The sequence below is a fragment of the Tenrec ecaudatus genome, chromosome 5 (assembly GCF_050624435.1).
Source record: "Tenrec ecaudatus isolate mTenEca1 chromosome 5, mTenEca1.hap1, whole genome shotgun sequence".
Lineage (NCBI taxonomy): Eukaryota > Metazoa > Chordata > Mammalia > Afrosoricida > Tenrecidae > Tenrec > Tenrec ecaudatus.
Genome location: NC_134534.1, coordinates 35,417,754 through 35,489,842, shown reverse-complemented (window position 1 = coordinate 35,489,842; position 72,089 = coordinate 35,417,754). Strand labels below are relative to the sequence as shown.

The 72,089-nt window shown below is 45.5% G+C and overlaps 1 protein-coding gene across 2 annotated transcripts; it reads right to left on the bottom strand.

Moving 5' to 3' along the window:
- Positions 1-30,048: 30,048 nt before the first annotated feature.
- AZIN1 (antizyme inhibitor 1) lies at positions 30,049-64,531 on the bottom strand. 2 transcript variants are annotated; one of them, XM_075549418.1, is made up of 12 exons: positions 64,188-64,531; positions 59,778-59,915; positions 44,062-44,259; positions 42,644-42,817; positions 41,564-41,736; positions 38,924-39,058; positions 36,390-36,471; positions 35,790-35,864; positions 35,115-35,277; positions 33,038-33,153; positions 32,523-32,737; positions 30,049-32,383 (listed from the first exon to the last, which is right to left on the bottom strand). In XM_075549418.1, exons 3-12 carry the CDS (start codon positions 44,161-44,163, stop codon positions 32,272-32,274), a joined length of 1,347 nt encoding a protein of 448 aa, XP_075405533.1. In that variant the 5' UTR covers positions 44,164-44,259; positions 59,778-59,915; positions 64,188-64,531; the 3' UTR covers positions 30,049-32,271. The 2 variants fall into 2 exon arrangements, with proteins under 2 accessions (XP_075405533.1, XP_075405534.1); XM_075549419.1 differs by having other exon boundaries at positions 33,038-33,150.
- Positions 64,532-72,089: the final 7,558 nt, after the last annotated feature.

Genomic DNA, 72,089 nt, shown 5'->3' with positions numbered 1-72,089 from the left:
GCATATCTTACACTGTACAACGTCTCCCTTCACTCACTTTTCTGTTGTCCATCCCCCCAGGGAGGAGGTTATATGTAGATCCTTGTAATCGGTTCCCCCTTTTCACCCCACCCTCCCTCCACATCTCTAAGTTTCTTAACCTCCATTGTCTCATCTGTGAGAGGGGTCACTGTGAGGCTTAAAGAAGGCAATGCCAGGCGAGAGCTTAGCAAACGCCCAATAGGTAGTGCATGCTTCCTGAACAGTAGGTGCTGTAGGTGCTGGCCTTTAACTAGGTTTTCCAGGTGTCCTCTGTGGTCACCAACAGGTGGCCCCCAGAAGGCAGCACATGCAGAGCACTAGTCACAGAAGAGGACTTAAGGAAGTGGAACTGGGGTTCACAAGCTCAGATCGTTCAGTCCCTTAGGTTCTCTGAAAGCACTCCCATCACTTTCTGCTTTGTGAATACCCAAGGAGCTCTGGTGGCACTGCCAGGTAAGAGCCACATTGGACTGCTAACCTCAAGGTCAAGGGTTCAAACCTGCCAGGTTTTCTATGGGAGAGAAATGAGGCTATCTGCTCCCATGAAGACTTAGAGCCTCAGAAATTCTATAGAGTGTCTCATTATGAGTCAGAATCAACTCCATGGGTTTGGGCTTTTCATGGATCTGAGCTTTTGTTGTTGCTTTTTGTGACTGTGCAGGATTTCTTGAATGTTCTTGCTATATTTGCGGAGACCACTATCTGTTCCCATCAGAGCTACGCCACCTTAAGGGAACCCCCTGTACATCACAGTAGAATTGGGCTCCATAGGGTCTTCCATGGCTGGCTCTTCAGAAGGTGATTGCCAGGCTTTTCTTCCTAGGCACCAGTGGATGGGCTTGAGTGTCCCATCTTTCAGCTAGCCACAGAGCCCCATGTGTGTCACCCAAGGATTCCTGAGTCTGGGAAAGCCCCACCTTGTATCCCTATGCCGTAGCAAGTTAGGAGCCCGAAGCTTGAGTTCCCAGCCTGCCTTGCAGTCAGGGATGGTCGCATGGCCCAGCCTGCCTTGCAGTCAGGGATGGTCACATGGCCCAGGCTGCACCAATCAGCTGCATTCCTCAGAGAGGATGCTTCAGACCTTGGCCAGTGAGAAGGCAGGTGACTTGGGCACCGCGGATGGAGCCAGGGATTCTCCCTCATGCTTCCCTGCAGAGCACAAACGCCAGTGATGGTGTGCCCAGTGTACACCGCGCACGGGGGAATTCGCGCTCTCTCTGCCCTTTCCCCTTGGTACATAGGAGCAGCCTGTCGTCCAAGCCACCACCCGGTCCCCAGCCTATCTGGCTACAACCAGACCTCATCTGTGGTCAGGGAGTCCCCAGGTGTCATGGGGGCCTGGAGACTGCTAAAAGCGGCTTAGCTGTGGCTCTCAGGCCCGGCGGGGGTCCTCCCAGAAAGCGGACACGCTGGAGTGCTGAGGGCCCTTAGAATCCTACCCAGAGGCTTTCGTGGTGAAGACGAGGCTCTCGACCTGGTGAGGGTTTCAGTAACACCCTGGCCTGCGCTGCAGTTCAGCCACAGGTGACAGGCCCAGCAGATGAACCTTGAGCCGGGCTACAAAGGCACATCAGGGTGAACCATTTCAGTATGTCTCCCAGGCTGCTTTGTCTACCCAAAGGTCCACACGCCACGCACACGCATGCGCACACACACACACATCAGAATGATGGCAGTGGTCGGTGCACTGGTTCTTGCTACACACTTCCTCTTCTGACGTCGTCATTGGTGTCAGTTCCTGCAGCCATGACCGCGAGGTGGGCCTATGCTGCCCAGCGGGCTAGGTCGGAAACCTTCTCACTTGTGCAGACTGAGTGTGTGCGCGCGTGTGTGTGCACACATGTGTGAGTGTGCATGCCTTCATCCGTGGCAGACCCAGGGAGCAATGCAGCTGCTCTGGTCCTGCGAGGTGAGACCGCCTGCCCCGGCCTCCCTCCAGCTCCAAAGGTAGTACGTCTTTTTTTTTTTTTCTGTTTTAAAAATCATTTTATTGGGACCTCTTACTTCTATAACATTCTTTTTATTTTACATTTTATTAGGGGCTCATACAACTCTTATCACAATCCATACATATACATACATCAATTGTATAAAGAACATCCGTACATTCTTTGCCCTAATCATTTTCACAGCATTTGCTCTCCACTTAAGCCCTTTGCATCAGGTCCTCTTTTTTTTCCCCCTCCCTCCCCGTTCATGAGCCCTTGATAATTTATAGATTGTTATTTTGTCATATCTTGCCCTATCCGGAGTCTCCCTTTTCCGCCTTCTCTGCCGTCCGGCTCCCAGGGAGGAAGTCACATGTGGATCTTTGTAATCAGTTCCCCCTTTCCAACCCACTCACCCTCTACCCTCCCAGCATCGTCCCTCACACCCCTGGTCCTGAAGGTATCATCCACCCTGGATTCCCTGTGCCTCCAGCTCCCATATGCACCAGTGTACAACCTCTGCCCCATCCAGTCCCACAAGGTAGAATTCGGATCATGGTAGTTGGGGGAAGAAAGCATCCAGGATCTGGGGGAAAGCTGTGTTCTTCATTGGTACTACATCGCACCCTGACTGACCCATCTCCTCTCCTAAACCCCTCTATGAGGGGATCTCCATTGGTGGACAAATGGGCTTTGGGTCTCCACTCTGCACTTCCCCCTTCATTCACTATGATATATATATATATATATATATATATATATATATATATATATATATATATATTGCATGATGCCTTATACTTGATTCCTTTGGGTCTCCACTCTGCACTTCCCCCTTCATTCACTATGATATATATATTGCATGATGCCTTATACTTGATCCCTTTGGCACCTCGTGATCGCACAGGCTAGTGTGCTTCTTCCATGTGGACTTTATTGCTTCTGAGCTAGATGGCCGCTTGTTCACCTTCAAGCCTTTAAGACCCCAGACACTATCTCTTTTGATAGCTGGGCACCATCAGCTTTCTTCACCACATTTACTTGTTGACCCGCTTTGGCTTCAGCAGTTGTGTTTGGGAGGGTGAGCATCGTAGAGTGCCAATTTAATAAAAAGAAAGAGAACCCAAGCCACCAGGCTGGGTCACCAGGAGTCCACGGCCGCTGGCCAGCAGGGTTCGCCCAACAGGCCACACCCCGGCCCCTCTGGGAATGAGCCTCCTTTGTGTTAAGACACGTGAGCCTACCAGATTCCACGTGGGGCGTGTCCCTCACAGAGAGCCCTTTGTGCCTGGAAGAAGGCGGCCCTGGCCCCGTTTGTTCTGGCCGGCAGGGGAACCAAGCACTGCCCACACTGGCCACCCCAGGCCCAGGCTCCCTGCCTTTCCTCTCCAGCTGTACCTCCCTTCCTCACAGGATGCGGGGCATTCGGGAGACGCCCGGGGCAGGATCTCCAGGGCCACCCTGAGAGCCCACGCTGTGTCTGGAGTGACTTCCAGGACCACAGTCCTGGAGAGGGGGCTGGGTGGGGCCAGCCGCAGGCCACAGCAGCTGCCAGGTTGACAGGCCCACCCCAAGAGTGACAGGAAATGGAGATCCTGGCCAGGCCCCGCCCACAGGGCTGCTGCTCAGCTCCTCCTGCCTGGGTGGGGGTGGCAGGCAGCATGGGCTGACTTGTTGCTGGGGAGACACCATCCCTAAAGGTCCCTGAATATAATGGCAACTGTTCGTGTTCTCTTAAAAAAATTAAATTAGGAGAGAGAGAGAAAGAGAGAGAGAGAGAGAGAGAGAGAGAGAATCTCATGCTTGTCAGAGTCTTCCTCCCCCGCTGTCGGCTCCCATTATGAATCTGTGGCATTTTCTGCTGGGAGTTAATTACATGTTGTGTGAAAGAAACAGGGCTTCCTATTAAAGAAAAAAGTGCTCCTTCTGGATGGGCTCTACCCCTTCCAGCTGCCTTCTGCTTTCCTGGAGCTGCAGGAAAGGGCAGGGGCAGGGGAGGAAGATGCCCAGGCCCTCAGATCCTCAGAGTTGGTTGGCAGCCAGGGCTCCTTTGCCACTGCTGGGAGATTGCCTGCAAAGGAGCACAAAGGCGAGGTGTGACTTCAGTGCTTCCTCCTTTCTCGGGACCCTACTCCAGGGAAGGGGCATCCAGGTGACGGGAGCCTCAGGCTGCTTCCTGCAAAGCTCAGAAAGGGAATGAAACGCCTTCCAGAAGATTCCAGGCAGAATTCAACAGTTGCTGTTATGCGTGGATTTCTTTTTCTTTCCTTTCTTCTGATTGCTCCCACATGAAGACAGCTATTTTCATTGTAGGGATGGCTCACCTTCTCTTCAAGAGGCTATGACCTATTCCGGAAGCAACAAGTATAGACTAATACCTGGGGTGACTGCCTCTTTGCTGAGTTGAAGTTCAAGGTTGCAATAGCTAATTACACAGCTGTTGGGCCCTCTCAGAGCATGTTACAGCTTCCCTTGGTTTTGACAAGTCACAGCACCTCGGGGTTAGAAGGGCCTTCTCAAGCCAAACTCTGCTCTGGGCCAGGGCACACCTTAAACCGGTAATGTTCTCAGGTTGTCCTCCCCTCCAAGGGACCACTCCCCTCCGCCAGCTGTCTTAATGACCCAGTGCTGCTGTCACAGAAGGACCACAGGGAGATGACTTTGACAGGCAGGCACCGGCTTTCTCACAGTTTGAGGGCTAGAAGTCTGCATTCAGAGCGCCAGCCCTGTTGGCATTGGGCGCAGGCCCTTGTCTCTGGCTTTCTGCTTTCTGGTTCTGGGAGATCCCCGGGTGTCCCAGCATCCCTCTTACCCCAGCTTGCCTCTACTGGCTTGTTTAAGCTTTTAATATCTCAGAAGAGATTGACTTCGATACGCACAGTGCTAATCCTACTTAGTCAACATAACACAATCCATTCCCAAATGGGATTACAGACACAGGCATAGGGTTTAGGATTCCCAACCAACACATATTTTTTGGCGGGAGGGTGAGGAGTGGGGGGCTGTCATTCAATCCATAGCACCAGCCAATAGAGAAAACCTGAGTATGTGAGTTAAAGGTAATTGCGTCTTTAATTAAAATTCTTAGTTAACTGCACATTGAATACCAGCCCCACCCCACCCCCCTTTTTTAAATGGGGCTAACACTTCATAGCACGGCAATAGAGAGTCTGAGAATGTTAACCTCGTTTTAATGAGTGGCGTCACGCACCGTAGAGGAGCCCAGTCAGCGTTGGGCTGCAAACTTCAAGGTCTGAAATTTGAAAACACCAGCCCCTCCTCAGGGCTTTCTACTCCCGTAAAGACTTACAGTCTCAGAAGCTCACACGGACACGGACAATGCCACCCTTTCCTATAAAATCGCTATGAGTCAGATTCAAGTCGATGGCAATGAGTTTGGTTTGGGGTTTTAACGCACTGTAAGAGCAATCTGCTAATACTTGATTCCAAAATGAAGTACAATGATGGATTTTCTGTTCATTTGAATCATGGGCTTTACAGCTTCCATCTTCACTACCAGCAAGCGTTGTTGGCTTTCTAAGTCAAAGGATTTTTCTTTGCTTGGCTGTTTTTCTTCCAAGCACACGGCAGAGCATTGAAAGCACATGCATCTGGCATGACAAATGAAACCGGATCACTAGTCCGTGGGTCGAAGGCAGGGAGCACGTGCAGGTGAGGGAAGCTGAAATTCAAGGAATCTCAGGTCCCAAGGGCAGAGATTCTGAGTTGGTAGAGCCTAGAACTCTGCATTAAATACACACACACACACACACACACATGCACGCACTTCATGGTTACGTCCAATGCAAAGCGTATTCCAAGTTCATGTTGGGAACTTCCCCAAGCGGCTCTGACTGCGGCTTGTGAGCATCGAGTTTGCCCCCCCTTCACCCCCAGCTGCTGCTCTCCTCCCAGCCACAACTTCCCTGGAATGTACAGGAATCTAAAACAGTAGTTTTCCTATCTAAAGCCCAATGCCAGCAAGTCGATTCCAACTGATAGCAACCCTATGGAACAGAGCAGAACCGCCCCTGTGGGTTTCCGACACTAATCTTTTCTTTTTTAATCATTTTTATTGAGGGCTCATACAACGCTTATCACAATCCATCGATCCATCCATTGTGTCAAGCACATTTGTACATTTATTGCCATCATCATTCTTAAAACATTTTCTTTCTATTTGAGCCCTTGGTATCAGCTCCTCATTTTTACATCTCCCTCATCACAAAGCCTTGATAATTTATAAATTATTATTATTTTTTCATGTCTTACACTGTCTGACATCTCCCCTCACCCACTTTTCTGTTGTTCAGCCCCCAGGGAGGGGGTTATATGTAGATCCTTGTGATCGGTTCCCCCTTTCTACCCCAACTTCCCTCCACCCTCCCTATATCGCCACTCTCACCACTGGTCCTGAGGGCTTTATCTGTCCTGGATTCCCTGTGTTACCCGTTCCTATCTATACCAGTGTACATCTTCTGGTCTAGCCAGATTTATAAGGTAAAATCAGGATCATGATAGTGGTAGGGAGGAAGTATTTAGGAACTAGAGAAAAGCCGTATGTTTCATCGTTCTTACGTCGCACCCTGACGGGCTCCTCTCCTCCCTGCAACCCTTCTGCAAGGAAGGGGATGTCTAGTTGTCTACAGATGGGCTTTGGGTCCCCATTCCGCACTCTCCCTCATTCACAATGATATGACTTTTTGTTCTTTGATGCCTAATACCTGATCCCATCGACACCTCGTGATTACACAGACTGGTGTTCTTCTTCCATGTGGGCTTTGTGCTTCTCAGCTTGTTTATCTTTAAGCCTTTAAGAGCCCAGGCGCTATATCTTTTGATAGCTGGACACCATCAGCTTTCTTCATCACATTTGCTTATACACCCACTTTCTGACACTAATCTTTATGGACGTAAGAAGCCTCTTCTTTTGGTGATTTTGAACTGCTGACCTTGTGATTAGCAGCTTTATGCAGGCCCCACTACGCTGCCACCAGCCCTCTTAGTTCTGCATAGATATAGCATTTATTTTTCTTTTCCTTCCATGGTTACAAAGCTAATGCAAAAACCAACCAAGCTTAGACAAGGTCATGATAAAAAAGAACTCATGCTGTCCCTGCAGGAGGGGGGGGGGTTATTTGGAAGGTGGGGCCTCTGCGTCCTCCTTGCCTGCTTTTTATAAAGTGCACAATATACTGAGCATGTTTTTTATGATCTGTCCTGTAAACCATCACTGAATCCACAATGAGAAGTGTGGGGTTTTGTTTGTTTTTAAAGGCTTTCTGCTGTCTGCCTAGGGATGTCACCTTGGAAATGGGAAAGTTCATGAAACCTACGTTAGCGGTGCTAGTCCTGGCCCAGCACTACCCAGGCAGACACAGAGCAGTCATCATGAAGGGGGTTGGTGGGAGCCGAGACTGCTCCACAGCCATGCTCTGGGCCTAGCATCCACACCTCTCCCCACAAAGTAACAGCTGCCGTGGGGCGAGAAGAACATTGTCAAGAAGTCAAAGGGTTAGTCTTTTGTAAAAGTTCATAAATACGATCACCTCGGGCCCACAGGGTGAGATCTTTGGCCAAGACTGTTGTCCAAAGGCTGTTTACAGAGAACCTGGTCTTAAACACAAGGCCCCAAAGGAGGCCAACTCAAATTTGAGAGCATGAACAAGATTAGTCATCAAGTGGTTCTTCCGGAAGCTATGGCTCTAGATTATTTTTTGTTCCAATAATTAACATTCACAATTTATAATGGCATTGTTGTTAGATGCCATTGAATTGGTTCTGACTGATAGCGACCCTATGTGCAACAGAACAAAACACTGCCCAGTCCTGCACCAGCCTCACAATTGTTCTCATGTTTGAGCCCATCGATGCATCCATGAGGTCAACTCCTCTGGTCCAAGGTCTTCTTCTTTCTCCCTGCCCTGGCACTTTACCAAGCCGGAAGTCCTCCTCCAAAGTACATGAGATCAAGTCTTACCACCTTTGCCTCCAAAAAGCATTCTGGCAGTATAGATAATGTTAAGATATATGATGAGAACATGCTTTGTTCCCATCCAGGAGCGAGGAGCCGCCCAGGACCAGCACCAGGCTGCTTTTCTGTTTCCCTCAAGGTCAGAGCTCACATGGTAGAAGTCACACAAAACACAAACTTGGTATTTTTCTTCAAACTCCTGGACTTGACTCTCAAGAATAAGTATTTATGAGGCTCTTTCAACGCCTCCTTAATTAAAGTGGGGCAAAGTCTTAGTTGGCAGCAAGTGTCAGGACAAAAGTCATCTTTTGCACTGATTAGGCTTCAGACTAGTTCATGATAAGGTTCTTTGGGGCCCTAGTCCCCTGAGAGTTTGGCAGTTTGTGCGAATATTATATTCTTCACCTGTCCTAGAAATCCCAGTCATTTCCCCGGGAGCTTCTGAAAAGGAGGCTTCATGGGAGAAAGATAAAGATCCCTCCTGCTTTCTCAGGGTAACCTTGACCCTGGGGAAAAAAAATAAAACTCCATCGGGAGATGAGACACTTAACACCTAGAATGTCATTACATGTTAGTGAGAACTCCCTGTACTCAGTGCCCGGCTAGTGTCTTTGTAAGAGCCCAGGGGTCGGGTATGCTGTTACTGTGTACCACCCAGTAGATTCTGACTCAGAGGAACCTCTGTAACGGGAGCTGCCCAGATGGTCTTCTAGGGTCGCTGTGAGTAGGAATAGATTCGACGGCAATGCCTTTAATGGTTTGTTGCGTTTCGTTTTGATCTTTACAGGAGCACATATCTGGGTCTCTCCCCAGGAGCCAACGGGTGGGTTTGAACTAACTATCGGGACTCCTTAGAGTTTGGTAGAATGAACTCTAGTTCGCAGGTAAGAAAACTACGGTTCAGAAAGGAGGCAGAGCCAGCAGCAGACGTCCCCTGCTCTCTGGCTGCCTGGCATGGTGAAGAACACTCAGAGTTCCAGGGCACCTCCTCTCAGGCTAATCCATGCTGCCAGGGATGCTGGGGCTCAGAGGACCTCTGCCATGCTTTTCCAGACAGACGCTCCTGGTCCAGCTTTGTTTCACCTCCAACTTTTCTGGCCTGCGCCCTGAGACAGGACTTTGTGACCAGCTGACCTCTGCAAACAAGCCAATCTGGGCTAGCATGTTTTTGGTTTCCCAATCAGCTGGCTATCTCACAGTCAAAATACCCACGCCCTGAAAAGCCAACCAGCCTGCTAAATGCATGCAAGAGAAAACTTTGGTACACAGTTTTATTGAAACAAAGCAACCCGTACACTTTTAATGTTTAAAACCGAGCACCATCTTTTCAGTTAAATGGAAAGAAAAGGTCAAAATAAACAGGAACAGCTTTCCAATTGAGAATCCCAATTCCAAAGAAGAACCTGGAGGTTCTGTTGACCCATGGAGAGGAGGGCTCAGGTCAGCATTAGGAGAAGATTTTATTTTTAAAGTGTCACCTTAAACAAATAGGAAGTCCATTCAACATCTCAAGTAAACATGCCAAAGCAGCAGCCGTGTAGTCAAAATGCCCGCTGAAACACTGCCGCTAGTTTCAAACCCATCCTTTGCTGACCTTCTATCACCAAGATGTTTGGGAGGGTTTTTTAATGGTTTTTTATAACCTTAGGGCTGAAGAACTCTTTTATTTCTTTTATAAAAAAATCATTTTATTGGAGGCTCATACAACTTTTATCACAATCCATATATCCATCCATGTGTCAAGCACATTTGTACATTTGTTGCCCTCATCATTCTCCAAACATTTGCTCTCCATTTAAGCCCCTGACATCAGCTCGTTTTCCCCCTCCGTCCCCGCTCCCCCATCCTTCATGAACCCTTGAAAATTTATAAATTATTATTTTGTCATGTCTTGAACTGTTTGACATCTCCCTTCACCCATTTTTCTGTTGTCCGTCCCCCAGGGAGGAGGTTATATGTAGATCTCTGTAATCAGTTCCCCATTTCCACCCCACCCTCCACCAAGAAGTTTTTTTTTTAATCTTTTCATTAGGGGCTCATACAACTCCTCTCACAATCCATACATACATCAATTGTGTCAAGCACATTTGTACATTCGTTGTCCTCATCATTCTCAAAACATTTGCTCTCCACCCAAGCCCCTAGCATCAGGTCCTCGTTTTCCCCCTTCCTCATGAACCCTTGATAATTTATAAATTATTATTTTGTCATATCTTGCCCTGTCCTATGTCTCCCTTCCCCCACTTTTCTGTTGTATGTCCTCAGGGTCACATGTAGATCCTTGAAATCGGTTCCCCTTTCCAACCCACCCTCCCTATACCCTCCCAGTATTTCCACTCACACCACTGGTCCTGAGGGGATCATCCACCCTAGATTCCCTGTTTCCAGTTCCCATCTGTACCAGTATACATCCTCTGGTCTAGTCAGACTTGCAAGATAGGATTTGGATCATGACAGTGGGGGGGGGGGGGGGGAAGCATTTAGGAACTAGAGGAAAGTTGTATTTTTCATCATTGCTACATTGCACCCTGTCTTGTCTCCTCCCCAAGACCCTTCTGTAGGGGGATGTCCAGTGGCTTACAAATGGGCTTTGGGTTTCTTCTCTGCACTCCCCTGCTCATTCACTATGGTAAGATTTTTTGTTCTGATGATGCCTGATACCTGATACCTTGACACCTTGTGATCGCACAGGCTGGTGTGCTTCCTCCATGTGGGCTCTGTTGCTTCTGAGCTAGATGGCCGCTTGTTTAACTTCAAGCCTTTAAGATCTCAGATGCTATATCTTTTGATAGCCAGGCACCATCAGCTTTCTTCACCACATTTGCTTATTCACCCACTTTGTCTTCAGCAGTTGTGTCGGGAAGGTGAGCATCATAGAATGCCAATTTAATAGAAGAAAGTATTCTTGCATTGAGAGAGTACTTGAGTGGAGGTCCAATGTCCCTCTGCTACCTTAATACTAACCCTATAAATATATGCACATAGATCTATTTCCCCATCCTTATGTATAAATATATTTGCATATGTACATGTCTTTATCTAGACCTCTGTAAATGCCCTCTGCCTCCCAGCTCTATCCTCTATTTCCTTTGACTTTCCTCCTGTCCCACTACCATGATCAGTCCTCACCAGGGTTTCAGCAATTCCTTAGTTACATTACCCTTCATCATGCCCAACTAGGCCTCCCACACCCATCTCACCACTGATTTGGATCGCTTGTTGTTCCCTTGTCCCTGGGTTTATTAACACCACTACCTTTCCCCCCACTTCCCCGTCTCCCATGTCCCCACGGAACTATTGGTCCTGTTGTTTTCTCCTCCAATTGTTCATCCAGCCTATCTTATTTAGACAGACCTGCGGAGATAATAAGATGCACAAAAACAAGACAGAGCAAAGCCAAGCAAAAATACACAATAAACCAATGACAAAAAACAAAGCACAACAAGAAAGAAAAGCTTGTAGTTAGTTCAAGGATTGTTTGTTGGCCTTTAGGAGTGTTTTCTAGTCCAGTCTGTTGGGGCACCATGCCCTGGCCCCAAAGTCCATCTTCAGCATTCCCTGGGGACCTCGCCGCTCCAATCCCTTACTGTTCTGTTGCACCCCCTTAATGTTTTGCCTCTGTGTGGCGGGATCCGATCAGGTGCAATTCCCACACTGTGTCTCCGGTGTTGTCCCCTATAGGGCTATGGGTCAGTGAGGGATGTCATGTCTCATAGTGGGACCGGCTATGTGGTCCTCTCTGTCGACTAGCTGTTCTAATTGGGAACATCGATCTCCTGGCCTGGTGGGCCATGATGTGCTCCACTCTCTCCTCCTCCCCCTTCACCTGCTCCCATGTGCTCTGATCAGATATGTCCCTCTTCCAGAGCTGTAGATTCAGTGCCATCCTTTGAAATAAATTCTTCTGAGGGGAGGGGCAGGTGTCTACTTAGTAGTTGGTGTTGTGGCTAGCTCCCTAGACCTCTCCACTGGTTCCCTACTCCACACCAGCATGTTGTATTCACACCTTGGAGCATCAGGTTAAAGTCTGGTCCCTCTTTACCTGTGGAGATACAAACAATACACTCCCTTGGGTGGGTTAGTGCCCTGTGCCCCCACTACCCTTTTCTTTTTTATTATTTTTTTCCTTTCCCCACCTTCTTTTTAGTTGTCTTCCATTTGTATCCCTGTATTTGGTCTGGTCCCTGCCATATTACCTGGTCCTCACCCCAGGAATATTTTTATACCATAGCTTTTCCCCTATGTCCCCTTTGCTTTTTTTTTTTTTTTTAAGTTTACCTCAGCAGCCTTTCAAGTCTTTCTATATTTAAGTCAATGCTATCTTGAGGTCTGTTTTCTATTTTTTGCCCTCTGGGTGATGTTGCTCTATGTGGTGGTCTCTTATTTATGATTGGTGAGTGTTGTTCTTCTGCCTATTACTGGGTCAGCAAGGATCTTTTGTAGGGCTGGGTTTCTTCTAACGTATTCTTTGAGTTTTTCCTTGTCTGGAAAGACTCTTACTTCTCCATCTATCTTGATCGATAATTTGACTGGGTATTCTTGGGTTTGCATTGTTTTCCTTCAATTTTTAGAATATGTTACTCCACTCTCACCTCTTCTTCATAGTTTCTGTTAATAGGTCTGAGCACATTCTTATTTGTGAACCTTTATATGTGATTGCTTGTTTTTCCCTAGCTGCTCTCATGATTTTCTCCTTTTCCTCAAAGTTGGATAATTTAACTATCATGTGCCTTGGTGACTTCTTCTTGGGATCTAGTCTAGCTGATGTTTTTTCAGCCTCCTGAATGGTTGTCTGGTTTTCCTTCATTAAGCTGGGGAAGCTTTCCTCCAAGAATTCTCTCACTATTGTTGCAGATGACTTCTTTGTTCTGTCTTCCTCCGGTAAGCCAATAATTCTAATGTTGTTCCACTTCATAGCATCAGACATAGCTCTTAAGTTTTCTTCAGCTTCTCTGATGACCTTATTAGATTTTTGTTCGCGTTTGTTAAAGTCTGCTTGGCTGCCCTCCAAGTCACTGATGCAGTTCTCTGATTCCTCCAGTTGCTTCTCAAGGTCTGTGAGTCTGCTACTGGTTTTTGTTATCTCTTTCCTAATCTCCTGTATTTCTCTTTGATTTATGGTTTTTACCTCTTCTATCATTTCATCCTTTTTCTGTATTGTTTCCCTCATATCCTGTATGACTCTAACTAGCATTTTGAAAATTTCTTTCTGTGGCAGCTCAATGTCTGCTTCTTCTATGCATGTCATTATGTTCAGAACATCTTCTGACATTGCCTTCTGTTTCTCCTGTTTATTCGTTAAGGTCGTTGGGGCTGATGGCTGTTTGCGTTGCGTTGTTTTAGAGGAGCCAGGTGCCATTTTACAGGGAGTCGAAGAACACTGGCTCTCTCTGGGAGACTTGTAGGAGTGCTTCTTCGAACTGTCTATAGTTTATTTCACTATGGAATTAACCTACCACTTTATCCTCCTGTGACTTCCCTCTTAGGGGAGTGACCCAGGAGGGTTGCCTGCTTTGGTGTTGCAGAGGTTTGGCAGAGGTCAATGTTGAAGCGTGTTGGGAGAGCTGATTTAGGCCTCCAGGCACACAGGCAGGAATTCCCCAATAAGAAGTTGAGCAGATTATCCCCTGGTGGAGGTCAGCAGGGCTTTATCTAGCCTAGCTAGCTACACAGGGTGGAGCTCCTAGCTGGGTGTGGCGCAGGTTTAAATGCCCTAGGCTAAGGGGAGTGGTCTGGAGGTTAGCTGTAGAGTGTGAGAGACCTAGAAAGAGACAAAGAGGAGGGAAAAAACGTTAAAAGGCAAGGCCGATGAGCCTGTGAAGGGTGGGGGAGGGGGGATATAGTGAAGAAATGGAAACAAAGCAACAATGTAGCTGAGTGCAGATGCCCGCCAGTGGAGCTGCAAGGGTTTAGTGCCTGCTCCAAGGCAGCAGCGGCAAGCTGTGGCTATGTTGAGAAAAGGCCCCTGCACAGCCCCCCTAGACTGATCACCAAGAAGTTTTATGGATAAAATTATCTTCTGGAAAAATCATTTTATTTGATACTAATGCAGACGTACACCTGACTGCTTGGCCTCAGTGAGGTCCACCTGCAGCCTTCTGGGCAGACTTACACGCAGCAGGTGAGCATGAAGCGTGCTTACACTCCATTGACCCGCTGCCCTAGTTCCAATGGCCACAGGAAGGAGGTGAGGCTCTCCCTGTCCAGCAGCAGCTGGGGACGTCGATTAGAATCATGATCCAGGGTCAGCCCCTGCTCAGTTGGACTCTTAGGCAAGGAGCCAAAACCCAAAGCCAAGTGTCATGCCAACACCCAAGGTCAGAACCCAAAATGAGACTCATAGTCACACACTCAGTAAACAGGAAGCTAGCTGGCCCGAGAAACCAATGAGGCCAAACCCTGGGGGGGCAGAGAGTACAGGGCTGATAGCCAATCCCCTTCCCCCAGAGTCCCAGCACCCTAAGCAGGAAGCTCTTAGCCTCCAAGTCAGCCTCTGGGTGAAAAGGGAAGCTGAACACAGCAAAACCTCCTAGGTTCCGTAAAGCAGGAGAGGGTGACCAAGGAGCTGCCCGGAACCAAGTGAGCTCAGAGGCAGAGAAGGTGATAGCTCAACTCCCAGCACTCCAGAGATCAGAAGTAGAAGTTGAGGTAGGGGGAGGGACCCAGGTAGTTCCAGGGCTAAGCTTGAAAAAAAATGTGCAAGTTGTGAGAGAGTTCATGACTTAAATATGTAAACTCAGCCCCGTCCTCCACCTGACATTAGCTCCCAGATAGCCTAACCAGTCAAGCCCGCTTCCTTCCCTGAAGTGCAGCCGCAGAAGGTTCCCACTAACACGTGGCATACCTAGCCTGGCCACAACTTCTGCCCTCCCACTGTGCATCTTGTCCCATCTCAGCAAATTAGGGTTTCCCGGGAGCTGGCATTTTTAAACTCTTTTCTACAGAGGCCTGAAACACAGGGCTTCCCAGAAGTCTGGGTCAATGCTATTTTGAGCTGGATTTGGGGTTGGCAGAAAGGAACCACCCACTGACACACTTGGGAAAGGCTGTCCGGTGAGAAGTGGGCTGGGAGCGCTAACTAGTTCTCTTTCTCTCCCTGAATGAGTTGGCATGGGGGTCCTATGGGGCAAGTAGAAGGTCATGTGTCCCCTGTGGGGGCAGCACTGACAAACAGCTCGGGGCAGATCAGATCCAGGCGGGTTTTGTTCTCCCAGCTGTTGGACTACTCCTGCCTGCAAGATGAGACAGGGCCACTCCCTACCCAGCTCCCCGGGGTTGGCATCACTTGTTGAGCAGCGGCTTTAGAAAGAACAGCAAGTCCAATCCGGGAAAGAGGCTGAGAATTAAGTCCAGCTGGAAGCCCACCAATGGACATCTTGCTTGGGCTGGGGGTCATGGGATGAGGTTGGGGTGAGTGGGGATGGAGTGGGAGGGGAGGAATCCAAGCAGCCTTTCTCTGTGCTAACTCCTCTCCTGCTTTGCTCTGCTGACAGTCAGGGAAGCGAGCTCCAGTTAAAAGAAGTTTCCAGACGCCGCTTAGTAGGTTGTGGACGGGTGGTTTTTGCAAGATTCCTTTAGGTGTTTGGCAAGGTTGGCAGTTCAAACCCACTAGTCACTCCGAGGGAGAAAGAAAAGGCTGTCTGCTCCCATGGAGATTTATAGTCCTGGAAAGCCAACATAGGCCCCCTGTGAGGCAGAATCAAGCAGATGATAGAGACGTGGTTGGATTGGGTTTGGCACGCCTTGAGAAGAGCCCAGGTGGCACAGCAATTAAGTGCTCGGCTGCTAAACAAAAGGTCAGTGGTTGGAGCCCACCAGGCACCCGGTGGGAGAAAGAGGTGGCAGTCGGCTCCCAGAAATACAGCGCTAGAAACCTCATGGGGCCGTTTACTGCCCTGAGGGTTGCTGTGTGGGATTGACAGTGGTTTCCCCCGCTTTAAGCATCCTAGAGCCAGACTGTGGCCTCTCAAATAGATACTCTACACGACTCAGGGGCAGGCCACAGCCGGCAGGCACTCTGAGTCATGCCCTCACCCCTACCCCCACTTACAGAGGAGCCTGCTATACACCAGGAGACCAGCTCTCACCACCTCTCGTTCCTTCCTACAGGAATTCATTTTCTCTCCCTTCACGCGGGGGGGGGGGGGGCTGCTTTAAATTCTCAACTCTTGAGGGCTCCAGCCTGCCACCTCCCCACAGCCTCAAGATACTCTTATCTCCTTTTATGTCATTACCAGTGAACGGTTTTATTCCACCTGTGCCTCGCACCCCAACTACACTGGACAACCCCTCTACCCCCAATCCACCCACATCATGCCGCCCCCTGGATTCCGCCCGTTCCCTTGGAATACGAGGGGACGTCAAACAGGTTCGTGCAAAATGGAATGGAAAGATCCAGATTTTCGAGGAACGGTTTAAAACTCCCTTGTACGTGCTCTTTAGTCCAGGGGACGGCCTTCCGGCCTGCCTGCCGCGTCCCACCCCGTGACCTGGTGTAGTTAGGCCCGTGCGCCCGCGGTCCAACCCCCAGCAGACCGGAAAGGCTGGGGCCAGAGCCGCTCCCACCCAAGAGAGCTGGGCCGGGTTGTCCAGACTCCAGTGCCCCTGGAGGTGCGCGTGCGCTCCGGTGGTGATTTTCCGGGCCCAGGGCCTTCCCCAGCAGGAACTTGCCTGCCCCCCACCTCTGGGTCCCGGCCCCGTGCTCTGGAGCGGGTCCAGCCGTCCAGCCAGCGCTTGCACGTGGCCCTGCGGCCGTGGCAGCGGGGTTGCTCCGGCCGGGGCAGGGCTTAAGAGTGGTTTTGCACGTCTCCCCTCCCCCTTCCTCCAGCCCTCCCCCGTGACTTCTTGTAAAGGCTCTGCTTGACACCACCCGCCTCCGCCCTCCTGCGGCGGCCCAGCCGGTGACGGCCCCCTCCTCCCCCGGAGGCAGCGCTTTCTCGCCGCCCTGGCAGCGGGCTCCGCTTCGGAAACTGTTGACTCAGAGGGTGGCTGGGCGGCCAGCGTCTGATGTCAGCTGGGCGCTGGGCCAGAGGCGCGGAGGAGCGCTGGGACCTGGGAGGGGTGCGGGGGGTGTTGACCGGAGGCGGACGGGGGAAGAAGATGGGAAGGCGGGGCGCGGGCGCTGGCCGACCGGAGCCGGTGGGCACCCGGCTCGGCGCTGCGCACTCGGAGCGGTTGCGGCGGGCTCGGGCGCCCGTGACTCACGGTGCGTCAGCGGCGCAGATGCCCGGGGCGACTGGAGGCTCCCGGGCTCCTGCTGACTCATCAGAAAGCCGGGCTGCCCAGCCGGGGAGGGCGCCCCCCCCCGCGCGGCGCGGCAGGGGGAGGGGGACCCGGGCAGGCCGCGGCCAAGGTCGTCTGAGGCTGGCGCAGCCGGAAAACCCAATAAGGCGGGGGCGGCACTGCCGGGGGAGGGAGGGGAACGCGGGGACCGCTGGCAGCTGCCGCCCGGGTCTCCTGCAGCGCAGGCGGGCGACAAAGAGAGGGAGCGCGTCCCTACCCACTGCAGTCGGCGGGCCGCGACAAGGGCCTACGCCCCTTCCGCTTTTCTGCAGGGGCTCGCGGTCCCCCACCCTCCCCCTGGCTTGGGTGGTTGCTCCCCTAGTGCTGCACCAGTTTCCAGGGCCTCCACCCTTTCATTCTCAGTCTCTTTCTCCCAGGGACTCCCCAACCAGATGGGGCTGCAGACCGCACATACTGGGGCACGGCCTAGCCTCAGCCCTTTCCTGTCCCTGCCACTAACCGCAAGGCCTCGTGGCAATCAGGAAACCGAGCCGAGGGGCCAGGGAGCCATCAGGAAGGGGTGTGGGCAGAATGGAACTCTGTGTAACTGCCTACAGCCAGCCTGGAACAGGGGCAAATGTCACAGCATTCAAGAGATAAAAAACCCCCTCTGGAAATGTGCCCCTGCCCCCCCCCCCCCGACACAGGTGGGGAGAAGGGCCCCAAAGGGCAGTCTCTTAAGAGCCTCACCTCGGTGGCTTTTTAGTCACCCTAGCACCGGGGTAGGTCCCTGGGTGTCACAAACAGCTCAGCCCTGGGCTCCTAATCCCAAGGCAGGTGGTTCAAACACACCTGAAGATATCTCTGAAGAAACACCTGACAAATTTGCTTTTAAACCGTCACAACCTCCCCCAAACCCTCTGGGAGTGAGGGCAGTTGTTCTGTGCCCACATAGTCCCTCCAAGTCCGATCCACTGCTTGGCCACTGAATTAGCATGGGGTTTCTGGGAGCACGCAGAAGCCAGGCTGGTGGTGACGTTACTGGGAGGCTTTGTGGCAAAGCAGGCATTGGGCAGGGTCCTTGAAGCGCATGATTGGAACAGATGGGGAAAGGGCAATCCAGACAGAAACAATCGCCTGGAACCCAGAAGCAGAAAGAGCCCAGTCCAATGTGAGTGAGAGACTCCAGGCTACACAAAGCACAGCCAGCCCAGCAGCACAGACGTGGGTCTCAGAAGTAGGCGTCCTGGTCCAGAGAGACCTGGAGCCGCAGGGCCCCACCCTCTGCCCCGGGGCGCCAAGTCCTGCCAGTTTCCAGACAGATGGATTCCTTCCAAGAATCGCAGCCGGGCTGGCTCAGTGGCAGCTGCAAGAGGATCCTTCCTCGGATGGCTTTTTATGTAGTTAGTGCTTAATGCAAAATTTTCTCCAAATACGTTTCCTATTCTGCCGTTGTGTGCATCTAGATCTGCTTTCCGCACTGCTCCAGCTCATTGGAATTGCCTGGAAGTGCTTTCAAAAACAACAAAAGCCTGGACCCCTACCCACTCAGAGACCCTGATGTCATTGGGCTGGGGTTAACAGGCAGCAGCCAAGCGCGAGACCCACTGATGTGGATGGCCACCATGGAGGGTGTCTGGGACAGGCCCACACTCGGAGCCTGACCACGTCTGAAGACGCCAGCTCAACAAACGCTGAGCGCAGCCTTGGCAGGCCTCCAGGAGCAGTTGGAGTCCCTGAGGCTGAGAGCTGAAATGTGTTTCCCAGGCAGCCACTGGGTGGTTGAGGGCAAAGGTCCCAACAGGAAGGGCGGGTGAAGCCTCTGTTTGTTTCCCAAGAGTCAACTGACCTTTCAAGCTAGTGATAACCACCACCAGCCTCACTGGTGGGAAAGCGAAGTAGTGGTCGGACCTGGACCCAGTTCCCACAACGCTTCTACCTGGAAGGGACCCCGCTGAGGGCAGGCCGGGGCCTGGGGAGCAGGGCCTCTCCTTTGTCAGCAAGATGAAGGGCTTGGCTCCTGCCCAGAAGGTTCCTCCGAGGGTCTCGACAGAAATCATCTAGCACGCTGTCCCACCTGAGCATGGTTTGCAGTGACTCTGGTTCCCACAAATTTAGGGAGAGCCCCTCGCCTGAGCCTCATGACGAACTCCCTTCTCAGCGTTGTTTGCCTACCCCCTCGTTTCCAATCTACTCTTGCAGGACCCTGCAACCATGCCTGAGGTCCCAAGGAAGGAGGGGCTGAGGAACTTGGCCTTGGCCTCTGTGCTACAAAAGCAAGGACTGGTTACCAAATGGACAAGGAGCTATCTTCTGCAGAAAGTCAAATATGGCCTTGAACTTGGGGAGGATCTGCAGAACTAAAGGGTTTCCTGGGACTTGTGAGGGTCTATGGAAATAGAAAGGAGCCCTGATGATGTGCTGAAGGTCAGCAGTTCAAAACCACCAGGGGCTCCTTGAGAGAAAGACAGACAAGGCTTTCTACTCCCACAAAGAGTTAGTCTCAGAAACTCACAGGAGTTCTACCCTACCCTATTAGGGTCGCTGTGAGTCAGCATCAACTCAGTGGTGGTTAAAGAATTTGAGTTTTGGGTGGAAGTAGGAGACTCACGGATCATCAAATGGGAAGGAACCCAGCATTTCCGGGGCACTAGGTTGGACCTTGTCACCCCCAAGCAGTGTGGTTCCCATTGAGCAGCTGATGAAACTGAGCCCAAGAACTGATCAATAACATTGCAGAAGCCATCACAGGCAGCAAGTGGCACGGCTGACATGAGAATCTTAAGATCAGCCATAAAATAGGGTGGGCCCTCCTGTGCGCCCTCCCTGACCCTCCCCACCCTTGGGTCCAGATCTCTGAACTTTGGCTTTCTCAGCTCAGGGACTTGTGATCAGAGGCCCAGAAATGCCACATCTAATCCTAGGTCTGGGGCCTGTAGTCCAAGGGGGGATGTGATGCTAAGCACACTATGGCTTAGTCTCTCATCACTGAGAACACCATTATGAAGGGGGTGGGGCAGTGCTTACTGGGGTCTTTCCTGGCAAAAGAAGAGTGTCAAGGACTTTGGGAAATACAGAGGGGGCCTCAACATTCTCGGGTTTCAGGATGAGCAATCCCACTGTCCTCTAGGTAATGGCAGCAGAGACAAATCCTTTTCTGGAAGCAAGTCTTTGGAAGGCTCCCTGGAGCTTCACCCGCACAAGCTTCCAGGTGAACCCGAGGGCGTCCTGGAAGGAGGGTGTTTGTTTCCCCAAGTTACAGATGAGAAAAGGGAGACTGGGCAGGCGTCCTGCTCAACTTGGTTCTGGGTCAATCTGACTCCCAATCCCTAATTCTTCCCTCCAACTCCGATGGCGGCCCTGACCACCTACTGCCGCCACGACTACAACGGGGCTGCCCTGCCTGGCCACGCTCCCCGGCGGGTCTCCGAGGGCACGCCGGGCCCAAGGGCCGGGGCCCTGGGAGCCACGTGGAAGCGCGCTTCTCTGCTCCATTTCGCTCCTCCCCTGGGAACCAGGAGCCCAGAAAGGGCCCGCGGCCGTACCCGCCTCCACCGCCTGGACCGCCAGGTGCCCCGAAGCCGGGCCTCCCCCTTCCGCCCCCGCCCCTGTTCCCTGGCCTCGGCGGTCACGTCTCCCCATCCGGCTCCAAAGTACAAGTCAGCGGGCGGCCAGCAGACCCTGCAGAGAGCAGAGAGGGGGGCCGGGCGCGCCGAGCCGCGCGCAGCGCCGGCTCCTCCCAGCGCGGGGCGGGGCGGGCCGGGAGAGGCAGGCCCCGCCCACCGCGCCCGGGTCAGCCTCGGCGGGGGCGAGGCCACAGCCCAGGGCGGCCGCCCCGGGCGGGAGGGGCCCGCGAGAGGCCCCGCTGCGGAAGCCACGAGGCCGCGCCTCCAGAGCGCCGCGCCGGCAGCGTTGCTGGGGAGAAGAGCGCCGCCGCGCCGGGCCCGCAGCTCCGCGGGCGTAGCGCCTTCTGCCGGTGGGGCCGCAGCACTGCACGAGGAGCAGCCTCTTAAGCAGCCATCGGCTTGGAGAGGGCTGGTTAAGAGAAATTATTGGTTCATTAAAGATCACCACTCTATTAAACACACACGCAAACAACCTACCGAATTAAAAAAATAAGTCATGCTTCCAGCAGGGACTTTTGGCAGGGTAGAAAAGGGTACAAGAAACAAACAACCAGCCGCAAATAAAACATTCAAAATGAATTACCTAGAAAGAACCTCGTGGCAGTTTGGGCTATCTGCTTTTCCTGTGCTTTGTGGTGCGTTCTCCACAGAATGAAAACACAGGCTTGTAGCTCTGTGAGAGCCAGGACTTCACTCTGTTCACTTCGCTGCCTTCTGCGTTGGTGGTGGTGTTGAGCAGGTTAGCGGTTCAAACCAGCCAGCGGCTCAGCGGAGGAAGCCGAGGCTCTCTGCTTCTGTGAAGTATTTATGACCCTGAATGCCCACGGGGCAGCTCGTCTCTGGCCTACAGAGCCATTCTGAGTCCAGTCCACTCCACGGCAGTAGGTTCACATCGTTTGCCACATAATTTGAAAATAAAACCAAAAAAGACCCAGTTGCTGTCCACTCGGGGCGATCCTGGTGAGCTGCAGCCCAGCTGCTTCCCTTTGGGCTTGGGGGAAAGCGACACCAGGCCTCCTGGAGCAGCCAACCACGTTGTGTGCGCACTGAGCACCTCCGCCCCGCATCCCGGCCCTCCCTGCACATGGCGTGTCCTCTGTCATCTGTGCACGCGCAGCTCCTCAGTGCCCCTCTTCCTGTAGAGGCGGCAGGCGCAGAGGGCAGGGAGGGAGGCCGCTGGCCCAGCACCTGGCACTCCCTGCAGACAACGTGGTGTGCCCTGGGGGTGGAGCCTTTCTGGTCACCCATTGGGGACAAGCCCAGGAAGAAAACCGGTGTCCTGGAAAGGTGAGGGTTCTTGTGAGCTTGCTCACCGGTCCATCAAAGGGAGGGCCCAGTATCGGTCTTAGGCTCCCAGCCTGTGAAACCCTGCAGTCTAGGAGAGTCTGGCCAGGAAAGAGGTGGCACTCAGAGAATGGGTCATTTCAGATGTTTCTAAAGGGGCAGTTTACAAGGTTGTGGTCAGTAATTGGCAAGTAATTTACATATCAGATAATTCAATAGTTCAATCATATCATGGAGAATTGTTCAATCACCCCCACATCAATTTTAAAGCTCTCCTCCTCCCCCATGAGGATTTTTGTAATCACAGTACGTTGTAGTGCTCCCTCCTCCTTCCTGTCTTCCTCAGTTACTTCTGACATCCCTGCACAGCCGTCTAAGGTTGCCATCTCCAAATTCACTTTTCCTGCAAACGTTCCTTCCTCTGATGCATCAAACTTAATAAACATGACCTGAGTGGCCACGGCATGTCCTCAATACCCAACGTGAAGGAGTTCATCAATTACTTGTGGAAAGGCAGGCAGCACACAGCTTACCAACCACGGCCATCCCGTGAGCTACTGGGGCCCCAACCTAACAGGAGGTTACGTTGTTTTGCACCCAGGAACGAACACCCTCCCAAATCCTGGTGTTCATTCCCATTCCACTCAGAGCTCGTTTGGACTTCATTCCGAACCAAAACGCCAAACTCGCTGCCATTGACTCAACTCCGACTCATAGTGACCCCACAGGACAAGGTAAAACTGCCCCTGTGGGTTTCCGAGACCGTCACTGTTTATGGAAGTACAAAGTTGGTGCAGCTAGGTTTTGACTGGTAACTGGCTAGTTCGCAGCCCAGAGCATAACCGGGACAACTTTCGGTGGCAAAAGCTGTTGCAGGGGGGCCAAGGCAAAGCCGAGTGGAGGAGAGGAGAAATGAAGTAGGAATCTTCTCCTGTCCCCAAGCTCCCCTTCAGCCCCCCCCCCCCCAGACAAACACCCCGCCACAAAGGGCAGGGCAGAGGTACTTGTGCTGATGAGAAGCGTGAACACAGAACCTTATTAAAGCCATTGCCAGCAAGTCAGTTCCTCCCCAGAGAGATCCACTGAGTTTCGAAGGCTTTCAATCCTTCCTCTGCACACAGTGAGTTTCAACTGCAGACCTACTGGCTAATTGTAGAGCGTTTTAACCACGGCACCATCAGAGACCCTTTAAGTTTTAAAATACACCTGAAATGCGCGCACCATTGTTTGCCTCCCTTGAGGCACTATGAGCACAGGTGACGCACGAGCGTCATCTAGTGGCCAGATTCGTCACCGCCACGACAGACGCAGGTGATTTTAGTGCACGACTTCAGAAAGGCACCGCCCCCCCCTCACACCCCGTCCCCTCAATACAGACGCCAGGTGAAGAGACTTCTCTCTCAGCGGGGCACTCATGTCCGAAGGCGTATTTCGAACGCAACTGCCCTTGGCATGGTAAAAAGAAAACGTTAGCAGATACTCCATGGACGCTCTGCATTGTCTTTCACTGTGATCCACGTGCTTCCCTTTACCTTGGCTGCTAGGAACCTCAGGGCCCAAACTAGGGCCGGTCTTCAGGGGGACCTTATGGCGCTGACGTGGGCGGCCTGGTGGTGTCGTGGGTGACGAGTTGGGTTGCAAACACAAGGTCAGCAGTTCAAACCACCAGCGACTCCAAGGGAGAATCCTGGGGCCCTCTGAACCTGTAAAGATGCAGCCTCTGACGCCCACGGGGCAGTTATACTGACTGTGCCCTATGGGGGCGCTATGGGCTAGGATGGACTCCATGGCAGTGAAGTTTTGGTTTCATTTTGTAGTGCTGACTTGAGGTGCTAACCTTAATTGTTTGATCAACTTTAAAATTCCCTCCACCACTGACTTTACTGCTGTTCTCTTTAGTTTTTATGCTGATATCAAAGATATTTCAAAGAAACCTTGGAAGAGGGAGAGTTACCAGTATCTCGGCTGTCCTCCATGACATCTTATTGGGGAGTCAGCAGGAGCAAGAGGGGTCAGAGGCCCAGTGAGCAGGAACCCAAGAGGTAATTATAGCGGTTATTCCTATTTTTCAACACATGTACATGTATCAACACGTGTGTCTACACAAACATGAGATATTTTTTGCCAAGAAGCCCTCCACACAAGATCTTTCTTATACATCAGTGGTTCTCAACATTCCTAATGCCGCGACCCTTTAACACAGTGTGGTGACCCCCAACCATAAAATTATTTTTGTTGCTACTTCATAACTGTAATTTTGCTACTATAACGATCGGGCAACCCTGTGAAAGGGTCATTTGACCCCAACAGGTTGAGAACCACTAGTATACATGTTCTACTAGTGGTAGAGCATGTTAAGGAATACCTCAGGGGGTGGCACAACTAAAACACACACGCACATTCCAAACCAAACTCACTCCCACCTAGGCGATTTCAACTCCTAGGGACCCCATGGGGCTGAGCAGTACAGCCTCTGGGGGGTTCCGAAGTTGTACAACTTTTAGGAGAAAGCCTCCTCTTTCTCCTGCAGAACAGCTAGTGTTAGAATTGCTGACCTAGCCATTGGACCCCTGCCACCAGGGTCACTAGTGCCATAGTGGGTTATGCATTGAGTTGCTTGCTAATGTGGCAAAGTAAGTGGTTTTAACTGACCAGTCGCTCCTCGGGAGAAAGATGAGGCTGCCTGCTGCCATAAACATCTTAAATATTAGATTACCCGTGTTACTTGCATAAAGAACAGTAATGGCTCGTGGGCACTGAACTGGCCTTTATGCTGGCAACTTGTCTAAGCATTGTGTGTAGAATGTACTGAATTCTCACAACAGCCCCATTTCTACAGGTGAGAAAATGTGATTTGGAGATGGAGTAACTAGCTTATGGCCACAGAACTAGGATTTGGACCCAGGAAGTCGGACTCTGCAGTCAGGACCTCACCCTACATGACACTGGCATATCAAAGTTATGGAACGATTCCTCTTGGCTCATCTAATCCCCATGACCCCGTGAATAAGCCTGCTCCCTTTGCTGTGGCAGCCAACCCCGAAGGCAACCCCCCCACCACGGTTACCCCCCCCACAAACCAAGTCCACTGCAATAGAACCCATCCCAACGCAGAGCCCCTATGGGGCAGACTGGACCTGCCCTATGGGCTTCCACGCTGTGACTTTTACAGAAGCAGACTGCCACACTGGTCTCCTTTGGAGTGGCTGGTGGGTTTGAACCACCAACTTTTTAGTTAGTAGCTGAGATAGTTACATCCCTGAGAAGCCACATAGATCTACCCTGATGCAGCCCTGGGTGCTGGAGGAGCTGTGTGGAAACCCCTGCCAGCGCTGAGATGCTTAAGCGCTCACTCGGCTTTCCCCTTCCATTTGGTGTTATTGCGTGCCTTTTGAGAGTTTGAGGATTTGTAGGTCGGTGCTGGACTTTGGGGCTTCGATTGCACTGGGATGCTTTCTTAATGTACACCTATCTTTTATATATATTGGATTTGTTTCTCTAATCTACCCAGACTAACAGTAGGGCAATCACTTAACCATTGTTAGCACCTGGGCCCCTTCAACGACACCACCCCTTGGCCTTCCAGGGGGCTGAACTGTGACCAGTAAGACAGGTAGAGGGGGAGGAGGGAGGGAAAAAAGAGGATCTGCACAGATGTCAGATACAATTGATGTATGGACTGTAGCAAGTGTTGTAAGAGCTCCCAAGAAAATGATTTTTTAAAAAATGACAGGGTGGCTACCAAGATCAGGTCACAGGGGACTTGGTCGCTAGCTTCTTTGCACTTTCTGGGATTGCTTTTACCACTGCCATGCTGAGGGTCCTCTGACACCAGGGACAGGTTACCCAAGTTTACCTTGCTTACCTAGGTGTGGTGAAGCCCAGCGGGACTGCGCACTACAGCTCAGTAAACATGGGAAAGCTTAGGGGCAGGTACTGAAAAGGGGATGCTCTTCTGTATGTCAGCCAGACCTAGATGCAATGAAGAAAGGAAACTGACTACAGATGATCGAAACGAGCCTGTGCTTGCCTCAGTATTAGGTAACCTGACACCGCCGCCAGCCACCCCTTGCCAGGTGCGTGTGCCCTCTTGGCAGGTGATGATCCAGTTCCAGTCAAGCCTTCACATGATTGGAGCTGACGGTCAGGAGACTCTGAACCAGAACCACCCAGCTTAGCTGACCCCAAATCCCCCATTTGTAGAAATCATGGCGTAATGTGGATCGTCGTCTTCAGTCTCAGTATGGGGGCATGTGTTACGCAGCTACAGGCAAAACCCACCTCTGGGTTACAAGTTGAGCAGCTAACCACAAGGTCAGCACTTTAAAAGCCACAGTTCTCCCTTGTCCTCTCAGGTCGCATGACTCAGAGGCAGTGGGGTTTTGGTTTTGATATAAGAGGCTCAGGACGGTGAAGACTCCTTAAGGCCACATAGCCGCTAAGTGGTAGAAACAGAAATCAGGGTACCTACAGGGCTCTGCTGCTAGCAGCTTCATGAGGCCAGCGCCACCATGCTAAAAGACTTGGGGACAGAGCCGGTTGGTCCTTGGTTCCATGTCACAGGCTGGAAGAGGAACTGGCCAGCAGAGCAAGGGATGGGGCAGTGACAACACACAAGCTCTTGGTCTGTGACCAAATGTTCACACTGGTGACCCACTCCCCCAGCTGCTTTCTCAGGTAGGTGGGGCCAGAATCTCACCTAAAGGGGCCTTGCGGTCCGGTCCTGTTTCAGTGGGTCTAGAACTCAGTTGAAGGCTCTGGGGAATCTGTTCCCTGCTGTTGTCCCAGATGTACGGAAGGTTCTCATGCAAGGTGTTGGTACAAGAATGGATAAAAAGTGTGATAAATGGATTAAGGATAAACCTGAGGTTTCCTCTGAGCGGCTGGAGGTCTCAAAGGACAAGCTAGAAGGCTGACCGGGGTTTGAGAAATAGGGCTGTGAAGGGGGACTTTACAGCAGATAGCACCATCAGCTCATTGTCAGTCAATCCGCGGCTCTCAGGACAGCAGCTCAAGGGGCGCAGCCTGACAGAGTCATCAGCAACCATTGAACTAGCCCAGGCAAGAGACAGGGAGACAGGCGAGGGCTGACTTGGGCACCTGGATGGGTTTACTGCTGTGGGTATTGGGACTGGCTATTGGTCAGGTTGCATGGCTGCCAGCAGGCTTAAAGGGGCAGGTAGGAGAGCAATACAAGGAACGGGTAGTGGGCACCCGGAATGCGGGTCTGAGTCTGGAGCCTGGTGACAGGGAGAACTTGTATGGACATCGACAAGGACTGAACCATGCCTGGACACTGCTGCTTGGCTTGCCAAGCTGAGCCTAGGGCCCATCCTGGCCTGAGGTGAAGCATCTGGAGTTGGAAAGTTATGGCTCTCCCTTTGGAAGGGACACCTGGAAGGTCCCAAAGCAGTGTGGCGCGTCTCCTGGAGTACTGGCTAGCCTGATCGCCAGTCCACCTGTATCGACTGAAAGCCAGGTGCTCTGCTGGGCTTGCGGTTAGCAGTGCCATCAGTTCACTAGCCTAGTACAACTTGACACTTCGACCTTAGTTCACTGTGCACTGAGTGCCCGGGGTTCCTAAGTGTACCTAAGGAAGGGTACACAATCATTGGTCTCTGTGCCTGCAGCTAGAGCAAGTGAGGAATGGGAAAACGAAGTGTGGCGTCTCTTAAGAGCACTTACTACGCTTTCTACTGAGACCAGAGCAACAGGAGATGAGCTGCCATTGTGGGAAATTCTAGAGAAGAATCACAATCAAGAGGGAAAACGCAGAATTTTAAACATCCTCATACTCATATCTCTGGAGCCATGGAGAACCCTTAGAATTACTGCCCTCAGAATCTTTAACCTGAAACCAAATGATCTTAAATTTTCCCAAACCAGACATTAGCATAGCTTAATAAAAGATGCCTGACTCAAACTTTGTGTTCTAAGATAAATAAGATATATGGGATAAAAATGGATCACAGCAACCCAAAAGTCTAGATAGGAAATTCATGAAGTTTATATTAATCGGGATGAACGCAGAAAATGTGTAAGTTGCAGAACATTAAGAAATATATAAGGAAAAATTGAGTTTGTGGTGGTGTGTATGTTAATAAAAATAAAGTTAAAAATAGGCATTAGCAAACTTCGAAGACAAACTTAGAAAATAAGTAGTTGGAATCGGGCTAAATTCTATCAGATTAAGACCCTCCCAATTTACAGCAGGCATAGGTTAAAGCTAATTTGCTTAAATAGGTTGTGATATATTACCAGAATCTCTTTCAACTTATTTCTCCATGGGTAATGAGAAGACTTGAATTTCCTGGGTTATTTCTACACTTCCCCTATGTCCCAAATTAATAATACAAATGCTAGGGATACCTTAGCCAAACAATCCTTGACTCAATTTTGATGCAAACTCCTTCCTGTATTGGGGCGGGGGATTTCCAGAAACCAGATGTCTCACTTTTGCTCCTAAGGCAGACAGGTGAGCTCAGAACCAATGTCCTTCACAGAAACACACTTTCAGCCGTGCTTCAATCTTGCCTTCAGGAGGAAGAGGAGGAGGACGAGGAGGAGGACGAGGATGATTTGTGGCAACATCTACTCAAACCTGCACGCAGGTAGAAGACAGCGACGTCCTCCTTCCTGGCTTCCTGCTTTCATCTCTTCCGGCCAGGCAACTTCAAATTAAACTACGCTTTTAGATAATCGTACTGGGTTACCTAAAATCAACTTAGTAACAGGGACCAACACATCACTCCATCCTATTTACAAGTCCAAAATAGAAAGGGTGGGGGTCAAGTATGTGCCAGTCACCTTAAAAAAAGCCCAACCATCCACAACAGCTGTTAGTTGCCTTGAGTCAGTCTACAAGCCAGGAACAGAGTTAGGCACATCTTCACTTCCCACAGCGAGGCAAATCTTAGGTTCCATTTCCCCCACCTGTCCCAAACAATGTGCTCTGCATAATAAACCAGCACTTGAATCTTATTGTATGCCAGGTCCTGGTCCCAGCAACGTGCGGCTGGTTCTATCCTTATGAAGGATGGGACCTGATGAAGCTAATATGCTTATCACCAGAACCCGAAGCACAAAAGTTGGCGACTAGCTGGATGGTCCAAGTACTAGGTGGTGGCAAAGACAGGTTTGTATGTAGGCAAACAGGGGACCAGCCCAACCCCTGCTAAACACCTGGCCTAAACAATCCAATCTTTCATTTTCCTTCTGGGAAAGTAATACTGTTCGAGACATTGTTACAGCAAGTTACTCACACCTTAAAATTCTTAAAGGCGAGGTTGAGGGGAAGGAAATATATTTATTTTCATAATTCATAAGATTTTATATAGCCACCATCCATTAGCAAGTAAACCAATTTTTCAAATGTACTATTAGCCTGTCTGGTACAAGTGGCTACCTTTGCTAGCTAGTCCCTTTTCCCAATGAAGAGCCATCTAATGGTTTCCAATAATCCCTATAAAGAAACCAGGAAATTCAAAGCCAAACAAGTAGTCTCCAAATATACTGTGTCAGGCTTCACTATAGTCACTTCCAGACAGCAGCAGCAGACAGCAATTCCTACACAAAAATAAGTGACTGGACATTCCAAAGGGAACCTGGCACTAAAAGTAGGGGCATTCTTCCACTATTCTGGTAGGACCCCTGCTGTCAGTGGTTTCCTAGTCCATGTATTGTATGGGTGTTAGCAGTGTTCACATTTACTTGGCATTCTCTAACTTGTAACATTTTTTCATGTAAGTTTAAAATTATTAGAAGAGTGGTCAATTATCCTGTCAAATTAATCATAGCTGGGCTTGTATCTAAACTTCCATGATTCCATATGCATCACTTTACCACATGCGAGCTGTGATTTTTTTTTTTTTTTGCGAGCTGTGATTTTATAATAAAACAAATGAGATTCAGGGGAGAAAAAAAAAGTCGGTTAACACAAAACTGACATATAAAAATTCAATGGTTTTACAATAGAAGTCAAGAGAGTAAAATGTGACGAGGAATGAAAACATTTTATCGGTGTATTCAGAATCACACACAAGTTACCTTTACAGTTCAATTTACTATATATAGAAATCATTCAGGTTTTGTATTTTCAGATAAAATCTGAACTAAGATTACAAGATTTGAAAAGAAAAAGATGGTTACATTAATTCAGTACCTTGTTAGCATACCAAATTGAAATACATAGGTTCAAACCTCATATTTCTGGCAAACATTCTTTAAATACAACAGACATTTCTAAAAGTTACCAAATCATTCACATGTTGACATTTGCAACTCTGAGCCATTTCACATACAATAATTTTCCAACAATATATGGCAAAACTGACATGCCAAATAGATCACAAAGCCGTACAGTCAAGCCAAGAACTCCAAGTTGCACCATCTTGAAAAGGTTTGGCATTTATGGGCCACAATGCAGCACATATCAAGAAGGCAGGTAACGATTCCTCCTCATCAGTATGGTTAAAAAGGTTGCATGGGACTTTGGGATTTTGCATCAACCCCCACATGATACCTCGGATGAGTTGCAGGGCAATTAGATGACAATGGAGTGGGGCCCTAGATTTTTATTTTATTGAGAACCCATGCAATTTAAATGGGCATTAATCAAATAAAAAAATCATTAAGCACCTACTGGTTTTAAAACATTGACATTTATTCACCATTCATGATCAATTCCTCACACCTTGAAATCAAGGTGTAAAAAAACCAGCTAGGAAGTGCATTCCCAACCTCTCCGCAGCACAGGCAGAATTCACTGTCCATTGGCACCACAGCGAAGTCACATTTCCTCTTGGAAGACAGAAACTCCACATGTGAACACAGAGTAAGTGAGGGGGGAGTTAATAACCCCTGCCTATGGTATCACTATTGTGACTGAGATAGAGAAGCACTAAGTTTCTAGCAATTGAACAACGCAGATCCTGGCAACAACTGTCAGGCTAGTGATGGTCTGCCCTTGCCCCATCACTACACGTGTTTAGTATGAAAAGAATGAAAAGTTATCACTAAGCCGAACCAATGGGAAAACAAGGAACTAAAGGCATAGCTTTAGAAAAAATAAGCTCAAAATCATCACCGCAGCCGAGAAAGTAAAAACTACGGTAAGTGTGCTTTACCCGCCGCCTGACACGTCTGAAATTAAATACTATTCCGTGCAAAACGAGCATTAAGTTTCTGGATATGGGTGTAGCCCTTCTTTTTAAGTGTTAGTGCTCTGCAGTTTTCTGCAGTGACCACCCTCCACCCTCACTTTATTGAAAATATTTAATAGATTTCCCATTTCAGACAAAAGATTTGGAAATCAAAACTTGACTAAGGTACTTACGCATTCTAGCTATACAGAAACACCTATTAATTATCACAATTGGTTTATGCAGGATTAACATTTTTGGTGTTAATATTGTTAAACATCATGCTTACTGCACATCAACGCTCCATAATGAATCTAAACTTCACAATAATCTACCAAACATTTTACTTAAATTACTAATTAAATAACTGAAAAGCATACTGAGTCAAACTAAACTGGGCAAAACAAAAACAAAAAAATCCTTCAGAACAGTCCATAAACACCTATTTCAAACTACCTTTGCTAAGCTAGCCCCTTTCCCCAAATTTTTAGCCTGAAATAACAGTAAAATCTACACACACAAAAATTTATTGCAATCATACAAGGGTTACAGTAGGTCAAACACAACACTATGATGCAATTTTACATTTATTAAACTACAGTCAAAGCACAAATTTACACATTCTAAATACACTAAACGTATCTAATGAAGTCACACTGGTCTTCCACTGACATAGAATATATCTGGGTGAAAGACTAACTTTACAAGACTTTTTAAACACGAATCCTTAGTATAAAAACTGTGTACTTGTATGTAAACGGTTTAATGGGGAACCCAATCCATGGGCTTCCATCTCCACTAAGTCATCCATTTTGTTGCATATTTTATTTTAAATGCTTAGGGGTAGGGCAAACTGGTAAATTTAAATCTGGATACATTATCTAAATCTCCCATTAGCCCCAGTGAATTATAATTGAAAGCAGATTTTTGTCTGGTCCCAACCAGCTATCACTAATAGTTTTTGTTTTCAAGAGAATTAACAGAGTAGGATTGTTCCATTTCTGCCCCCACCCCACCCCCCTGGAATGTTGACCAGACAAGCTTACAACTTCAGATCTAAAGGTGTTAGTGCCTGCTTAAGCATCGGTAGAAAAGCTGTCTTCTTGGTTCAACTGAATGCAAGAAGGCACAAAGAAGAAGTTCTTCATCATTGTGTCTGAAGTAATTCCAGCATCTTGCATTTCATACCTACCGAGAAAACAGTAGTGTCATTTAGCAAGCACTACCACAACCACATAACAAACGGAAAATGAAATAATAATGTCCAATAACTCTTAAAATGGCATACCTTACTGTTAAGGTCTAAAGACAAAAATCATTAACTTACCAATCACTAAATGACATCATGTAATAAATAGCTGGCCTCTGAAAATCATTAAAAGCAGATGGCTCATGGAAAGAATCTGCTCCCATGTTATCAAAGATAAGCCAATCTCCCACATCCAGCTCAGGAAGAAGACAGCTTTCCACAATCCGATCAAGCTCATCACAGGATGGACCCCAAAGGCTGCTTGTAAACAGAGGCTCATCGTCCTTGTGTTTCTGAAGGGTAAGAAAAGGTTTGCACAAACATAATTATTTACTCAAGCACATGAAATAATCTGTAGCTAGAGAAGCAGAAAACTTCATTACTTCTGATCCAGTAGATCAAAGAAAGGCCTAGAGGGGCAGGTGCATTCTTGCCTGTCCCCGGCCTTCCAAAGCCTCAGTGGTGCCACCTCAAGGCCACCAAAGAATCTTAGTGGGGGATCACTAACCCATCAAAAATGGTGATCTTTCCCCATCCTAAAAACACGTGGCTGCATATTAAGAGAATGGCTCTGTTTATAAAGTGTCACTTGCCTTGTGAACCTCTGGAGTGGTATTTAAGTCCTCCGACAGTTTACTTGCAAAAGAACCATAAACACCATCATTCATATAGTACATAAAGGTTGGTTCATCACTTCCGGTTTTTTCTACTGGGGGACAAAAAAAAGAATTGATAGTAAATGTATAGATTCATCTATTTATTATTTATAGAACTACTTTAGTTTGCAAATGTCTTAACATATTAAAATTGATGAAAAATACTGACAGATCTCTTAGCTTGAATTAAGAATTGAATGCACAGTTCAGCAAAGGAAGATAACGACCAATGATTAAATGAAAATTATCAGTAAATGCTAATTAAAATCATAATACCCGCCCTCCAAAAAAAAACAACCAGTGAAGGTATGGAAAATCAGGACTGTCACAAATACATTATTAGGTTCCACTATACATAGGTTTTATCATAAAAACAACCAAAACTTACAAAAACAAACAGATAACCGAACTTCCTTCAGTTTGCTTCAGGTATGCCCTTGGAAGTGAAGTGGATCGGCAATTCTGAAAATCACCATCTATGTGCTCTGGATTCAAGCAACTGAAATATAGTGAGGATACTACAAACTAGATTTCTTACTTTTAGGGAAAAGCGTCACCAATGTGGAAAAAGGAAAAGAGCTATCTGTATAAACTTATGAATTTAATATAAAAATCAAACCACTTACTACTGAGCCAATTCTGACCCCCGACAACCCTGTGTGCTGTCAGAATGGAGCCGTGCTCACGGGTTCTCAGTGGCTGGTGTGTGTTTTCTTTAAGGAAATACATTGCCAGGTCTTCCTTTTTAGGCACCAGAATTAACTTGAGCCTCCAACCCTCCCATCGGCACAGCAGAGCATGTTAACATAATTTCCCCATACTCAGAGGCATGAGCCTGGAACATCCTGCTGTACCAGAAAGCAGTCCATATCAAATGGACCAAGCTAGAGGGCTTCCCACTGAACAAATGAAAGTATGAGATAAATATACATATACCATGTATATACTCGTGTATACGCTGAGTTTTTCAGCATATTTTTAATGGTAAAATTAGGTGCCTCGGCTGATATTTGGGCCGGCTTATACTTGAGTATATATGGTAATAAAATAGATCATACTCTACATTAAATTAAGCAACTATGAGTTTTAACTAATATAAACAAACACAAGAGGAACAGACTGTTACATGCTTCTGAACACAATGCGCTAAGAAAGATAAACATCACCTCATTGGCCTATTTGCCACAAACAAATCTAATCCTAAGGAACTAGAGTAAACAAACCCAAAACTTCTATTTTAATCTATTTGCAATCTGAGAAGCTACTTCCAGATTAAAGAAGATAGGACAATTAAATGTAAATTATGGGCTATATTGGACCCTGAACAAAAAATGAAAAGCTATGAAAGGATGAAGTTGAGGAAACCGACAATTTCCCAGTAAGCTAGAGTTCAGTCCTGTGTCCTTAATAAACATCCGACTCATGTAAGAATATATATAATTTATCTATAAAGACTGACAAAGCAAGTGGAGCAAATGGAGAACAATGAACCTGGGTAAAGATTGAAAGGATGTTCCTTATATTCTTGCAAATTTTCAAGGCAAATACAGATATACTGGCCTCTAAGAAACAAACGGTGAAGTGTCCTTTTTGCTTGTTTGACCAAAGATAGACCCAAAACCAAAACCAAACTTACTGCCATTGAGCAGATGCTGACTCATAATGGAACACTATCAGAAAGGGTAGAACTGCCCTGTGAGTTTCTAAGACTATCATTCTTTAAAGGAGTAGAAAGCCCTGCTCTTCTCCTGAAGAGGCTGGTGGTTTCAAAGCTCGGACCCTGCAGATCACAGCCCAACATGCCACCAGGGAGCCTTTGACATGGGTAAGAAGGGTAATAAAATTGAATAGATTTTTCTGCCTGGGAAAAGGGAACAACAGAGAGATAATAGATCTGTGGTTCTTAACAAGGATTAAGAAATCACCTGGGGAAGTTTATTTCTGATAAATTCACCTGCACAGTAATTGGAACTTGCCACTAACCAAAACAGAACTACAGACCTTTGTAACTTACCTCCAGAGGGGAATTTATCGCTCTCAACAGCTTTCTTTGCAATGATGTTAACTGCAAGTGTAAATGCAGAAGACACATAGTAGCTTCCAGGCTCTGATATGATCTTAATCCCAGATCCTTCTGGAAAGTAGACATCCAATAAAGGGCTAATAACATGATTTACCTGCAGATTTACAGTCCAGATTAGGATCAATGGTGAATTAAATACTTCTTAATATGAACACATTGACAGCCAGTAAGTTTTCTAGGATTGAGTAGGTTTTATAGAACATGAAGTTTTTAGCTATTTAGAAAGTTATCTTTAAGCAATCAAATATTTCCAGGTTCATCAGTTTATTTTATAAGCTTCAGCGTGGCATTAATGTTAAAGTACATATGAATTTCAAGTGCACATAACCTGGAAATTATTTTTCCTACGTGCAAATGCAGCAACAGAGGAGGCAAATTTTTATCAAAATAGTACTTCCTAGACATTACAGAATGAAACGGAGACACGGATAGACGTTAAGTCTTACTGTCTGTTATCTTTTCAGCATAAAATTTTAAGCAGCTAATACAGCTTTAGCTTGTCTGACATCTCGGCCACCATGATGAATAACCTAGTCTACACTTCCACCAGTCAAGTGGCAAAGAGATCCATTATTCTGTCATATCTACCCACTGAACAAAGCTTACCTCTTCCAACTGAAATTCAGTTCCTGTGAAGCCTCCACCAATGTCTAATATGTTCAACTTGAAGCCAAATTCTCCCTAAAGATGAAAAGCAAACAAACTTGTAATGCTCTGCCAAATTAGGATAGACCTAGGGACATTGAGAACCCCTATTTCCTAGCCCCTAGGTGTCAACAGGGGTGTCAACTTACTCTATTCTGTCCTTTACTGTGAGTGCTTAGTTATTACAATATTATGCATCTTCTCTCATTGATTTTTATTATTATAAACATAATTTAGTATTTATTATGCTTCAATCTGTTACCTATAGACATATGAAAATAAACTACTACACTCACTGTCTCACCTACTTACACTATGTGACAGACATAAAGCCAAAGCGCAAACTCGCTGCCATCCAGTCAACGCTGACTCCCAGTGACTCGGTAGGGCAGGGTGCAACTGCCCCGTGGGGTTCGGGGATTGCAACTGTTTATGGGAGTTGAACGCTTCGGCTTTCTCCCAGCAGAAAGTAAGCTATGTGTCAAAGTAGGAAGACAAATGTGGAAGACATCCAATCTTCACCTTAGGCCCCTGGTTTACCATACTAATTTGAGAACTTACAGCCATGTCAAACACACATCGAGCATCAGAGAGGGCATGTACATATACTTGAGAGTCTTTGCAAGCACTGGAAACATGAAATCTGAAAGAAACAAGACAGCACATTTAAAGCAGGCCTCTCTTACAGTTACCATCAATTGTTCACCATCTGGACAAATTACGCATTCATAAAATATTCAAGAGCATAGGAGCTCCAGTCTCTTTTTTAGAAAAGCCAAAAGAAAAATTTTAGGTAAACTGTAAAGTTCTACGAAATTGAGTCACTATGGTTGAAATAAAAATATAACTTATCAAAGAAAGCTTTCAAAATTTAGGTCTCCACACAGCAAGTGACACTAGCTTGGTTCTTAGTCCCTCCTCAGGGTTGTTTTGCTTTTGTTTTGTAATAAATCATTTTATTGGGGGCTCTTAGAGCTCTTGTAACAATCCATACATCCATTTTATCAATATCAAGCGCGTTTGTACATGTTGTCATCAGCACCTTCAATATGTTTTTTCTTTCTACGTGAGCCCTTGGTATCAGCTCTTTTCCCCACTCCTGCCCGCATGAACCCTCGATACATTATAAATTACTACTATTGTCATATCTTACACTGTCCACTGTTCTCCCTTGTTTCTGTGGTTTGTCCCCTTCAGGGTGGGGGGTTATACATCAATCATTGAGACTGTCTTCCCCCTTCCTCCCTCACCTTCCCCTACCCTCATGGTATTGTTATTCTCATTGCTGTTCCTGAGGGGTTTATCTGTCCTAGATTCCGTGTGAGAGCTCCTATTTGTACCAGTGTGCATGCTCCAGTCTACCCAGATTTGTAACCTAGAACGGGGGTCATGATAGTGCTATCTAAAGTCAACCAGAGATGTATGTGCAAATCATGGATATGTGAGTGGATGTGGTGCATACACTTAATTCTAGTTCCAATCTTAAGAACATTTAGTTCTTATGAGACGGCCCTGCTTGATGACTGCCCTCATGAAAAGACCACTGAAGATATGGATGCTACACCCAAAAAGTGTGGTGAAGAAAACAGATGGTAGGGGGTGAGGGGAGACATCTGGCAGGGCAAGATATGACAAAATAATAATTTATAAATTATCGAGGGTTCGTGAGGGAGGGGGGAGCGGGGAGGGAGGGGAGGAGGACCTGATGCAAGGGGCTTAAAGTGGAGGCAAATGATTTGAAAATGATGAGGGCAAAAAATGTACAGATGTGCTTTGCACAGTTATTGTGTATATGGATTGTGAGGGAGTTGTGTGAGTCCCTAATAAAATGTCTAAAAAACAAAAACTAGGAAAATAAAAGACGGTACCCTTTCAAGATCTTTTGCTCTGCAAGCCTGTGATTTTAGGACTTGAGCAAGCAAAGAAAAAGAATAGCACCTGGGATCTCCCCAAGGCTTGTTTTTAAACAAGCAGCCATCTAAGTGAGGCATCAGCTAAGTCCACATGGAAGAAGCACAGCAGCCTGCATAATAAGAGGATGGCAAGTAAGAAAATCCAAAGCAGGAGGGGATTTGTATTAGAACATAAATTGTAAATATCTGATTCGCAGAAGGCACTGGATGACAGTGGGAACCCAAAATCTATCTGCAGGTCCCTACATGGATTAAACCTCTGGTGAAACCCCTGGGGATATGAATAGCCTGGCTATGACAGAGAATAGTGTGAACTGGATTATGGTATGATACCTAATCATTTGATCTCCCTCCCATTTTAAATTTGTTCTACTTTTTAATACTTCCTGCTTTTTTCTCGAATTTTATTTATTTATTTTGTTTCCTGGGTTGTTTGTTCTATTTGTTTTCCAGTCTGGATTGAGTGAAGCTATAGAAAGTTAACTGGATTCAGGGCTTACTGGGGGCATGGGTGAGCGCTGGGGGATTGGAGGGAAATGGGGAGCAAATAAATGAGGGAAAAATGTTCTTGAATTTTTTGTGGTGATGATTGTAGATTGTCCACCTCTTATTAATACAACTGGACTACATAAGGATAGCATATGTGAACCCACACCCCAATATATATCTTTGGAAACTATCAGTTGTTGACTAGCAATGGATTGATAACCCAAAAAATGTGAAGCTCTCTCATTATCAGTCCCGAGGACATTTAAATGATTAAACTTCTCTAGGGCTTATCTCTGTAACATATGAAACTGAAAGGATAATACAAAAGGCTAAGGCCTCATTAAGAAATATTCTTGGAATGAGAGAAAGAAAATGATATCTACCACAAATGATAAGTCAAATGGCATTTTAGTATTCAAATTCTACCAATTAAAAGGAGTTAACTTAAATTACTCTGCACCAACCTAGAGGAAATTTATTTATTGTTTGTCTCTTCAAACTGTATGAAAGATTAAGCAAGCGAAATTGTTTTTCTTAAGGACACAGGAGAGCCAACAACCAAAACCACATACATAAACACACATACCCATACCAAAAATGAAGAGAAACTAAATTTATTAAATTCAATGCTGTTAAAAATTTAAATCATTAGGAAATTATCTCCACAAAAAATCAAGTTAAATGAATACTCACTTAACCCCAATTATTTGGACATCAAGTTCCTTAGCACATTCCAAGAGATGCCTACAGTTCTTCAATGAAGTGCCAAACTTCATATTACCCTCTTCACCTCCAATATTATCTTCTGTTGCAATATGTAGTAAGACCCTAAGAGAAGGGGAAGATGATTGGGGCAGAGTTGGTTTACATCATCATCAGCACATGTGAAGCCTGAAGATTGTAGAAGGGTGTTTGTTGATTATGTTGCTCCCAATCCAGCGACGGATGAATCAAGTGAACCTAATGAAAAACAATCCTGTATAGAGAAAAAACTAGCAATTAGGGCCTACAGCATGAAGCTTACAAGAGGCAGGGAATTTGGAGACTGCAGCAAGTTAAGACTGTTGTAGCAGCAAGAGTCAGTTGGGCTCTGCAATGAAGTCCATTAGTCAAGAAGTTCACTAGAAAGACTGAGCTGAATAGCAATGCCATCAGTCTTTCAATAAAAGTATCAGGGCTTTAAATGTCCCAAATATTTCTAGCTAGCGCTCCAATTTCCACTGAATCTCTTACATCCAGCAGATTTCTAACAAGAAAGGACACAGAACAGGGAAGATTTATTAGAAGAGCCTAACTAGCAGCTGACGAGAGATTCTAATCTATGTGCTACCTCCTTCAAAAAGATGAGAACCAAGACTAAATGGAAGGAGTCCTATATTCAAAACCCACCGAAAGCTACAAATATACAAATGCTGCCTGTCTTTGAAAGATACCAAGTCTACCTAAAAGTAGACCTGGTCTACAAAGACCACATCATTCTGTTTACAAACTAACTCATTGTTACCAGCTACCTTTGCATTAGCTTTTGACTCCGGACAACCCCACGTATCTCACAGGAAATTCCCCCAGAGGGTGGCTCTAGATGAGATTTCTATGAGAGCCTATGACCTAGCCTTTCTCCTGTTTAGCCACTGTGAGGGTATAAACAACCAGCCTCCTAATTAGCAGCTGACAGACCTAACTAACCATTGCCTAAACTTTCATAGGGAATAGTTCAGGAAGATTTTCCTGAAACAAATGTGGTTCCCTACGAGCAAAAGCCATTATCCAAGGAAAATTTGTCCCAGACAATCACACTTATCAGGATAGGTTCCTAAAAATCTATTAGCAAAGTCAGTAATGAAATTATAGTCATACCAGGGTAATACAGTAATGGTATGCATCTTCAGTAAGAAATAATAAAACTATATTGAACCGATAAAATTTAATATACTTTCTGCATATTAAAAGTCCTCTTAACATGGGTCCATGATTCTACCTCAGTGTTTTGGAGGGTGGATAAGAAGGGGCCCATAAAAGAAACCTTAAAAATCATTAACATAAACATACAAGGGTATTTTGGGAGGTGTGCAGGTACAAGTCAAAATATCTTTCTTCATTTTCACCTGAGTGAAAAAAAGCTTCACTCACTTGCCCTATTCAAAGAGAAATGTATAGAACTGAAATTAAAAAATCCTTCATCTTACTAACTAGATCTAAAATATTGCCACCAAGTATCAGGTGAGAAATAAAGCCAAGGATGAATGAAATCCTCCAGCTGGCCACAAACAGCTGACCCGTTTCTAATATGCCAAAGAGCTTGAGAACTAACTTACTCATAAAATTATGGTTGTGGCCCTCATTTGGTATCACAAGAACCAAATTTCTTCCTTTAAAGTATAGATTACATTTCATCTAAAACTATGTTTTATCCAAAGTTGAAGACCAACAAAATGCTATAGGAAAATGTATTTTCCATATAGGCATTTATTTAAGTTAACTATATGAGATAGTTAAGGTTTATTGTACCAACCTGGCTGATAAAACACATGTGGGATTAACTGAAAGGTGGAGAGATAAATGGCTCAGTGAGCCTCACCTTTCTAGTTTTCGGGTCTCTTGCTCTCTGACAGTCGGACCAGGGTGCAGCGGCCTTAGTCAGTTCCCGGCTTATGCTGGCAAGGCTTACTTCCTGTGAGATATCCCTAAGGAGAAGCCACATTGGCCTACCTTGATGTAGCCCTGGCAGTGCTGAGATGCTTACACACTCACTGATTCGGCTTTCCTCCTGCAGTCGGCGTCATAGTGTTTTGTGAGATGGAGGATGACTTTGTAGATTAGTGTCAGACATATGGGCTAATGTTGGACTAATGGGCTTGGACAGCACTGGGTTGGGATGCTTCCTTAATGTACACTTACCCTTTATATAAAACTCTCTCTTATACATATGCGTTTCTAATGGATTTGTTTCCCTAGTTCACCCAGACGAACACACTATCTAAATACCAAAACCTGGTCGATGCCGATGCACAGCAACCCGATAGGGCAGAACTTTCTGTGTGTTTCTGAGACTGCAACTCTTTATGGGAGCAGAGAGTCACACCTCTCTCCCTGGGAGCGGCTGTTGGTTTCAAATTGCTGACCTTGTGGTTTGCAGCCCAACATGTAACCACTACACGTCACCAGGGCTCCTTGGCACTAACCTAGGTGGCATGTAATTAGGAAAAGGAAGCTATGCTTAAATCATGAGCACAATATGCACCACTGCCCTACCTTCTGTGACCTTTTTCCCGGGTAAAGAGAACCCCACCCCCTAAGCAGTAAGAGAATATACTCTTGGGAACTTGTACTTACTTGGCATTTGGATGACTACGTGCAATTTTCTTCAATTCAACATCGTTGTCACATGTCATGATATTCACGCCCACTTTTGCTGCATACTTTATCTGAGACACTTGCTTGCAGGGACTTATATAAATAATGTTTTCTGGAGATACACCCAATTCTTGCACTAAAACAATTTCATTCTGTGAAAATAAGATTTGTAAAAGTATAAGGGAAATTTCCATTAATTATTCATAAATTGTGGTATTTTATTTTTCTTGAATTATTATTAGTTAATTTCACAGTTCACATTCCTATAGTCTTAATACTCTACAATAAAAACCTTATGAAACATTTTGAAAGACAAACAGCAACAGAGAAATTCTCTGCACTTAGAATATTAACTACAACAAAAGAATGTGCTTTAGAGTTAGCCCTAATAAGAATGAGAACTAAAGATTTCCAAAGCTCCACCTAACTGGAATTAAGTGTATAAGGTTTATAAATGCCCCAGATCAGATTACAGATCTAAAAGTTAACATGTTCACACTCATTTCCCTGCTTCTGTGAAGGGAAGCACTTTAGTGCAGCAGTCCTCGCTCAACCTGTGGGTCCAACGACCCGACCCTTTCACAGGGTCGCCTAAGACCACAGGAAAACACATGTTTCTAATGGTCACAGGGACCGAGACAGAGCTCCTTATCCGTCTCCAGGCAGGTCTGCCCACATGCAGATATGCTGATCTGCTAAGAAAGAAGGCGGCTTTTTACGCACACTGTTGCAAAACGTAACAAGTTAGCTTACTGTGTTATATTAAGACTGTTACCCATGCTATACCATGGTTCAAGACAAAATTTCATTTATTCGGAATTAGAAGTAAATATTTCACATTATATAATTATACAATGCTTTTGTGATTAATCACTAACAATGAAAATACATCCTGCATGTTTACGTTATGATTCGTAACAGTTGCACAATTACAGTTAGGAAGTAGCAATGAAAAGTTTATGGTTGGGGGTCAGCACAACATGAGGAACTGTATTAAAGGGTCGCAGGATTAGGAAGGCTGAGACCACTGGGTTAATGTCAATAAAAAAAGACACTCACTTTACTGGAGCAAGCAAACCCAGTCCCCAGGGCTGCCAGAATCTCCAGCACGGCTGGCGTGGAGTTGCACTTGACCGTGTAGAACGGCTTTATCTGAGCCACTGCAGTCTGCCACTGACTGTGCTTCTTCACAATCTTTCCAAGGTCTCCCACAAAGAATGCATTTTTCCCTGTCTATATGGTCACACAGAGAAACAGGATCAAAGAACCATTGAAAACAAGATTAGCCCACAACGCGCCCTCCACAAATGAGCCACATGAACATATAGACACGCAACTGGACTGGAGTTTGCTGGAAGAACTAAGCTAGATCTGAACACTATTCAGGAATCCCACGCACGCCTGTCCTTCCTTTTTATATTTCACTTTTTCTGACTCTTAAATACTTTCTCCTTTAAAAAAAAATCAATTACTAAGACTTTTTGAATTGTGGTGCTGGAGAAGAATATTGAAAGTACCATCAGATACTAAAAGGACAACCCTTCTTCCAAGTAACACCAGAGTGCTCCTTAGAGGCAAGGATGGCAGTCCATTTTACATACTTTGGATGTGCTATCGCGAGAGAGCAGTCCCTGGAGAAGGACAACATGCATGGTAAAGTGGAGGGACAGCAAAAGAGGCAAGGCCTTCAACGAGATGGATTGACACAGTGGCTGCATCAATGGGTTCTGGCCAATTGTGAAGATAGTGCAGGGCCATGCAATGTTTCATTCTGTTATACACAGGGTCTCTGTGAGTCAGTCAATTCAATGATAATAACACGACTTATTTCAGGATCAATTCCATCAACTTTACTTTTTTGGTAATAGGGAGAAGAATGTCTGTTTCCTTCTATCCTCCTCTTTGCCATTCTTTAAAATATATACCTATTTTGGTGATTCAGGACAAGACCTCAGAAATACAATGATGCACATTAAACAAATCAAGCTAGAGCTCTCCATTACACATTGCAACAAACAATGAGATGAGAAGTAACTTCACTAGGAATTCAAGTGTAAGGAGACAAAGTCAGTGATCTGTGTGTAGGCATGGCAGAATAAAATAGATGAAATACGATGTGAACCGTGTGTTAAGATCCATGTGAATAAGAACAGAGATGTTCACTCAAAGGAAAAGAAATGGATTTGAAATAAAGCTTTAGAGAGGTGTGGGATGATTTTTAATTTGTGGTTTTTTTAGGATCAGAAAGAGAACTTTGTCAGCCAGGGAATTAATACTCCATTTTAGATGGCACAGCATAATCTTATTCAGCAAGTAGGACACACTCAGATATTCTCTGAAAAGCAACAGAGATGCTATGAAAATGCAGTGGAGGAGAGACAGGACTGGAAAGTAGGAGTCCCCTTAGAAGATAACAAAGCACTCAAGATTCAGCAAGGATAAAGGCAGCATATGTCAGATATAAGGTAGCAACTTACCAGGGTATGTTCATTAACATAGTTATCAATAACATCTCCAAGGTTTGTTCCTTCATCCAACAGGCCAACGGAGTAGTTTGCATCGTCGATAAATCCTTTCATCTCAGCCGTATTCCACAAAGCCGAAAGTCATAAACCAAGAAAAACAAGAGATGGGCCACCAAGCCTTATGTCTGGGTCCTTAGAATATGCAACAAACTGTCAAAAGAGAAGTTTCAGCAAAATATGTATTATTTCAATAGTTACCCTTAACCAATGAGTAGGCCATGAAAGTGTCCTGGGTGCCTAACAGACATCTGTGCAGGCTTTAATGGTGGTAAGTATTCTTTAATGCCCACTTAAAAGTGACTAAAAATGCATGTTTGATACATTTAAAATACTATGTTGTTGTTTTTGAGAATGCAATCACATGGTTTATAGGTGCAGATGGCCTGAATTAGTCACATTTTGTTTTGTGCTTATTTCCTAATAGTGTCAAGAAAGTTAGTGAAATTATCTGTTGGCAAGAAACAAAAATATTGGTCTGAACTTCAATATACCAGTCCCACCACATACTGCAAGAAATAGCAGAAAACTATCTCAAAAATAAAATGATTTTATTTCCAATGAAAAGTAAAAACTCTAGTGAATGAAGGGGGAAGTGCAGAGTGGAGACCCAAGGCCCATTTGTCTGCTACTGGAGATCCCCTTAAAGAGGGGTCTAGGGGAGGAGATGAGTCAGTCAGGGTGCGATGTAGCACCAATGAAGAATACAGCTTTCCTCTAGTTTCTAAATGCTTCTCCCCGCTCCCACCCCCCTGCCCCCCACCAACTATCATGATCTGAATTCTGCCTTGCAAGTCTGGATAGAGCAGAGGATGTACACTGGTGCAGATAGGAGCTGGAGGTATAGGGAATCCAGGGTGGATGATACCTTCAGGACCAGGGGCGTGAAGGGTGATACTGGGAGGGTAGAGGGAGAGTGGGTTGGAAAGAGGGAACCAATTACAAGGATCTACATATGACTTCCTCCCTGGGGAACGGACAACAGAAAAGGGGGTGAAAGGAGACGTTGGATAGGGCAAGATATGACAAAATAATAATTTATAAATTATCAAGGTCTCATGGGGGAGTGGAGAGCAGGGAGGGGGGGGGAAGAGGACCTGATGCAAAGGGCTTAAGTGAGAGCAAATGCTTTGAAAATGATGAGGGCAAAGAATGTACAGATGTGCTTTGCACAACTGATGTATGTATGGATTATGATAAGAGTTGTATGAGTCCCTAATAAAATGTTTAAAAAAAAGAAAAGTAAAAATTCACCGAGTAATATAAAAGATGGTTTAACGGTATGTGGGTGGGTGGCAGCTCTGAACAAGACTATACAGGTCTACACAAAGGGGTACTAGCTGCCTGGAGTTGGTAGTACAGGTTCTCTTAGGAAGTGACTGGGTCTGGCGAACCAGACCTGGTTCTGGGTATGCCATATCATGCCTGCATATTCAAAGGCCATTTCCCTAAGCTTCACTTTCCTCAAGACTGTATTTGGTTATGATCCCCTTTCAGAAAAAAATACTCCCAAACCCCTGGCAATTAAAAACTTCTGTCCTGTAGTCAGTGCAGGCACCTGCTTTTGCAGCCCCTTTCAGGTGCATAACAAAAACCTATGTACATGTATAGCACACATAAGTAACACAGCCAGCACATATATTATCAGCTAGCTCAGAACAGTTCAAATTCAATTGTCAATTGCTAGAAACATAAAAAATATAATTATAATTGAAACTAGATATAAATTAGGTTCCTGTATGTATTTACATTGAATCTATTACTAAGAAGTAATTTTTTTAAAAGGCATCAGGTTAGTTCCAATCCATCATCTCAAGAGAGAAGCCTCCCCCTCAAGATCATGCATTCTCAACTTCAGATCATAATGACACAGAGACAAAGAAGTTGGTTCAATTTTGGTTACTTTAGACAATGATTTTTAAAAACCATCTAAATTATCTTCCTCAACCTTATCTTCCCCACAGATTATCAGTCACTACTATCGGGCACTAATCTCAAAGTGTCAACTTTGAAAGCACTTCCCTGAGAAGCCAGCTATGTTCAACTCAGTTTATTTTTCATGTCCTGGTAGAAAATGGAGAGTTAGTTTAGCTGTGTCCATAAACAAGACCTATAACTTTATGCAGGAAAGTCCACAGTCCCTACAGGTTGTTATACTTGGACCAATAGAATGATGTGCTCAGAAGCCAACTTAAGAGTGCAGGTTGATTTCAACAATGTAACTATAGTTAAAATATCAATTTTAGGCAACAGTCACCTGAGCATTAGGAGCAGTAGGAAAGATCAAGAGACTCATCCAAAAGCAAATGCAAAAGGCATACATGAACACATTTCTGTTAAATTCAATAACATAACAGCCTTCATTTATTCTATTAACAAGATGTTTAAATATCTACGCAAGATCTTTAACCTAGCATCATTTTACTTCAGGCATCTCCTAAGCAGACGCTAGTACCCATATACTGATTACTGTGAATCAGAACATGGGCCACCACTGACAAAAGTGCTGCCACAGCAGAAAATGTCTTCCCCATCAAAAAATCAGTAGGAAATAAATCTCAATTTCTTATCACTAATTAAAAGGCAGTTTTCGAACATTTAGGATTTTCAGTACTTAAAAAATCATCAAGTCTATTTTATCAAGCCTTACCTGCAGAATTTCCACATTTCTCAAGAATTTTCCCTACAGTACTATACTCATAAGCAAAGAGATTTCCCAGTTATTTAAAAAATATATTATCTCGTAGGTCTAACTTCCATTACCTGTTAAACTAGCTCTAATCTAATAGTCAACAATTTCCTAATCTTGGGTGTCAGACATGGTTCTTACTAACTGTACAGTAAGTATTCTCTTAAAACCACAACCCTTTTACAACATGTGAAAAGAAAGCATTGTACAGCGTGCTCACATAGCAAGTTATGACCTGAACGTAAAGTAGGTCTATTGCTAGAGATGCTGGGCCAAGTGTTTACTGAAAGCAAAATGCTAAGTCTGATCCCCCAGTAACCTTGGCCTAAAAAACCTAGGTTTGGGTTTGTTTGAATTTTTTTAAGAGAAATAAGCACAAGTTCCCCAATCTCTGTAACAAACCTTTATCACATCCTCTTAATTAAGAAATCACCTCTAAGATACAAAAATTCCCATAGATGCTGGTAAACTCTCCTGGGTTTATTCATCTGTGGTCTCTGGAAAGACTTATTCATAAGTCTCTCTACCTTTCTTTCCAGGACTCTTAACTTCACCCTTCTATACTTAACCTTCTTTGCTACTCCCTTTTTCGATATAGCCAAATTCTGATACATAAAAGTCAAATTGGAAGTTTTATTTTTACGTTAACTTAATGGAAAGGTTACATGCAATAAATATGAAGCATGAAAGCACACAGCACACACCAGAGGATCTACCACAGTCCCAGCTGCTGCCCAGTCCACTGTGACTCCTGCCCTGCATGGGTCAAGAGTGAAAGCACGCTCTACGAGGTTTCTAATCTTGATCTGTCTGAGCTAGATCAGCCAGCCCATTCTTCTAGGCTCCCTGGGGCAGATTTAAACCCTCAATCTTTTAGTTCACAGCCAAGTGTATTTACTATTTGTACCACTCAGGGAATTTCACTAAGACCACAAAAACAAACAAACAAAACCAAAACTCACCAAGGGCATAGGTCAAGAACAAATATTTTGAGAATGATGAGGGCAACATATGTACAAATGTGCTTGACACAATTGATGAATGTATGGATTGTGTTTGAGTTCTACGAGCCTCCAATAAATTAAAAAAAACCAAACAAACCCTCACTGTCGGAGTCAATTCAGACTCACAGCAACCCTCCAGGAGGGGGCAGACCGTGCTTTTTGGAGACTGTTGACTACCAATGGGAGGAGGGCGCATTTTGTTATCAGCCAGCACCTTGTGGTTAGGGGCTCAATATGGTGGGGCTCCTAGTGCCACAAGGTATTGAAGAAGAAAAAAAAAAAATCCTCCAAGTTCCCCATGTCCCTCTTTTTCAATAAATCTCCAGACAGCCAGTGACATCCTTTTCAGCTCTACAGATTAGGCTTTTTCAGCCATCAGTGAAAGACCACCAAACTAAAACAGCCGACAAAAGATTAATTAAAACACAGCCCGCACTAAAGGGAGAATACACTGCCTTTGCAGAGGCTACTTTTCTTTAAAAACCGAACTCTTCACTTCCTTTGACAGTACTCGACACAAAAAGGCTTCGACACACCTGAAACTCTAAATGGGTGGCATGCATGCATGTACTATTTAATGACAAGGAGCACAGCAGTTTATTAAAACCAACACTAGGGTGGGAGGGTGGGGAAGAGGAGAAGCTGACACCAAAGGCTCAAGTAGAAAGAAAATGTTTTGGAAATGTTGATGGCAACATATGTAAAATGTGCTTAATACAACTGAATGAATGATGGATTGTTATAAGATTTATAAGAGCCCCCCCAAAAATGATTAATTTTGAAAAGAGAGAGAGAGAGATAGGGTCTAAGTACCTTAAACAAAAACAGGAATCTTTGCTGGGAATCTAAACAAAAATACAATCATTTGATTGTATCTTGAGACCAGCTCGTGAGGACAGGAATTTAGTAAGCAATGCTTGTTTTAAAGTAATTGTTTCTAATAAAGCTGTCTCCAATTTAAAAAAACACAACTAATAAAGTCTATGTATATAAAAGGTACTGTTAAGATAACTTTACTAATCCTTCAAATAATTTAAAATATATTCTTGGAGAGTGAGCTTCAGAAAAATCTTTTCAGAAACTTCCTAAAGGGCTGGATAGTGTCATTAACTCCTAGCGAGCCCATAGTAGGGCTCCTACGCTGACATAAACCCGCACATCCTTAAAGCAGAGTACTCTTAATTTTGGGTGTGGTGGTGAGCAAGGAACTCTGACCATACTTGAAAATGAAGGTCCATTCCAAATGGAACCCCATAACCCTGAAAGACAAGTGGCTCCCATGCAAATACAAGTGTTCCAACTATCCGTTACTGTTAAAAGCAAACGCCATTCCCAGAAACACTGTAAACCCTAAGAAGAAACTGCAAAACTCACAGCCCTCTAGGAGACAGGCTTTTGGATCCATGTTGAAACCAAGAAATCCTTGAAATATCACTTGGAAGCCCTGTTTCCAGCAAGTAAAATGGTGAATGGAAGAAAGCTGCTGAGTCTTTCCTCCTTCCAGTACTGTACCCCAATCTCACCGAAGGAGCCCTAAAAAGCAGTTTAAAATGTCGTCTCAAGGAGTCTTCCATTTTAAAAGATCTGCTGTACTTAAACCCTAAACTACTTACTAATTAACAAAGAAATCAGGCGCTTGGGTAGCAGAGTGAATTACATGTTTTGCTGCGAACCCCAAAGCCAGCAGTTTGAATCCACTAACCCTACCCTTGGAGAAAGTGGCAGCTTTCTGCTCCTGTTAAAATGTACTGCCTTGGAAACCCACGGGGGCAGTTCTACCCTGCCCTGTAGGGTTGCTGAGAGTCAGAATAGCCTCATTTAAAGGGAGTTATTGGGTGGCCTCAGAAATGCTTTGTGAAAATGTTTTTAAGAGGCATTAAAGTTACAGAGTGATGTTAAACCAAAGGTCAAAGCCCCATAGCCCATTCTAGGCAGACAGATGAAGTACAGGTGTGTGTGTGTGGGTGGGGGGGGTATTGTGTACAGAGTGGGCTATTTGTGTGTTACACTACACGCCACACAGAGCACATGCACCCTTAAACCCACCTCCATTTTAAACACCATGGGTAATCTTTTCAGAACCTCTCCTGGGTAGCAATAAATACAGCTCCAACACATGTGTTACACTTTATAATCAGAAATGGGCCTAATTTTTACTGGTTCCAATACATATGGCCAACCATACTGTGCTGCTGTATGTTGGATTGTTTATATTATTAGCTTAAAACGTGCTGTTGTCATTAGTTAGGGAGGGCTTCACACTGATCCAGTCACGGCAGGTATAATGAGTGAAACCAAAATGAGCCCAAATTTTCTACTTATGAACAAACTATATACTGTATACATTATACCATCCCCCAAGCAACCAAATGGTAAAAATCCCAGTTTGTTTCAGTTTCACTTTATTGGCCATGCTGCACCAAGAGCTGATCATTCTGAACCTGTGCGGGCAGAGTACAGTTGCACTCCTCCCCCTTCCTGGTTTCTAAGGCTGGAATCTTTGGGCAAGTGGATCATCAGGTCTTAACTGCTGCGGACCTCTGTGGGTGGGTTGAACTACTAAGTAAGCCCAAATTTAACCATTTGTATCACCTTCTGTAAAATTTTGATTCTTTTCATCAAAATGCTTTAGAATCAAATCTAAGTGAAAAACTATTTTTTAAATCAATACACACTTCAAAATTATCTACTCCTGTCTTTTTGCTATTTTCCTATCAAACAATACATGGTTAAGAAGGAAAGCTCAGCAGACTTCACAACACAAACAAATGTTGTAGTAACAATCATTTCATAGGTTCCTCTTGGATGTGCAGCTAGGTAAAAAGAAAAGGATAAGCACCCCTTTTTGCAGCACCTTCACACTGGTGTTTTTTCATAAAATATTTCTCAGGAGGAGCTGACAAACGACTCCAAAGAAGTGAGCCCCGCTCCCTGGCATTCTCCCAGGGCTGAGGAGCCCTCATGCAGGGAGGGGCCACTCCCAGAATCGTGGCTGCAGCAGCTGAGAACTTGCCTTGTTACACACCTGCTGCAGGGGCTTCTACAGTTGATTGTACTTCAGAAGAAACTGATACATCTTTCAAATAATCACAAGATAATTATGGCAGCAACAGCCCACTTGAGACACCACGCTGGATGAATGTGGGCCTTGGATTTCTGAAGTGCAGACCTCCCTGGAAGTAGAACAGGGAGAGCTGAAAGGTTGAGAGTACTGTTTCAGAAACACCTAAGCAGGAAACCCAACCGTAACACATTAAACCGCTTTCTAAAAGGACTCTTATTCATCAGAAATGAGCTTAAGGGAAACTGCTTTAAACACTATTAGTTACTCTAACGATCTCAGGTCACACCGGTACCTTGACCACGGAGTTAGTTTTATTTTCACATAGGCATTTCATGACTTAGCAAAGAGCTCACAACTTTTAAAACTATACCCAATGCCGGGCAAGTCCTACTTCCAATCAAAAAAAAAAAAAAAAAAGGTTACTTACCACATAAAGCCAGAAGAACCCTAGGAAAAGGCTTCCTTTAGCTGGATAGTTTGCACTGAGACCAGGCACAGGCTACACCACTAAAAAAGTATAAAGTACTTCCAAGAAGCTACCTACACAGCAGAACTGGAGGCTTGACAATACCACTCAATAAGCCCTACCAGACAGACCCTCAACTAATTAAAGAACAGCAGTCTGAAAGTAAGAGGACAGTAACAGCCGTAACCCTGTATTTCTCAGGGGATGAGGTTAAACAAACCCTAAGTAACTACTCGAGTTGAAAGTCTTAGAGAAAGAACATGGCAGATGAGTGCTGAAGAATCATTTCAAAGGAACAGGAAATTTAAGTTGGAAAAAAATGGTAAATCAATCATGGAAAAAAAGGCTGACAACTAATGCCTCACTGTAAAACGAAATGAAAAGTAGACACATACAACAAAATGCTTTTCATGTGGAAATGAACAATTAGGCTCCGTTATAAAAAATGCTTTGACTATTAGGTCTGAAGATTGTATTAGCCAACTTTCCTGGTTTCAACATAGCAAAGGTAACGTTACCCTTAAAACCATTGGTTCTCAACCTTCCTAATGCCGCAACCCTTTAAAACAGTTCCTCATGTTATTTTCATTGCTACGGCATGGGGCTGTAATTTTGTTACTGTTATGAATCGGGCGAGCCCTGTGAAAAGAGTTGTAACCCACGGGTTGAGAATCGCTGCTTTAAACAAATGCATCTAATTACTATTTTGTTTGGATTCTTCCCTTCTCCTTTAGGTTGTTGCTAGGTGCTGTTGACTTGGTTCCAAGTAGAAATCTATAGGTACAGTCCCTTACAAGCTCTGAACATTGCTCCCAGGTGCTGGTGGATGTGTGCATTACAAAGATGCTTCAGGAGGGAGGGGGTAAAAAAGAGGACCTGATGCAAAGGGCTTAAGTGGAGAGCAAATGCTTTGAAAATGATTAGGGCAAAGAATGTATGGATGTGCGTTATACAATTGATGTATGTATATGTATGGATTGTGATGAGTTGTATAAGCCCCTAATAAAATGTAAATAAAAAAAGATGTTTCATTTTTTAAAATCATCATTCTTCTATTACCTAGTAATTTTATTATGTGCCCATCATAACATGGCTTACTTTTACCAATTTTTAACTAGACATGGAATTATATATATATGTGTGTGACTTACTTCTTTTGCTCAACATTACAGTTTCAGTTCATCCATGCACACAGATGTAGCAGGAGTCTACTATTACATATTTTTTTCCTCCTTAGATTATCCTAATAAAAGGCTATGCCTTATTGTCAGGACTTGGGATAATTAGTTGAATTCTTTAGCTCAGCATACATCTTTTTACTATTCATGTGCTCATCCATACTGAAATACTAGCTTTTTGAGTATGTGATTAAAAAACCATGGTCCATCCTTCTAGCTCAGTGGTTCTCAACCTTCCCAATGCTGCAACCCTTGGTGTGGTGACCCCGTATGTGGGTGTATCTGCATGTGGGCAGACCCTCCTGGAGACAGAGAGGAGTGGTGTCTGACCATGAGTTGTTCAACCCCCAAAGGGGTTGCAACCCAGAGGTTGAGAACCGCTGCTCTAGATTATTAACTGATTTTCTTGCTCTTGAAGGATCTTCTGTGGTACCCAGATTACAAAGAGCTCTAAATAAGTAGTACAGTATCAACTTATCATTTAGGTTCACAGTGATCATCAGCCTGTTGGGTCTGGCTCTAAGTCATTACCAAAAATAAGATTGAGTGTCCTAGCATGTTCCACACAGACAGCACAACAACATGGATTCCAGATAAAGATTCCTTACAATGAGTCTGTGCTATCCAAATCCTGCAGATCAACAAGGCAAAATAAAAAATTTTTTAAAAATTAAGAAAAATGAGCAAACTGCTTGAAAAACCTTTGACATCAATGGCCACTCCTACTCCAAGATTTGTGCTCTAGACGCAAGCACTACACACAGCGGGACTCACTCCTCAAGCTGCCACTCAGCAAGAACTGCCAGGAGGTGGGCCAGCACACCGCTTAATGGTGACACCTCACAAGACCTGCTCCTGAGAGATGTCAGCTGGTCTAACCCCTGATGCTGCCACACAAGCTTCTTACCTTGAGGACCAGCCAGTCAGAAGTCCTCTGAGTAGCACTGCCCTTGAGTACATAAAAATAGTACAGAATTGCACCATGAATAATGTTTATGAATGCAAAAACAGAAATTTCCCATAGCATTACAGTAGAATGGGACACAATAATGGGAATTACCATATATACTCACGTATAAGCCAAGTTTTTCAACACATTTTTAATGCAGTTTTTGTGGTAAAATAAGGTGCCTTGGCTGGGATATTTGGGTCAGCTAATACTCAAGTACATACAGTAACCGAATGACATCGAGTTCAAACCCGCCCAAGGTTCTGTAGGTAAAAGGTCTATCTCCTGTAAAGATTACTACCTAGGAAATCCTACAGTGCGCTGCTTTGTCCTACAGGTTTACTATGAGTGGGAGTTGACTCACTAGCACATAACAATGGACCCTTAGCGGCATGTGAGAACTTGATATCACATTGCGGACGGATGCCGAGTTTACTTGTGTTTCGCGCACCATCTGTTACAGACGGATCCCGAGATAACTCGTGAAGCAGCATTCTGTTCATTTCAAGCAATGGAAAAAATAAATTTCCTACCAGAGCCTGTAGAGTTTGCGCTGCCCATGGGAAAAAAAAAGTGAAACCAGGTGTATTTGCAAATTTTGTAAGGTACCGCTTCACAGAGAAAAATGTTATACAAGTACCATACATTAAAAAAGTACTAGGAACCTTTGTTTATCTATAGGTCCTATGCTAACTACAACATATGAAGTAATTGTAACTGTTTTAGGATAAGGTCTCCACAACTAATCAAACCAAAGGGCTAGGAGACAATATCTGCACACTCTGTTTCTCACTGTAGTTGCATAGTACAGCTGTAGAGTACAGTGACAATAGCACACTGTATACCAAAGGAACATATCAACAATTAACACTGGGTAACCAAGAATGCATCTTTTGTTTGATATACTGTATTTATTTTTACTGTTTTTCAAAGCAATATGGATTATGCTGATTATTTTTATAAGTGTATAATTTCATGAAAATTATAGCTCATAAAAGTAACAGTGTTGCGCATACATTTTAAAATATTGTTTCATAATGTGAGACATTTTATATTCAAAAACTGAAAGTTATAAATAAATATGTTAAAAAGTTGATGAGATGTAAACCCATTTATGGTTTACTGCAAAACAAACCCTAACAGCCGAAAAAATACATGGCCACTTGGGTAAGTTAGTAAAAAAATATCTGGTCTTTAATGTGATATCAATAAACCTCCCACTCACGTAGGTTTTAGTTTAAATGTTTTTTTTCTTAGATGCCAACTGACAAATATCCAGTTACATTACAGTGCTTTTAAGGTGGAGAGAAAAAAACAGCCCTGAAACCAAGCAGCCACGGCCAACTCATAGTAACCCTCTAGGGCGGTGGCGAACTGCTCCCTTTACGTCTTCACGGAAGAATCGCAATTCAGTATGCCACCAGGGGTCCTGGGTCCTAGCGGGCATGATTAAGAATACACAGCAGATACAGTATTTAAAATACTGACATTCTTATGAAGTTAAATGAAAAATATTCATAACTCTACAAATGATAACCACATTGAAATTCTTTTTCAATGGCTCAATTAAATGAATCTTTTCCATACCACCTATGATGCAACATTAAAAAGTATATGATAAATTAATATGACTTTTCCAGAACATCTACTAATGGAAGTAATGGTTAGAAGAGAATTGTTTCCTGGGCTGATGTTTTAGAGAACGAACAGTGTGTGTTGGAGGCAGACAGCTTCGAAATGAGGACGGTGATACACACTTCCATCACATGCACTTGGAACGTGCTATCAGGAAATGTCTCTGGAAAAGGACATCACGTTTTGCAAAGTCAATGCAAAAGAGGCTATGAACTGAGAGTGAATGCAACAATAGATAGCACCAAACTGGGCATGTTTCCTTCTGTTGTATGAGCAGATGGCCGCTAACAACATCCATATGGTTACTGTGTTTAAACAGCCAAATCACCTGTACAGAGACTATGGGCCGGGGAGGACAGAATAAAATTGCACCATAGGGTTTCCAAGGCTGTAGATCTTTTAAGGAGATGGCCACATCTTTCAACCACAGACCTCTCAGTTTGTAGCCAAACACATACAAACCACTGTGCCAATAGGCATAATTCTAACAGTATTATAATAGATTCAGCTTGTTGTGCGCCATTAAGTCAATTTTAACTCACAGGAACCCTATATGACAAGAGGAGAGCTGACCTATAGGGTTCTCTCTCTAGTTTATAGTCTTCATAGAAGATTGCCAGATATTTTTTTTTGTAAAACCACTGGTGTCTACCTTTAGTCACCAAACACTTGTAACTATGGCACCACAATTCAGAGTTCCCATAGTTACATGCTCATTACATGATGTTCTGTCCCAAGTCATTTTCATTGAGTCCAACGTTTAATCCTTAAAAAACAAAAACAGCAAGCTCACTGCCATCCCTTTACCAAAAAAGCCAAAAAACAAACCAACTTTCACTGCCATCAAGTCGATTCTGACTCATAGCAACCCTAAAAGACCAGGTAGAACAGCTTTAGTGGGGTTTCCTAGACTGCAACTCTTTATGGGAGAAGAAAGCCTGGTCTTTCTCCTGCAGAGCAGGCTGGTTGATTTAAGCTGCTGACCTTGTGGCTAGCCACCCAACACATAACCACCAAGCTACCAGGGCTACTTTAGTGGCTTACAGTTAAACAAGTGATCCTGCTCCATAGAATATTAATCTCAGTATTTGGATGTTCAGTAGAGCACACTGGTTTGATATCTTCTGGGATTTGAAATTCCCATACCACTTTTTACTAATTTTTGAGACCAGGTAGTCTGAAATCAGAATTTCTTGGGTATTAGAATGGTAACAGAAAAAATATAACACTCTCCAAGAGTAAATGAGCCAGCAATTTGTAATCAAAGTAATCCAGCAAAATTTAAGAATATTGTCACTAAACAGGATAAATAAAGTACAGAGTTTTAAATCAACCTAGATTAAAATCATGTTTTTGTTCCCAAATGAGTTTGAGTCACATCAGTTATTGTAACCAAGGAAGCTATGAAAACATTTTTTCACAAGCATTGTTTATTTGGGGTTATATGGATAAAGAATAGTGGACCTATGTTGTTTGCCATCAAGTCCATTCCAACCCACAGTAAGCCTCTAGGACAGGACTGTCTCATAGTTAGTGGCTGGTTTGAACCACCAATCTTCAGGTCAGCACTTAACCACTGCACCCAGTGTTTGAGGCTTCATAAAAGCTAAGGTATATCAAGTACCACTTTCATTTAACATAATATACATCAGGCATAATAAAAATTCACTCTGGGTGCCAGAGTCTAAAAATAATCATTATCCTGAAGTGGATGTTATGGGCTCCCACCCCCACCTCCTCCTAGAGAAAGGGCTAAGCTTTCTGAGTTCCAAAACATTACTGCTATTTAAAAGTAAATAGTGTTAAAATGGTAAAAATTATTTTTCATACTCCTTGATTTGGCAGAGTATTATGTCCACTTATTATCAATTTCTCAAATCTCCTAGAGAAAGCACTATTAGAAATATCACTTTTATACAACACAAAGTTAAAATGCTACTTGAAGCAGTAAGTTAGAAAAGAACATTTATCTTTTAATCCAATTTTAAAAATACGAAACACGTTCTGAAATGTCCATCTTAGAATCTACTCCTGACCACAATGATAGCAACAAGTGCTTCAGTCCCCAACGTCTCCATCTCTAAGCTGACTTGCCTACAAAAATTAGAGAACTGACTCGGTGGGGACCTGGTGGCACCAGTGTTGTGCTGTAATGTGCACAATCTAAGCACCTGAGTCACGTTTAGGTGGGCCGGATGCTCTATTTCTGTCCCACATGATGCAAATGCTGGTGATTCAAAGACCTAGCTGCATAAAATTACTATCCATTCAAAGAATCAGAGAAATCATTGTAGCAGTTTAGTGCTAAAGAAACTGTGATCACAATTCTAGATAGTAACTAGAGCTTTAAAAATTATGACAGGAGAAAGCTGGGGGCCAATGGGGAGCTAATAAGGGACACACGAATGAAAAATGAATAACAGATTGTGATGACAACTGCAACTCTTTAATGTAAAGCAATGCAACATACACGAAGTATATAAAAATGCCTGGTCTTCTCTGTCCTCTAGCTCACTTTTGAGTCAGAATCAAAAATAAATTAAGTCATCACTTAGTCATACAGATACAAAAACAACAGGGGAACCCTCCACGAGATTCTCCTCAATTCCTACAAATCCTACAAAATTCCACCATTTAATTAGGTAGAGTCAATACTTTTAAATGATAGAGCCCGATGAACAAGATTTAGACCAAAGAAACATTAGCTGGACAGTGTCTTCTTATGAAATTTCTAATGTTATTCCCTCCCAAGTCTCTGGTCAACTTAAAAGCATCTCAACTTGAACTCACCCCCCCCCCCCAAAAAAAACAATCCACCAAATTTCAGTATCAATGTCTATAAATAGTAACTCAATTTTTAAAACAAAACACAAATATAGCCACTCAAGTTCAAAGTTAATTGTGGCATTACATTTTGCACATAAGTTTATTTCTAAATTCAAATCCATGAGAGGAAAATAAAAGTATAATTCAAAACTATCCTTGAAAATCCATTAGGAAGGTAACATGTTGGGAGAGATCATCTCAGTAAATTCTCTAACAACCCACTAGTTGAAAAAGTAACCTTGTGAGAAAGAAAGTAACTATGAGAAAGAACATATACTCTAGACAAAAATGGCAAGGTGCTCATTAACTAGAAAATCAAAAACTAAGATTAACTTCTCAATACCCCATACTCATTTTGGATTTTAAGTTTACTGAGTAAAGTGAACCAGAAACTTCATTTACTCTAAGAATGTTTTTCTACTCAGCCAGTAAAGAAATGAAGTTTTAATACATGTTGCAGTGTGAAAAGAGATTAAAGGATATTATACTCAGTGAAATTAGTCAATCACCAAAGGACAAATATTGTTACCTCACTTAAAAAAATTTTTTTAAAAGACAAGAAAAGACAATGGTATGGTGACCAAAGCTTATTAAAGGTTGAGTTGCACAGCTAATTATAATTGCTATCAATAAACTGTTCACCTGTAAAAAAGCTTAGTTGGCAAAAGTTATATGAAAGGCATATTTGCAATTAATGACAATAAACAAAATGGGGAGCTATTATGGCTGCTGATGTATATAGTCAAAAGCTTCCTGAAATTTGATTCCCTGGTTTAGAGGTTTAGGGTCATGGTTTCTCACAGGACACCCCAGTTAATTGCCTTTCATGTACATGTTTTGTACGCGTACCATATTTGTAGCGTACATGTACTTCTAGTCTACTTCTGGTCTTAAGTTTACAAGTGGCCATTCAAGGCACAATTACGCTCTCGTCACTGGGGCCACAAAAGAAGAGTCGGGAATAGCAGGAAGAGAAGGAATATATTTTCCTCTGCAAACAATGCTTCCTTCTCCAAGAGACCAGAACTGTAAGGTGCCCAAGCCACCACTACTAAGCATCTTGATCAAAAGGGAAAACTTCAGGCAGAACTCTGGAAACTGTTGCCCTGAGATAACCTGTAAACCTGGAATCAAAGTATCTCCTGAAGTCATCTAAAAAGTTTAGCCTAAGTAGTGAAAAAGGTCTGGTCTTGAGCATCATGCTCTTTTAAGAACATTTATAAGGGATCAAGTGGGCAATGCCATAGGGAACATTACGTAGAGACTTTAAGGGGAATGACTCAAGGAAAGAGGATTAGAACAGCTGCACAACTCTGCTGATGTGACCCGCCATCACTAAAGGGACATGCAGAATTTGCTGAGTCGGCCCATGCTTTGCTGCACATATTCTCAACAGCAACAAAATGAATACAATTTAAGGGGGAAAATTAAATGTATATATCCCCAAATAAAATTTAAAAACATGTAACTAAGCATTTTTTCCTATTCATGCCTAAATACTTCAATAAGTTAAATGGTTGACTGTGAAAAATTATCCAGATTTTAAATTCAAAACACTACCCCTCTGACTTATAGTAAAACTTAGACTAAAAATATTTCCTAAAACTTATTTTACAATATAAATTTAATTAACAATTATCAAGTAATCAAAATAAAACGCATTTTAAGTGAACAACAAAGTACACAAATGAAGCAGTACCCATAACGGCCAAGTCTCTAAGCTATTTTAGAACTTGTTTGAGAGCCGTAACAGATACTGGGCTGTAAGGAATACGTACAACAATTTCAAGTTCTGGAAAAGACTAACTTCATTTACAATGACCGCCCCCGCCCGCTCACCCTCGCAGTGAAAATACTTACATGGACAAGTTAGGAGATGGAACCCCCCTATCATCAGCTAGGTTCCCAAGGTGGCTCAGCGTTGAAATCGAACTGCTCTCTATACAACACTTCTCCTAAGCCCTCTGGGTAGTTGTACACTTGGTCAGAAAGTTCGCCCTAAAGATGAAAATACAAGAATTAATGCCAAAAAACCTAACTGCCACCACAGTACCAAGTGCTTTTTTCACACAGTAAACATTTCCAAATGGCAATAGGACGAAATTCACAGACTGAGACATGACAGTCCCTTTGTCAAGTTGCTTTACCTAACTACTCATGAGTTTTCTGCTTTGATTTAACTATATTTTTTGTCTTTCATGGTCCCTTGGAAGCCCAATTCATAACTGGCCTAAGAAAAAAAATGCAAAATATTTGCACCAACCTTAGTGAGCAAATGACCCAACAGGGGGCACTGCACAGAACTCCACTTGTCCCTTGAATTCAACGTTCTTTGTTTAAAGAATCGACCACAGTGATACCACAAAGATGGGTAAAATTGTGTGGTTTTGCTAAAGCATTACATGTCTGAAATAACTTTAGAAAATGGAATTGATGTACTTCGGGGTTTGTAATCTAAGGATTTCCCTCGGGCCTAATCTCTTAGCCACCCCCCAAACCCTACGCCTAGCAACCCTACATAAGGCATCGTGGGGACAGAGGCCTCTTCTTTTTCCCTTGGAGCACGCGGATGGTTTGACCTGCCAGCCCAACACGTGTCCCCGAGAGCGCCATGAGCCTTTCCTCAGACATGACACCACCTACCTAGAACTCGCTGCACGACTTCTTCTTTACTACTAGGAATCCGCGAATGTAATACTGCTTGGCTCAGTACAAAATGCTAAATTGTGTTTCCAGAAATGGCTATCACCCACTGTGGACTGAATGCACCTATATTTCCTATTTTAATTCAATGGTTACTATTTTAAATGGAAAGAGGCTTCAAACAGTTTGTGGCCAGATTCCACTTGCCCTCGTGTATAACCTGACACTATTTGCTAAAAAGGGAGTTAAAAGAATGCCCCCCCCCCAAAAAATCAGAAATTACAGGGTCAAAAAAAAAAATCACAAGGTCAAGAGTCTGAAAGATTTTGGAGCACTGTAGTCAAGCGCCTGGCACAGCCCGCAGGATGAAGGGAAGTAAGCAATGACGATAATCTTACATTTGATTCTAAATATTGTATTTCCACAAAAGTTCCAGTTCTTCCCAAACTAGGATAGTTTTTTTAAATAAGTAAGTCTACTCATGCTGGAGTAGAGTCCATTCTTAGTAATCATCCCCTGATGAAACTCCCATTTAGCTGCCATATATCCAACTGGTTTGTTGCTTAATACAACCTAACAGCCGTGGTATGAAATGGGAAGGACATTAAGTTTTAAATATCTAAGAATGTCCCGGTTTGAGTGAACACTCAAAAACATTTCCTTGAAGCAGAAAGATAATAATAAAGCATGAAGTCCTCCAAATTTATAATGTACACTTAAGTAGAATAAAAGGGCAGGGGTAAAAGGTCATGTACATATAGAAGAGAGGGACTGAGTACTTGGGGTGTTCAGATAAACCTTTAGGAGATTAGGTCAAATGCAAAGTGTGGCCAATAAGGTAGAATGATCTGTGTCCATCATTCAGATTATAGATTGTTGAAGATAATACTTGCCCACGGCACAGGGCAGACTAGGCTGAGTTAGCAGCAGGGGAGACACACACACACCCTCTTTCATTTTGACAAAATGAAACACTGAGTGTCTCAAAACTGTTTCTCCTAAACTTGTTTCTCCTAAACTTGCACACATGATGTGATGAGGAAACGATCTCTGTGGCACCTGGAGAAAAATATCAAACCCAAATTGGGGGACACTCCTAGGCCAGGCATTGCTGGACTGCTACCCAAGGGAGAGTGACTCAGCTGTCTTTTGGTCTTGAAAACTCTACATAGGGTCTTTCTGAGTCAGAATTCAAGTGGTGGCAGCAGGTGATAGTGGTTCCAACAAGGTAATGATCAGTTCTTCTCAAAATTGTCAAGGACTTAAATAATACTAAAAAGACACCTGTCCTAAAGCAAAGGTGGCATGACATTTAAAGACTATGTGGTACCTGGATTGAATCCTGGCACAAAGATGCTAGATATTAATAAAAAGGTGAAATCCAAAATTGGACTAATTCACTGAAGTACTACAGTGTCTTAGTTTTGACCAATGGGTCACAGAAAAAAGTGGCCAATAGGGAATGCAGGTGAGGAGCACCTGGAACTCTGTACTGTCTGCATCTTTTCTCTACTTTCAAAATTACTCTGAAACATAACATGAACATTAAAAATACCATATATACTCGTGTATTAGCGGAGTTTTTCCAGCACCTTTTTAATGCAGTGTTTGTGGTAAAATTGGGTGCCTCAGCTGATATTCGGTCGGCTTATACTCGAGTATATACGTTATGCTAATAAAAGCCTCACACAAATGCACACTCTCCTTTATATGGAAGTTCTCTCACTAAAACTCACTACCATTGAATTGATGCTGACTCATAGTGACCCTCAAAGGGCAAGGTACAATTGTCCCCAGTGGGTTTCTGTAACTCTCCAGGGAGTAGAAAGCCCCATCTTTCTTCCTGGAAGCAGCTTGTGGTTCTGAACTGCTGACTTTGAGGTTAGCAGCCCAACACATAACTACTAGCCCATAGGAGCTGGGCAAAAGTGAACAGTATTGGTCTTTGTGGGACTGAGAGGAGAGCGCTTACTGAAGAGGGTAAGGGTTTTGGGATGGTGATAGCCTGTACCTTGAGAGATTTGGAATACACAATGATGTTGTTGCCAAAACTCACGTAATGCAATAGTTAAGATTTAGAATACTTTCTGTCGTAAGACTTTTTGCCCTAAGCTCTAATTATATGGGCAAGCTGCAGTTCGGATGTAAAATGTTCTTGTATCTACATTTTACTTGGGAATGATCTCTGAATAAGAAGGATCTCTGAACAGGTAAGCAGGATGGACACAAAAAGCAATAGAGCAGAATGCTAATTTTACAATCCAGGCAGGGGGTACAATGCTTTAAAAATAAAGGTTGGGAGAGAAAAAGGCACCAATTCCTTGACAGCTGCATTTATTATATATCCTGTGTGGTTGGTTAAGAGCCTACCTCTCCTACAAAATGTAAACCCTTCCAGGATCGGCTACATGGCCGGCCTTCGCTCTCATTTTAACCAGAATGAAACTATTAATTGGGTTTGCCAGCCATATTTCTGCCGGCCTGGTCCGCATCAACCTTTCCGGACCACACAGTAATTCTCTCTACCCGCGAAGGTCTCAGATTCCCACCCAAGCTCGGGGGCTCTGCTGGAAACACCACGGGACACAGACATCCTTAATGTATCCAAGATGCCACCACAGAACCCAATACAGCTGCCGAAATGTCACACTGCTCCACAGTGTCTCCGGGTTTCTGCATCAGCCTACACGTCCAGAACACACATTGTGTGCGGGTCGCCATCCTTTCACCATTGGCAGTCTGGCCATTTTTGATAAGCCACCCAAGCCTCCGTGCTCCCCTTTTATGCCCAGGAATTGTGGCGCGGGGGGGGGGGTACGGAGCCATGGTGACTAATCCTCCGGCTCCGGGAGGGGACTGGGGAGCGAAGGGGACTCCGCCCAATCAGAAGCGCCGCAGGGGGCGGAGCAGCAGCCCCCGGGCTCCCAGCTGGGGCCAAAGGCCCCGGCTCCCTCCCTGACACCAGGGCTTCCCCGCCGCCGGGCCCCGAGCGGCGGCCACTTGCCTCCGCCAGAGGGGGACCTCGCTTCCCGCCCCCGAGCATCTGACCTCCGCCGGCAGCTGTCACCAGAGGCCGGCCCTGGGCCCGCCCCGCTCCATTCATAACCCAAGGCCCCGGCCGCTCCAGCCCCGCCGGCCGCCCGCCCGCCAGTTGGGCTCCCGCAGGCCCCGCCGGCGGCGCCCTTCAGGGGCGAGGGCGGCGGGACCCCAGCCCCGACAGGCTGCGGGCCGGGGGCCCCCCTCCCCGGAAACAGCAATGCACCACGGGAGAGGGGTGGGGGACCACGCGCCGCCTGGAGGCGACGGCGACCCCCGGCGGCGAGACCCCCGCGCCCTCCCCGCGGCACGCACACGCCCCCTGGCCCCAACCGCGGCGGCTCGGGCTCCGCCGAGCGTCCGAGGGCCCCACGGCGCAGCCCCCCGCGACGGCTCCGCCGTGTCGCCGCCACCGCCGCCGCCACGCCGGAGGCACCGACAGCCGCCACACTCGCCGTCCGCCATGTTAGAGGCGGCCGGCCGCGGGGCGCTGCGGGGACGCCCGTCGGGCGGCGGGGCCCAACCGGAGGAGCCCGGCCGCCCCCGCGCTGCCCTGCGCCCCGGCCCCGCGCCCCTCGCGCCAGTACTCACGTGAGATAACGGCCCAAAGAGTCGGGTAAAGCGTCTTCTCTTTTTCGGCGGAATTTTTAAAGAGGGATGTGGTTACCTTGAGCAGAAATACCCAAGGCGGCCTGGGCCATAGGCTGCGGGAACGACGTGGGGGGGAAAGCGCGGCACCGACACCAGCTGGGCAGCAGTGGCGGCGGCGGCCGAGGAGAGAAATAGAAGAGCGCGAGGAAGAGAAAGGCGAGGGCTCGGTGGGGGGGGTTCGGCCTCGTCAGACCGCAGAGCAGCAGGGCGAGGAGGGACCAGCTGAGAAGGCAACGGCGCTCGGCGGGGAAGGACGGGGACGTTACAACCGAACCTAGAGCCAGCGAGTGTGGGAAGGCAGCGTTGGAGACGCCAGTATTTATAGCGAGGGGCGGGGTTACGTGACGTCACAGCCGCGCACCCGCGCGAGCGGGGCGGAGCCGGGCTGCCCGGTGGAGAAGGGAGGGGGCGGAAGAGGAAAGGGGACAGCGCGGCGGGAGCGGGGTGGGCGGGGGCGGTGTGACCCGGCCGCGTGGGTGGCGACCGTCGGGCCGCTTCCCGCCCTCCCACTCCCAACAGCTGCCCTGCTAGCGGACGGGCCGCTGCGCGGTCGTGGGCGAGCGGGGTCGCGGGGAGTTGGCTAGGCCGGAGTTCCGCGGCGGGCCCGCGCCCGCGCCCCCGATCCTGGGGCGCCTGCGCTCGGTCTGTGGCGGGCCGGGCGCATTGTGAGCTGGAGCGGGTTCCCGCTGGCTGCCATGCCCGGCCCTGGCCAGCGAGGCTTCCCCGCTGCCTGTGGGGGCATGTAGGGGAGGTCCGTAAGGCCTGGAGCTTCCCCCCGCGGGAGCAGTCTGCGTTGTGCGGACTAAATGCCACCCTGCGGGGCTGCCCCGGAGGGTGAAGCTCCTGCCCCCGCGGGGTGGGGGCACTGCATTTTAGAAGTGGAGTTAGAGACGCTCCTGGCCACGTAAGCGTGCCCCCAGTGCACGGACGTTGCAATCTGGTGCAGAAGGAATGTTTTAAATATGTGGCTTTTATGTCTTCGTTTCAAAAGGGTTGATGCAGTCGGATTCAGTCTTTAATGGAGGACCAGGGTGGGAATGTGACAAGTGCACATTACACCTTTGATTTTGCAGTCATTTTAATATTGCTACTCCCATTTTTTTGGTAACCAACAGGTCTTAGATAACTTACATAGCTTCTAATTATTTTTTTTTACAGGTATCTTGCCCCTCGTGACCAGGGACCCTGTGTCCTGTGTTAAGTGCCTGGCAACTTTACACTTACTAAGCACAAATGGAATATGTAGGGATGCCTCCCTTGTATTAAGGACTTTTTAAAAATAAGATCTTGATTTGATTTTTTTTTCTTTCCCATCTTCTCCCACCGTGTGAATAGCACAGTGGTTGATTAATAAATCATCAAGAGAAAGAGCCTCCCTGAGTGGAAAGGCAGGCTGTTTCCCGAGGGTGCTTTGTAAGAGAGAATATTCTCTCGGACAAGAGAGTAGTAGGTGGAAATCAGGAGCGGTGGGCCCTATTGATTTTGCCATCTCCATCTTTTGCTCTGCTTTGTCCTGGTTTCATCTTTCATTTCCTGAAGAATGCTGCTCAATTCAGAATACTTTTAAGCACAACACTTACTAGATCTCTAATAGAAAACCAGGGAGGCTAGGGGCAAATGGTCCTGAAATCTTACCATCTAAAAAGAGAAATAAGATAATTATGTAAAATAAGGAGTTGACAGATAAGCAAAATCCTGAGGTAGTCTTGCAGAAGGAGGAAATGATTGCAACTTACAGAAAAACCGCTGGGAGTGGGGACCTGTACACAATAGACGGAAGTGCCTGGTTTGGTTGGTTGAAGAGATCTGATCAGTTGGGGGATCTGGCCAGTTTGGGGCAGTAGATCACCAGGCCTTTCTTTCTAGTCTGTTTCCATCTGAAAGTCCTGATGAACCTGTTTGCATCATAGCAACCCACAGCAAGCCTCCACGGACAGACTTGAGGTGCATTCCTTGACTTCAAACCTGGTTGTAGCAGTTACATCATCTATCAACTTGCAAAGGGGTGGAGCCTAGCCTGTCAATCAGGTAACAACTTGATGACCTCATTTGGAGGCACAAAGGAGATAAATAAGCTCATTGCAGGCCAGACCTACAGAGACTCTCTGCTTCTGTTGACAATCCACATGGAGCTATGCTGATAGAGCCAGAGCCCTAGAGCTGGAGGAGCTACATGGAGACCCACGCAGCGCTACCACTGGATCCACAAGACTTTCCACCCACTGGCCCATGATCTTCCTGCATTTGTTGTCATTGTATGTGTTGTGTGAGTCTGAAGAGAAATTTATAGATTGGTATTGGACATGTGGGCTAATATCAGACTTATGATCTTGATCTGGGCTGGGCTGGGATGCTTTCTCAATATACAATTGCTCTTTTATATAAAGCTCTTTTAAAAAAATCATTTTATTGGGGACTCGTACAACTCATCACAATCCGTACATACATCCATTGTGTCAAACACATTTGCACATTTGTTGCCCTCATTCTCAAAACATTTGCTTTCTACTTGAGCCCTTGGTATCAGCTCCTCATTTTCCCCCTCCATTCCCTCCCTTCCCCCTTCCCCCCATAAAGATCTTTCTTATACACATATGAGTGTCTACAAATTTGTTTCTCTAGTTTACCTAGACTAACATGCTGGTCTTCCACATAAAACCAAACTAAACTGACTGCCATCGAGTTGATGCTGACTCAAAGCAACCCTATAGGACAGGATAGAACTGCCCCTGTGAGTTTCTGAGACTATACTTGTTTATGAGAGTAGAAAGGCCCGTCTTTCTCCCAAAGGCCAGCTGATGGTTTCAAACTGCTGACCTATCAGCAGCCCTACTAGTAAGCACTACACCACCACAGCTCTCAGTCTCCTACATAGAAGGATAGAATTCTACTGAACCACCCCTACCCACTTAGTTCCCTGCCCTATCCCCGCCTCCAAAAAGGTTAAAGAAGGATTTTAAAGGCAGGTATTGCAGGCAGGAGGAGCTCTGGTGGCATACTGGTTACATGTCGGGCGCAATCCAAAAGATTGGCAGCTCAAAAATCATCATTGTGAAAGGGGGTGGAGGGGTGTTGCAGACTGGAGACCCAAAAAGCCCATCTGTAGGCAACTAGACATCCCCTTACAGAAGTGTCACGGGGAGCAATATAGCAACAATGAAACAACTCTCCTCTAGTTCTTTAATGCTTCCTCCCCCCACTACCATAACCCCAATTCTACCTTACAAATCCGGCTAGACCAGAGCACGTACACTGGTACAGCTAAGAGCTGGAAACACAGGGAATCTAGGACAGATAAAGCCCTCAGGATCAATAATGAGAGTAGAGATACCACGAGGGTAAGGGTAAGGTGGGGGCAGAAAGGGGGAACCGATAACAATGATCTACCTATAACCCTCTCCATGGGGGACTCACAACAGAAAAGTGGGTGAAGGGAGACATCAGACAGTATAAAACATGAAAAAAAAATTTATCAATTATCAAGGGTTCGGGAGGGAGGAAGGGGAAAAAATGAGGAGCTGATACCAAGGGCTTAAGTAGAAAGCAAATGTATTGAGGATGATGGCAACAAATGTACAAATGTGCTCAACACGATGGATGGATGTATGGATTGGGATAGGAGTTGTACAAGCCCCCAATTAAATAATTACAAAAAATTGACAGTTCAAAATTACCCGCTGCTCCTCAGGAGAATGATGAGGCTTTCTACTCCAGTAAACGAAAGTTACAGTCTCAGAAACTCATAGGGGCAATTCTACCCGACCGCACAGGGTCACTATGAGTATCAACTCGATGACAGTGGATTTTTTATTGCAGGCAAGAGAGAAGGCAGAAAAATGAGAAAGAAATAGTCCTAATCCAAGAACTGAGTTCTCTTCTCTGGCTCCAACATAGAGGTTGTTAGGTATCGGCAACTCCTTTCTGACTTGCAGTCACCCCTGTACACCTGAACAAAACAGTTCTGTGTGCCCTGCTTAGAGTTGTTATGTTTGATCCCACTGCTGCAGCCACTGTGTCAATCCACCTCCTGGGGAGTTTTCTTCTTTTTCACTGGTAACTTACTGTACCTAACTTGATGTCCTTCTGCAGGGTCTGGTCCCTCCTGATAACATGTCCCAAGTCAGTGAGGCAGAGTCTTGTCACCCTTGCTTCTCAGGAGCATTCTGACTGTGCTTCTTTCGAGATAGTTCCTCATCCTTCGGGTGGTACAAGGCATAGTCAATGTTCTTCACCAACAGCATAATTCAAAGGCATCGTTTCTTCATCCATCTTCCTTAATGATTGTCCTGCTCTTAGCATAAGAAGCATGGTTGCAAATATGATGCAAAGCCTGGCTAGAGTGAGATCAAAAAGGGAGTTTAGCTTGAACTTTTTCCTGAAACCATTTAAGCAAGGACACAACATACTGTATAAGCCGACCCGAGCATAAGCCGAGGTACCTAATTATTACCTGGGAAACCAGAAAAACTGATTGACTCGAGTATAAGCCTAGGGTGGGAAATGCAGGATGTGAATTATCATAGAGACCAGAGGGGAGAGATGGAGCGCAGCCACAGACACATCCTTACCAGTTCAGCTGCCAGCGTAAGTGAATCACTACGGGTGCTTCTGAGAATTGGAGCCATCCACGTCATTGGACAGCTCTGATTGGTTAGATGTGAGTAAACAAACATTCAAAGCCCCACAGTGTCAGCGGGGCTTTGAATGAACAGCAGAGGAAGGGCAATCACCCGCGAGATCTTATACCTCGCTGGGGTACCACTGACCCATGTATAAGCCGAACCTCAGTTTTTGTGCTGAAAAACTCGGCTTATACATGAGTATATACGGTAATCAAAGATATGTATTTTTATTTTATTATTTTTTGTTGTGAATTGGTTGAAATTAGTTTTCTTTTTTTTAAGAAACATTTTTAAGTATTACTCTGGGATCAGTGGATGAGATTTAAAAAACAAACAAAGCAGAAAGTGTGCTGGCATCAAGGTAAGTTCTCACCAACTAACCAAAAGGTTAGTGGTTTGAAACCACCAAGTGGCGTCATGGGAGAAAGACCTTGTGATCTGCTTCTGATGACAGCTAAGAACATCCATGTCTACAGCACAGAGTGGGCCTGTCTGACTCCCTTTGGCTTCCCTAGTGACATAGGCAGAGGTCAGACACTCTCCACCCTTCTCCCTCATTCTGACACCAACCAGACCTCAGCATTCTACTCGTCTGCTGGGTTCAATACTCCATTGCAACGGCCCCACAGACCTCACAGAGAACACATGATCCAGAGGGTGTATTAGGGGAGTTAACAGGTTCCCACAAGTCAAGATCATAAAACACTAGGCATACAGCCATTGATCCACAATGACACCTCCCTCAGCTGACAGCCAAGTCTCTCTCCAGTTCTCAGGCTCTCAGGCACAGGGTCCCTCACCCTCTGCCTCCATAGGCCAGGGAGTCAGCCACTGTTGTGTCTCACAGTCTCAGTTTCAGAGCTACCCCTCTCACCAACTTGGCCTCTGGTCTCAGCCTGTCTCCTTTACTCTGTCCCGGAGTCTCTGGTGCTTCGAGTGTCAGCCTCCGCCACTTCGGACAGAGGTCTCCAATGTCCTCAACTGGCAGCTCTTCTACCGATGATCCTGGGTCCCTGCTCCTGAGATGGCTCATTCTTATATGGAGCTGTGGTTTTTGTCTTTTATTAGACCATATGAGATAATTTATTGTGCCAGCCTGGCCAATAAGCACAAGTGGGATTAATTGAAGGGCAGAGAGATAAATGGCTCGTTGAGCCTCGCCTTTCTTGTCTCTCGCTGTTTGATCATCGGAGCAGTGTGCGGCTGCCTTGCTTGTTCTGTGCTTCAATTTACAGGCTACACTACCTTTGGGACACCTAGCCTGTGAACTGTGTCGCTGTAAGTTGAGGTCCCTTTAAGACTACACGATTGGAATTTACATCTCTTGAGCTGGGGACTGACAGTCGGTGACCTGGCTGACAGTTGGTGACCTGCCTTGCTGTTTGCTGCCTGTGCTGGGATAGCCTAGCTCTCTCGACAGAGGACTACCTGGCGGCCCTCAAGACTTGAAGGATTGCTAGTGTCTCACAACTCTCTCATGGGAGTGAGTTGCACTGAGCCATTTGTACTGCTTTATAATTTAACTGTTCATTTCTTGTATTATATATCTAACTATATAAATATATATTTATAAGTAATTATCAGCAATCTGGTTTTATCTCTCTAGAGAACCCTGTCTAACACACCATACCCCCAAAGAGACAAAAGGTGGTGACTTGAGTCACATCCTGTACTTTAGTAGAGTGATACAGAGGCTAGAAGTTACAGTACAGCACAAAAGGGTTATGGCCAGAGGGCTCTTTAAGTAATTGACTACATCTCAAAACCTTCTGGGGCAGTTCTTCGGTCAAGTAGGGTCACTATGAATCCAAGCACATGGTGTTTGGGAAAGAGGAGGGGCAGTGAGGAGGAGGAAGGCCCTCAACGAGATGAGGTGGATTGACACCCCTGACTGCAGCGATGGGCTCGGCGATGGGAACAATCGTAAGGTGGCACAGGAGCATGCAGTGTTTTGTTCTGGGGTGCACAGGGAGGCTGTGGGCCCGAGCCAACTCGATGGCACCTAACAGCAACGTTCAGAGGAGAGAGATGTGTCTCCGTTACCTAGTGCTGCTACAACAGAAAAATACAAGTGCTTGCCTGAACAGACAGAGTGCCCAAGTTTGAGTGAGAAGCAGCCAAAGTGGGAGAGTGAGGACCACTTTTTGGAGAGGATGACACTACACTGGTACCGAAATACAACATTTGTGCCATGAAAGAATGCAGCACTTTTTATTAAAACTGTTTGATTGTACAACTCTTCTTAAATTGCATTGAACTATTGAACTGTATATGTGAATGATATGCCAATAAAACTGTTAAAAATTTAATTGTCCATGTGATTCAATAGCTGTATGTTTGAATTTCCAGAACAATGCTAGCTTGTAGTTAGTACAATGGAATCTGGAAAACTACACCATGAGACAAGACAACGTAGATGTAACTTTAACAGCTTGATGGCTAACTAATGAGAACAGCCTATTAATGCAGCTTGGGGCTTGGGGTTTTGCCAAACCAAGTTCCTCATACACAGATACACAGGTAGTGCCAGAGAACTTATTATCATTCAACAGAGCCCTGAGGTAAAATGATATGAATACAGGTCACACTTAGATCATCCTGGTCGATTGAGGATGAATGGCTGAATGAATCAGATTGTTAGTAAGAGCAAGTCTCTCAGACACAACAGGGAAATCTAAAATCGCCCTTCTAGAATAGAGACATCATGTTGTCCCAGAGGTAAGTGTGATAAACGTGAAGAGCCCATAGATGATGAAGAGTAAAAAGCTCAGTTTAATGGGAAGGTTTAGCTGCAGAACACTTCATAGGAATGCTTATTGCTGGTTAAGTGCCAAGAGTATTTATTATGCAGAAACTGAAAATACATAGGCTCTGAATCGCTGAAACAATGCCCTATTCAATCTTTAACCATGTGTCAGTTGGCCACTGATACGCCCATGCTCCCACCCCTCAGTGCACTGCTACCCTTTCCAAAACGCTCTCGTGCTGACCAAGAATCTGGTGTTCTGACGGTTTGTGCGGACTGCTCACACTGGGCGAGAGCAGCCCCAGTCACTGCCCAGCTCCAGCTGGCGGCTTCCTGCCTTCCTCTCTCATAGTGGGTGCAGCCCTCCTTGTCTTCCTACGGATCCGTTGGGACGATACGTTAGCGTCATAATTATCTTGCCTGGCTTTGATTTCACATCAGTTATGAAATCATTTCACTTATAAAAAGACTTTG

Coding starts and splice junctions, on each gene's coding strand:
- AZIN1 (XM_075549418.1), bottom strand. CDS start 44,163: ATGAAAGGATTTATCGACGATGCAAACTACTCCGTTGGCCTGTTGGAT. Junction 35,865..36,389: donor GATGTGTGTTTGACATGGCT/GTAAGTTCTCAA, acceptor TTTCATCTTTAG/GGAGAATTTGGCTTCAAGTT. Junction 33,154..35,114: donor CGATAAATTCCCCTCTGGAG/GTAAGTTACAAA, acceptor TTTGTCCCCCAG/TAGAAAAAACCGGAAGTGAT.